Source organism: Nicotiana tabacum, chromosome 1 (assembly GCF_000715075.1).
Source record: "Nicotiana tabacum cultivar K326 chromosome 1, ASM71507v2, whole genome shotgun sequence".
In the NCBI taxonomy this organism is placed as follows: Eukaryota; Viridiplantae; Streptophyta; class Magnoliopsida; order Solanales; family Solanaceae; genus Nicotiana; species Nicotiana tabacum.
In genome coordinates, this window is record NC_134080.1 from 78,110,438 (window position 1) to 78,182,526 (window position 72,089).

At 38.6% G+C, this 72,089-nt stretch overlaps 1 protein-coding gene and 2 long non-coding RNA genes across 4 annotated transcripts; 1 reads left to right on the top strand and 2 right to left on the bottom strand.

The window, feature by feature from the left end:
* Nucleotides 1-17,958: 17,958 nt before the first annotated feature.
* On the bottom strand, nt 17,959-20,006 carry LOC142181166 (uncharacterized). Its single transcript, XR_012709580.1, has 3 exons — nt 19,885-20,006; nt 18,893-19,050; nt 17,959-18,213 (listed from the first exon to the last, which is right to left on the bottom strand). It is a non-coding gene; the product is annotated as an uncharacterized LOC142181166 (long non-coding RNA).
* A 5,245-nt stretch (nt 20,007-25,251) lies between these two features.
* On the bottom strand, nt 25,252-27,375 carry LOC142181175 (uncharacterized). The gene is made up of 3 exons (XR_012709595.1): nt 27,250-27,375; nt 26,260-26,417; nt 25,252-25,580 (listed from the first exon to the last, which is right to left on the bottom strand). It is a non-coding gene; the product is annotated as an uncharacterized LOC142181175 (long non-coding RNA).
* Nucleotides 27,376-46,209: 18,834 nt separating this feature from the next.
* LOC142180306 (uncharacterized) lies at nt 46,210-52,256 on the top strand. 2 transcript variants are annotated; one of them, XM_075251896.1, is made up of 7 exons: nt 46,210-46,487; nt 48,012-48,256; nt 48,474-48,572; nt 48,688-50,276; nt 50,691-51,522; nt 51,628-51,772; nt 51,902-52,256. In XM_075251896.1, the coding sequence occupies exons 1-7, from the start codon at nt 46,348-46,350 to the stop codon at nt 52,038-52,040; spliced, it is 3,189 nt and encodes a 1,062-aa protein (XP_075107997.1). In that variant the 5' UTR covers nt 46,210-46,347; the 3' UTR covers nt 52,041-52,256. The 2 variants fall into 2 exon arrangements, with proteins under 2 accessions (XP_075107997.1, XP_075107996.1); XM_075251895.1 differs by having other exon boundaries at nt 51,628-52,256.
* The last annotated feature ends 19,833 nt before the right edge of the window (nt 52,257-72,089 follow it).

Here is a 72,089-nt window from a genome sequence, read left to right on the forward strand (position 1 = left end):
CTGGCCCGGCCTCTGCCTCTGGCACGGCCTCGCCCTCTGCCCCTAATAGAAGCTGCTGGTGGGGGCTCGAGCTGCTGCGCGGTAGAAGAGGAAGCACGTGTTCTTGCCATCTGCGAAGGAACAGAGTGGGAGAACAATTAGTACTTGAGAAACAGAATCGCACGACAAGAATGAACAAGGTGAAATTTTCCTAACTCAGTAGCCTCTACGGGATAAATACAGACGTCTCTGTACCGATCCCTCAGACTCTACTGAGCTTGTCCGTGAGTTATGAGACCTAAGTAACCTAGTGCTCTGATACCAACTTGTCACGACCCGGATTTCCCACCATCGGGTGTCGTGATGGCGCCTACTATCGGAGCTAGGCAAGCCAAATATTTAAAACACCTTTCCTGCTTTCTTTCAAACAATATAATAAACGAGACAAAATTTAAGCGGAACGCTTTAAATCTAAAGCAACTGAAAACCAAAAGTGTGGAAGTTTAATACACATCACTACCCAAGGTCTGGTGTCACTAGCTCACGGACTACTACAGAATACTACAAACAATGTCTGAAAGGAAATACATCATGTTTATCTGATACAAGATGAACCAACGAAAAACATGGAAAGGGACTTCGGCCTGCGAACGCCAGCTAGGCTACTTCGAGAGTCCCTGGATTGAAGACAGCTCCCAGAAATCCTACTGCTGTGGTCCGTAAGCTGCTCCCTGATCTGTGCACAAAAATTACAGCATCAGCACAACCGATCCCATGTGCTGGTAAGTGCCTGGCCTAACCCCGGCGAAGTAGTGACGACGCTAGACAGTACCTACCACATTTAACCTATACAGATATATATACAACAAGTGCAAGAAAACAATAACAAGATAATACAAAGTAAAACTGGGAGGGGACATGCTATCGGAGAGTAACAGATAAAAATGAAATATCGGAAATAAGCAGAAGAGACTCCGGTTCCCATGATATATATATATATAAATATAAGTGGACGGCGTGCCACACGATTCCATAATATCATATATAAGTGGACGGCGTGCCACACGATCCCATAATATCATATATAAGTGGACGGCGTGCCACACGATCCCATAATATCATATATAAGTGGACGGCGTGCCACACGATCCCATAATATCATATATAAGTGGACGGCGTGCCACACGATCCCATAATATCATATATAAGTGGACGGCGTGCCACACGATCCCATAATATCATATATAAGTGGACGGCGTGCCACACGATCCCATAATATCATATATAAGTGGACGGCGTGCCACACGATCCCATAATATCATATATAAGTGGACGGCGTGCCACACGATCCCATAATATCATATATAAGTGGACGGCGTGCCACACGATCCCATAATAGGAGAATAACAACTCAATACCTTTAACCCGGCAAGGGTACAGCTAACAGCCCAAAATATCCCGACAAGGGAGAATATATATATATCAGTCTACACATCCCGGCAAGGGAGTATTAACAACACATTCTCCTTTTTAAATCCATTCTTCCTCAACTAACACATTCATGTTTGAGCTAACACTCCAAAAGTACACCAATCGTAATTTTACCTCAACCGTTCATATTATGTGAAACTCATCAAATAAACAAGGAGCTTGTGTCACATTATTCGAATTAAAAGCAATCAAGACTCGCGGTCATGCTAGACTCCGGTGCATAGATAACCGTCACCATGCCTATACACCGTACTCCACATTACAAGTAGCAAATATCATCCTAATCATATTCCCTCAAGCCAAAGTTAGAACAAACACTTACCTCAAATGCTCCAAACTCAACTCACGCTTCTAGTATAGCTTTACCTCTTGATTCCACCACCAATCCGCTCGAATCTAGTCATAAGTTACTTAATCACATTAATAATTACTAAATGAATCATCCCCAATGCATGAAAAATAGATTTTTTCAAGGTTTTCCCCAAAAAGGTCAAAAATACCCCCGTACCCACGTGGTCGAAACTCGAGGTTCGGACCAAAACCCAGTTACCCATTCCCCCATGAATCCCAATATATGATTTGTTTTTAAATCGGACCCCAAATTGAGGTCCAACTTCTCAATTTGTAGAAAACCTAGGTTCTACCCAAAACACCCAATTTTCCCCATGAAAATCTTTGATTTGAAGTTGAAATTATGTTAAAAGATGTTAAGGAATAAAGAAATTAAGTTAGAAATCACTTACAAATCGTTTTGGAGAAAAAACGTTGTTTGGAAAATCGCCTCTTAGGTTTTGGGTTTTTGAAAAGTGAAAAATGACTGAGATTTTCCGAACTTGTATACCTTTCTGAGGACCTGGCGCGGACCGCACAAAAATGTGTTGCGGCCGCGCAGAGTGGGAGAAAAGTGGGGCTTCTCTGAACCCTTCCAGCGCGGACCGCACTTTTTTGGTGCGCGGCCGTGCTGGTTAACCTGAAACCCTAACCCTCAGACTCAGCCACGCGGACCGCACAAAAATGCATCGCGGACGCACGGCTCCAGCGTGGACCGCGCGGAAATGACCGCGGCCGCGCTGGTGTCTGCAACACCTGAACCTGCATTTTATTAAGTCCAAGACCTCCCGGGCCCCAGTCAAAACTCATCCGAGCCCTCGGGGCTCCAAACCAAACATGCACACAACCTTAAAAACATCTTACGGACTTACTCGTGCGATCAAATCTCCAAAATAGCATCATATACATAGGATCAAGCCTCAAACACATGATTTTCTTTCTTCAACTTTCATAACTCAAACTCTCCATTTTTAGTCCGAAACAGGTCATATGATGTCCGTTTTTAGCCAAACTTTACAGATAGTGCTTAACACATATTTAAGACTTGTACCGGGCGTCGGAACCAAAATACGAGCCCAATACCTATATTTTCTAACCCCTTTTTCGTTTCAAATTTTCATATCAAATTTCAGAAAAACAATTTCTTTCAAAAATTCATCTCTCGGGCTTGGGACCTCAGAATTTGATTCCGGGCACACGCCCAAGCCCCATATTTTTCTACGGACCCTCCGGGACCGTCGAATCACAGGTCCGGGTCCGTTTACCCAAAATGTTGACCGAAGTCAACATTATGCATATTAATACCAAAATTCATCAAATGTTTCACATAATTCACATATTCTAACATAAAAACTTTTCAGCTACGCGCCCGAATTGTGCACGCCAATCGAGGAAACTAAAAGCGAGGTTTTCAAGGCCTTGGGAGCATGGAACAAGGAAGAATTACGGTGATGACCCCTTGGGTCGTCACACCTTTGCCCCACTCTCCTACAATAGAGCTCTGACCTTGCTATTGATAGGTATCTTTTTAGATGCAGAAGGTTCATTGGGAATGGCATTGACCTCATAATCACAAGAAATCAATGTATTGATTCCAAAATGGTCTTTGCTTGTGGCCATCTCCCACTTATTCTGTAGCACCTTACAACGGGCAAGAACAGTAGTGAGAATGAAACCATAAGGAGTGGCATGGGCCTTGGAGCCATTGATAACTCGATCAAGTAGCTTGATCATAAACCTAGGCCAGTAGATCTGCTGCCCACTTTCCAAACACTCCATCAAAACCAAATCCATGTAGTTGGCAATGTGCCTTCTTTCCTGCCTAGGCAGCAAACAATTGTTGATGAACTCAAACAGGACTTTGTGGGATGGCTTCATTTCACTTTTATACACAATCTTTGCCTCATTCACTTTTGTGCTATCACAGAACTTCCTAGTAATGGCTAGGGAAGTAGGAAGGGAGTCCAGACTTAGCCATTTTTCCCTAGTATAGTCATCATAACCTTCAGAAGGAATACTAAGGATTTCACCCAGCTCCTTTGCATCAAAAGTCACATGAACCTCTTTCACATGGCTGGTAACTCTGCCATCCTTTACCTCTACATTGGCCATGAATTCAGTAATCTCATTTCTAGCCAGCTTTCCATCCAACTGAAGGACCATGTCCTTCCACTCCTGAAGATCTAGCGCATCAACCAGTAGAACCATCCCTGGTTCCTCTAAATCCTTCAAAAGTCTACCCTTCAAGATGGTTCGTTTTCCAAACTTGGCCAGTTTATCTTGTTCATTATTAGATTCACCCTCTTCTTCACCACTCCAATCTTCCTCCTTAGTAATCTTAACTTGTTTGGTTTTCACAACAGACCTTGTCCTTTTAGCCAAAGAGGAAGGTTCAGCAGACTTGGATATAGATGAAGACTTCTTTGAAGAAGTCCTAGTCTTCTTGGGCTTAGGGGTCTGAACCTCCACAGTCACATGTTCACCCTGATGGACCGGGTCTATCTCATCTACATCCATATCATAACGGACCTGTACCGGGCTCCGGAACCAAAATATGTGCCCCATACCAACAAGATCAAATCCTTTAAATTATTACATTTTCAGTCTTATCAATTTCCTTCAAAAATTTATTCCTCGAGCTAGGGACCTCGCAATTCGATTCCAGGCATATGCCCAGGTCCCATATTTTTACTATGGAGCCTCCAGGACCGTCGGAACATGGGTCTGGGTCTGTTTACCTAAAACGTTGACCGAAGTCAACAAAATCAACTTTTTAAGCCAAAATTATTATTTCATAAATTTTCCAAATAAAGACTTTTCGAAATCATGCCCGAATTGTGCATGCAAATCGAGGAGAGGTAAAATGAGGTTTTAAGGTCTCGTAGCACAGATTAAAGTCCTAAAACAGAAGATGGCCCTTTTAGGTCATCACATTCTCCACTTCTAAAATAATTGTTCGTCCTCGAACGGACATAAAAAGTACCTGAGTTGGTGAAAATATGGGGATATATGCTCCATATATCGGACTCGGACTCCCAGGTAGCTACCTCAACAGGATGACCTCCCCACTGCACATGAATGGAAGGATAACTCTTCGATCTCAACTATCAAACCTGCTGATCTAGAATAGCAACCGGCTCCTCCTCGTAGGTCAAAACCTTGTCTAACTAGATAGTTATGAACTCTAACATGTGGGATGGATCACCGTGATACTTCCGAAGCATGGACACACGGAACACTGGATGCACTGCTGATAAACCTGGTGGCAACACAAGTCTGTAGGCCACCTCTCACTCGATCAAGGATCTCAAAAGGCTTGATGAACCTAGGGTTTAACTTGCCCTTCTTCCCAAATTGCATCACACCCTTCATGGGTGACACCCGAAGAAACACTCTCTCTCCGACCATGAATGCCACATCACGAACCTTACGGTCACTCTTTTGCCTGGACTGAGCTGTACGAAGTCTCTCCTGAATGATCTTAACCTTATCCAAGGCATCATGTACTAAATTTTACCCAATAACCGAGCCTCCCCCGGCTCAAACCACCCAACCAGCGATCGACACTGTCTACCATGCAACAGCTTATAAGGAGCCATCTGGATGCTCAACTGATAACTGTTATTGTAGGAAAACTCCACTAACGAAAAGAACTGATCCCAAGAACCTCCAAAGTCAATAACACAGGCGTGGAGCATATCCTCTAAGATTTAAATAGTACGCTCAGACTGTCCGTCCGTCTGAGGATGAAATGTTGTGCTCAAATCGACCCTCGTACCCAACTCATATTGTACGGTCTTCCGAAAATACGAGGTAAACTGTGTACCTCAATCATAAATAATAGACACGGGCACACCATGAAGACAAACGATCTTACGGATATATATCTCTACCAATCGCTCCGAAGAATAGAAAACTGCCACAGGAATGAAATGCGCTGAATTAGTCAGTCTATCCACAATAACTCATACTGCATCGAACTTTCTTTGAGTCCTTGGGAGTCCAACAACGAAGTACATAGTGATACGCTCCCACTTCCACTCAGGAATCTCAATCTTCTGAAGTAAACCATCAGGTCTCTAATGCTCGTACTTTACCTACTGACAATTCAAACAGCGAGCTACATATGCAACAATATCCTTCTTTATCCTCCTCCACCAATAATGCTGCCGCAAGTCCTGATACATCTTAGTGGCGCCCAGATGAATAGAATACCGGGAACTATAGGCCTCTTCTAAAATCAACTCAAGAAGCCCATCCACATTAGGCACACAAACACAACCCTGCATCCTCAAAACTCCATCATCTCCAACCGTAACTTGCTTGGCACCACCATGCCGAATTGTGTCCCTAAGGACAAGCAAATGAGGGTCATCATATTGCCGCTCCCTGATACGCTCTAACAAGGAAGACCGAGCGACTCTGCAAGCTAAAACATGACTAGGCTCAAAAACATCCAACCTTACAACTTGATTGACCAATGCCTAAACATCTAATGCAAGCGGCCTCTCACCGACTGGAATATACGCAAGGCTGCCCATACTGGCTGACTTCCTACTCAAAGCATCGGCCACCACATTGGCCTTCCCGAGATGATACAAGATGGTGATATCATAGTCTTTCAATAGCTCCAACCACCTTCTCTGCCTCAAATTGAGCTCCTTCTGCTTGAACAAATACTGCAAACTTTTATCATCTGTGAACACTTCACACGACACGCCATATAGATAATGCCTCCAAATCTTTAGTGCGTGGACAATGGCTGCTAGTTCCAAGTCATGAACTGGATAATTCTTCTCGTGAATCTTCAACTGTCGTGAAGCATATACAATAATCTTGCCATTCTGCATCAATACCGCACCAAGTCCAATACGAGATGCGTCACAATATACCTTATAGGGCCCTGAACCCGTAGGCAATACCAACACTGACGCCGTAGTCAAAGCTGTTTTAAGCTTCTGAAAGCTCACCTCACACTCGTCCGACCACCTGAATGGGGCACCCTTTTGAGTCAACCTAGTCATAGGGGCTGCTATAGATGAAAACCCCTCCACAAACCAACGGTAATAACCCGCCAAACCCAAGAAACTCTGGATCTTTGTAGTTGATGTGGGTCTAGGACAGCCCTTGACTGCCTCAATCTTCTTAGGATCCACCTGAATACCCTCTACTGCTACAATGTGACCCAAGAAAGCAACTAAGCTCAACCAAAACTCACATTTCGAAAACTTAGCATATTACTAGTTGTCTCTTAGAGTCTGAAGAATAATCTGAAGATGTTGCTCATGCTCCTCTCGGTGCGGGAGTAGATCAAGATATCATCAATGAAAACAATCACGAAGGAATCCAGATAGGGCTTGAACACCTGGTTCATCAAATCCATAAATGTTGCTGGGGCATTTGTCAAGTCAAATGACATCACTAAGAACTCATAATGCCCATATCGAGTCCGGAAAGCTGTCTTAGGGACATCAGATGCCCTAATCCTCAACTGATGATAGCCAGATCTCAAATCAATCTTCGAAAACATCCTATCAACCTGAAGCTGATCAAATAAATTATCAATCATCGGCAATGGATACTTGTTCTTGATGGTGACTTTGTTCAGCTACTGATAGTATATACGCATTCTCATCGACCCATCCTTCTTCTTTACAAACAAACCGGCGCACCCCAGAGCGAGACACTAGGTCTAATAAAGCCCTTATCAATCAAATCTTGCAACTGCTCCTTCAATTCCTTCAACTCTGGCGCGGCCACACAATATGGCCGGATAGAAATAGGCTGAGTGCCCGGAGCCAAATCAATGCAAAAGTCGATATCCCTGTCGGGTGGCATCCCCGAAAAGTCTGCAGGAAAAACCTCTCAGAACTCCCGAACAACTGGTACAGAATTCATGGAAGGAACCTCTGCACTAGAATCACGAACATAAGCCAAATAAGCCAAACATCCCTTCTCGACCATACGTCGAGCCTTCATATAAGAGATAACCCTACTGGTAGTATGACTAGGAGTCCCTCTCCACTCCAATCGAGGCAACCCTGGCAATGCTAAGGTCACGGTCTTGGCGTGACAATCCAATATAGCATGGTAAGGTGACAGTCAATCCATCCCCAAAATTAAATCGAAATCAACCATATCAAAGAGTAGAAGATCTACACTAGTCTCAAGACCCCCAATAATAACCACACACGAGCGATAGACACAATCGACAACAATAAAATCCCCCATCTGTGTGGACACATATATGGGAGCACTCAAAGAATCACAAGGCACAACCAAATATGAAGCAAAATAAGAAGACACATAAGAGTATATAGACCCTGGATCAAACAGAACTGAAGCATCTCTACTACAAACCGAAATAGTACCTGTGATAACAACATCGGAGGACTCATCCTCAGGCCTGGCTGGGAAAGCATAACATCGGGGCTGGGCCCTACCACTCTGAACCATATCTCTAGGAAGGCCTCCTGCTGGCTAGCCTCTACCTCCAGCGGCCTAGCCTCCACCTCTAATGGATTGACCTCCACCTCTAGCGGGCTGATCTCTTCCTCTGGCTCCCTGAACCGTACCTCTAGCTGGATGAGCGTGCAGTGCCAGGATCATGGCATAAGAAACCTGCTACTGTGGCTGAGCACCTACTAATCTCAGACAGATCCTCCAGGTATGCCCATACTCGCCACATTAAAACATCCATCCTAATACTACAGCTGACCCTGACGAGCCGGCTGACCGCGATAATAACTTTGAAGAGGAGGTGCTCTGATAAGAGCTGGCAGTGCATTGTAAGCTTGTTTCCTTGAAGGAGGTACATAAGGACCACGACCTCCTGAAGCTCCATGGGATGTCTGAAGTTCTGAATGAAACGGCCTGGGAGGATGGTCCCTACCAAAAGTATATCGACCTCCAGATGAGGTCCCATTGAATCCACCGGAATGACGCGGCCTTATGTCAGACTCCTGCCCACTCCCTTATGATAGAACCATCTCAACTTGTCTGGCCACATTGGCTGCATCCTAAAAATAAATCTCACTCCTTAACTCCTTATCCATCTACAATCTGATAGGCTGAGCAAGTCCCTCAATAAACATCCTCACCCTCTCTCTGAGCATGACGGGCCAAATTAACAAATCTAATCTCGTATTAAGTAACGGTCATAGAACCTTACTGAAGGCAGTCGAACTACCTCTGATAGTCCTCTCTCTGAGTGATAGGTATTGTTGTCCAAAAATAGCTGAGAGAATTGGTCCCAAGTGAGAGCTGGTGACCCAGCTAGTCTGGCTAAATACTAATCCCTCCACCATTTCTTGGCGGAACCTGACAGATGAAAGGAAGCAAAGTCAACTCCACTGGTCTCCACTATCCCCATGTTCCGTAATACCTCGTGACAACTGTCCAAATAGTATTGGGGATCCTCTGAAGATGTACCGTCGTAGGTAATGGTGAAGAGCTTGGTAAACCTTTCCAATCTCCACAAAGCCTCAAAAGACATAGCTGAGCCATTGTCGGTCTGTGCTACAACACCCGGTGGAACTACCCCAACTGGATGAGCTGCTGGAGTCTGAAACTGAGGAGCCATCTGCTCCAGAGTGTGAGTAGCGGGAGTTTGTGCTCCTTCCCCGGCCTGAGAGACGGTTGGTGCTACAGGGAATGTACCGGCCTAAGTAACACTTCCATAAGGCCCACTAGACGGACCAAAGCATCCTGAAGTATCGGGGTAGATATGAATCCCTATGAAACCCGAGCTGGCCCTGCTGGAACGATCTAGGACGGAGCCTCTTCATCAAACTCTACTTGAGGCTCCGCTGCTGGAGCTACTGCTCGAGCTCTGGGCTGAGCCCTGCCCCTACCTCGGCCTCTAGCACGGCCTCAGCCTTATCCTCTGCCCCTCGTAGGAGCTGTCATTGGAGGCTCGGGCTACTGATTAGCTGATGAAGCGGTACGCGTCCTCGCTATCTGCGAAGGAACAGAGTAGAAAGTTCAATTAGCATTGAGAGATCAAATCGCACGACAGAGAAGAATAGAAGTGAAGTTGATCTTAACTTTGTAGCCTCTAGGGGATAAGCACAGACGTCTCCGTACCGATCCTTCAGACTCTACTAAGCTTGTTCGTGAATTGTGAGACCTAGGCAACCTAGTGCTCTAATACTAACTTGTCATGACCCAGATTTTCCACCGTCGAGACCGTGATGGCGCCTAATATCGCACTCGCTAGGCAAGCCAACGTTAGAGTTCTATTTACCTTTTTCCTTTACATTTTATAGTTTATAATACATAAAACTAAATCTAATCGAAATGAATGTGGGAGCACATAATTTACTAGTTATCCATATGCTATTAACAAATACCGGAAGCTATTACCAACCAGAAACTAGTGTCACAACCCACAAACATTCTATGAATAACTACAAGTATGGGTTTGAAGGAAAATACATCTATGTTGAAGAAAATAAAACAGAAATAAGGAAAACATAGGAGGGGACGCTAGGGCATGCGGATGCCTGCAGAGCTACCTTGGGTCTCATGAATGAAGTATCAGCAACCGACCTCTTGATCAGCCACTACCAGCTCCGAAATTTGCATAGAAAGTGCAGAGTGCAGTATTAGTACAACCGATCCCATGTACTGGTAAGTGTCGAGCCTAACCTCGACGAGGTAGTGACGAGGCTACGGCGGGGCATATACAAAATAACCTGCAACAGTGTATAATAAAGCAAAAAGGAAATACGGAATGAAATGAAACAGTAACTTGCAGCAAATGAATATGGAACCCAAATAATATGCCAATACTCAGCTATAACCAATTCTTAAAAGAGTTTCAATACTACAGAATAAAATCACACTGAGGGAGAATACATAATCAACAATGATGTGGCGCGCATCCCGATTCCACCATATAACAAATAACAATATGAACATTCACCTTTATTACTCCTTGTTGCGGCGTGCAACCCGATACCATCAGTCCACTCTTATTCCTCCTGTTGTGGTATGCAACCCGATCCCACCTGTCCACCCTTATTACTCCTTGTTGTGGCGCGCAAGCCGATCCCACCAGACAATCACATTTCACCCTTATTCCTCTTGTTGCGGCATGCAACCCGATCCCACCTTATCAGTACCATTCACAAAATAAGAAGAAGTATTTTAAAATTTAGCTCAAAACCCTCCACAACATTTATACCTCAAACCAAAACAACGGGAAATCTATACAATTATGGAACTTCATCAGTTAATACTACACAATGTGACCAACCAAAGTGTACCATGAAGCACCAATAAACCAACATAAACTAACAATGTAATATATTAAAACTACAGAACAATTAATACCCTCAATGGAGAAAACAACATTTAACAAAAAGTAATTAGACATAGAAGCATCAATAAGCAAGTAGCAGTTAAGACAGGAAAATAATATACTAGGAACGGGGAAGGGAACGGGCTAAAGAGATAATTTGGCGGCGCATATGTACTCGTCACCACACCTATACGCCACACACATGGAATTTCACATAGAAATTAAGTCGGGGATCCCTAATCCCTCGAGTCAAGGTTAGACCAAATACTTACCTCAATCCAACGGGCAATTCAAAGCTCAATTACTGCTTTACCTCTCGATTTCACCTCCAATCCACTTGTATCTAGTCATAATTAACTTAATAACATCAATTATTACTAAAGAAATCAGTTCCAATGCATAATTATAAGTTTCCCAACCTTTCCCCAAAAAGTCACAAACTGACCCCTGCCCCGCTTGGTCAGAACCTGAAATTCGAACCAAAACTCGATTACCCATTCACCCCCGAGCCCGGATACATAATTAGTTTTGGAATCCGACCTCAAATTTGATGTCTAAATGCCTAAATTTCTAAATTCCTAAGTTCTACCCAAAAATCCCAATTGCACCATGAAAACCCTAGATTCTACGATGAAATCTTGTGAAAAGAAGTAAAAGATTGAAAGAAATGAGTCAAGAATCGGTTACTTATGATTTGGGGAAGAACAAGTATTTGGAAAATCGCCCTTATGTTTTAGGGTTTTGAAAAAGTGAAAAATGAATGAAATGTCCTGTTTATATAGCACCCTCTGATCCTTTCTACGAGGTCCGCTAAATTCCGGGCGCGGCCGCGAACCTCCATCGCGATCCGGGAAATTATGGGTGCGGCCGCGAAACTAAGCCCTACCCTACTGCATCCGTAAAGCCCCCCACCGTGGTCGCGTTCTTCAACCCGCGGTCCAAGAAGTTTCCATCGCGGTCCGCGAATGTCATTTAGCGGTCGCACTCATAAGAGCTGAGACCTGCAATCTCTGCTACTATCCAACACCAAGTCTTCTTACTAAGTTTAGACACCCTATAGCCTATCCGAAACTCACCCGAGCCCTCGGGGCTCCAAACCAATCATGCACGGAAGTCTTAAAACATCATACGAACTTGCTCATGCGATCAAATCGCCAAAATAACACCTAGAACTATGAATTTAGCACCAAATTGCATGAAATTTTCAAGATAGTTTAAAAACTTCTATTTTCTCAACCCAAGGTCTGAATCACATCAAATAAACTCTGTTATTTTTTACCAAATTTCACAGACAAGAGTTAAATATCATAACGGATCTATACCCGACTCCAGAACCATAATACGGGCCCGATACCAACAAGATCAAATCCTTCAAATTATTACATTTTCAGTCTTATCAATTTCCTTCAAAAATTCATTTCGCGGGCTAGGGACCTCGGAATTCGATTCCGGGCATACGCCCATGTCCTATATTTTACTACAAACCCTACGGGACCATCGGAACACAGGTCCGGGTCCGTTTACCTAAAACGTTGACCGAAGTCAACAAAAATTAACTTTTTAAGCTAAAAATTATTATTTCATAAATTTTCCAAATAAAGATTGTCCGGAATCACGGCCGAACTGCACACGCAAATCGAGGAGAGGTAGAATGAGATTTTTAAGGCTTCAGAGCACGTATTCAAGTTCTAAAACAGAAGATGACCCTTTGGATCATCACAATATGCGGCAAAGCAATTGAAGTATTATTATCAAAGAAACTTAATAATTACGACTAATTAATGTCAATTTTCGCATATCTGAAGCTAGTAACCTGAGCCCTTCATAATTGTGTAGTCCACTTTGTGCTACCTTCTTGTCCCATTAATCTTTATGTTTTTCCCCCAAAATTTCACGAGGAAGAGTTTCTGTGTTTTATGACATTAATTATCAAACGTCTATGGATGAGATAGGAAGTGTGAGACCTAGAAAAATGTAACGTATTGAGTTTGCTTTTAGTGACTATTATATTTTACTATTGGTGGCATGAGTTTTATATTGGCAAAATTAACAAATTATTGACATGTTTTCGAAGAGTAAATAGGAAAAGAAGAAAAGATCAATCGCATATATTTAACCTAAACTTTCAAGGAAAATGTAGGCCATATATATCTTAAGCAGGCAAACCTTTAGATAGAAATCAAAGTTGAAACCATAAAATGATGCCGAATGGAAGTTTAGAAATTCTACCTTTTATTTTATGTTTCCCGCTAAAGATAGTTATTCCTTCAGATCATATCTCTATCACTTTTGCTAATAGTATTTATACTAGATGAGGTTTGCCCGTGCATAGCACAGGCCCAACATTTCAAATTTTGATACAGCTCAGAGAATTTATGTCTAATCTTTAGTTGCACCTACGATTTGATCCCAAAATAGGAATACAAACTCTAGAACAACTTTTCTTTCACTAATACAGAAGTACAGTTCCATTCTTAGTAAATAGTGACAAACATTAAAGACAAGCTACTATACAAAGCATGCATAATCAGAATCTGTGCATTCAGGAACAATGAATCTCACTCCCTTAATGAAATTAAATTCACAAAGGTAAACCACACAAAATGATAGATCAAAGTCATTATTTGTTCATGACTTGGTTTTTGAAATATCTTCTGCTAGGAGGTAGCTACTATAATTGTATGACTAAGTTACTCCTTCATATATCTTTGTCCAAATTATATGCTTTGATGGTTACTTGGTCTTTACTATTTTTCAGTGCAGGACATATTTACTAGCTATCAGTTTTGCTTTGCATCTTTCTTCCGGATTTTATATTGTTCCTATTTTTCTTATGATTTCTGTGGTGATACTAATATTGTCTATATTTGTTTTTTTATTCTCTTGAGCCGAGGGTCTTTCGAAAACAGCCTCTCTATCCCTTCGGGGTAGAGGTAAGGTTTGCGTACACACTACCCTCCCCAGACCCCACTAGTGGGATTTCACTGGGTTGTTGTTGTTGTTAATGGTTACTTGGTCTTAATAAGCGTCTTTACTTGTTTGAACTGGTTGAGCAGAGTAAGAATGTCTTAACTTCAGGAAGTCTATGAATCTGCGGTATGATAAGAACACCAGAAGCCTCCTGTAAAAGTAAGTAACTTATTCATCAACCGTTTAATTTAAAGTACATTACCTTAAAAAAGACTGACAAAGAAAAAATGCACCAATCATTCGTCAGTAAAAGGGTATTTTAGAAATAAAATATACCCCTTGAATAAACTGAGCAAGCACAATTCATAACAAATCAAGGTTGTGATTGGAATAATTTACTTAAATCAAGCAAAACAATTAAATAATAGCTTGTATATATATAAAAAAAGATGACATATAGCATAAAGTAACTCTTTCCGCTGGCATATTGTTACCAATTGAAGCATGTGCATAACTACAACCTAAAGAAAATAAAATAAATAAACTAAACGCAAAATAAGCACAACCAACACTACTGTTTCAAGGAGTACGTTTAATCTGCAAACAAAGAAAAATTGAACTCGAAAGCAATCATCACAAAAGCATGTTTATAAGACATACTTCATATATGTTAAAAGATACCATATATGTGTGTATTTATATATCTCATTTATAAATATACATAAAACATATAATCCTTGTGCATTTCATGTACTGAAGTAAAAGTAGAACAAACCAAACAATTATGAACTAACCAAATGGTCAAGTGAATTAGTCCCCACCAAATGTGCTAAGATGGAATATCAATCCACCACTTATATTTTCACACAAACATTTAAATGAAATACAAATTTAAAGTAAATTTCAAGTATATTATATCAACTTTTAGGTGAAGCGCAATAAGAAAGAACAGAAAAAGGTAGCATATGCTGATTCAATATCTAGCTACTTGGAAATCTTATTTCACGGCATCAATAGATAATAACACCAACATTGATGTTCCTAGAATGAACCTGCATTCCAGTCATAAGTTAAAATAATAGTAATACAGGAACAACCAGATTTCTTAGCCAATAGTTTATGAGTTATAACCAGATAAATTTTTTGGCACAATTTGTTACTTTATCTACTGTAACACCAAATCTCTACTGTAACACGAAGAGTACTTTTTAGGCATTCAACTTTCATGCTTCCTGGCAAAACCTTCATGTTTCATTGGAATTAAAAAAATCAGTACGTTAAAGATGATCTCGAGCATAGAAACGTTCAGAAAGAATGCTTGACTTCTTCTGAACGCTTGACTTCAGGAGCATATATTTCAAGAGATACATGTCCCAGAAAGAATATGGTACTTGATTTATTAGTTACTCCACATAAATGAACAAGTGATATAAGCAAAAATAACCAAATCGATAGCTAGGAATTACAAATCAAGCACCATAAGTCATGCTGTGGAATTTGGTATATGACATCTAATAGTATGGGAGGCTTATTATGGAAGCTTCAAAAGCTAACTTGTAAAAGATCCATATATGATTTAAATGAAAATTATGGGTGGTAATATGGCGAGCTTCATGTTCAAATGGAAACTGAGGCTAATGCTGCTTAAGCGTGTCTACTTGTTGATATTAAGAAACTGGCAAAAGTAGAGGAGCAAGTTGCTTCTTATAACTTTTGTGACTTGGTATCTAAGCACATGTGAAAATTAATGAAGAAGAAAGCTATGTGGTTAGTCAATAATGCCTTATCAATTATAAGAAGCACTACACTATACCGATACTAACTCTATAGTTTAAGTTCTGTCCTTGAAGAAGCCTCTTCCACTGAAGTTGGTTCATGGCTCATGAAAGCCCTAATAGGTTCTCCAAATCTGTAAATATTTTAGATTTGCTGAGTAGATATAGATCACTAAGAAGACATCTTATACAAAAAAAGAATGGTATGTATGAATCATTGATAAACCTTGTAAAGCTTAGAACTTTATTTTTTTCCGTCAAGGTATTAAAGACCATCTAGCTTCTTAGTGGGAAATTGGAAGAAAGATTCCATTATTTCTCAAAATTATTCAACTAAGGATTACAATCGATATATTTTTATCTATCATAAATGATTACGATAACAAGAACTACTCCTCAATTTCAAATAAGAAATGAAAAATAATTAATACTAAAAAGATTAATGAAGAACTAATCGCTCACCTTCTGGTAAAAATCGTCCAATTCTGTCATGCAAACCATCAAATATTGGTAATTGGGCCAAAACATCGGATCGTATGAACTATCATAGGTTGCGCCTTCATTCTATTCAAAATGAACCACTATTAAATTCAAAAAAAAAAAATCCTTAAAAATTAGTAATTAAAGATGTGGAGTATGATAAATACTAAAGTTTGGGAGGGGGGAGGGGGGGGAGAGAGAAGATAGGTGTACAAAGGAATGCTGACGCTTGCTTGTTGCTTCTAGAACCAAATATATGATAAAAAAGAAAATGAAATTTTTGTAGTTATAGCAACAATAGTCGTTGTTGACAAATGAGCAACTTCAATATAGCTACATTTATACCCCATTTTGAAAAAATGCATACAGATTGAAGACCCATTGGATCTGTTCAACATGGAATCCTCAAACCTTGAAGTTCTCAGGCGCTTAGTCCTTTAGTTTGTGCACAGTACATTGGATATGACATTATTTCCTTGATTTAGAAGGAAGTTCTGAACCATCAAGATTATTTTTCAAAGTATATAGATGGAATTTCTGTTCAACTTTTTTTTGCATAGGATGGATAGTTTTACAAAATCCCCAATTCTTAAAGTAACTCGTAAATTTAACTATTAGTTCCGCATTGGCTTTAAGTCAGTACTTTTAGGTTTGGTGGGTTTTCAGAGTGCTGTCACTTTCTGCTATTTTTCATTATGCTAATATACTACAACTTCTGATTGGAGTATTAAATCAAGACTAAGTTTTTAGTAAAGACAATCTCCTATAAACAAAATTAAATAGAGAGCAGAAGCATATTTTCTATAGCGCCCGACCCAAAAAACTATCATACCAGTTAATAACGAATTATATATAATAATATGAAAAGAAAAATTAATTGATGTTGCAGTATAGCTACATTTCTTTAAAATCTAGTCATAGTTCAATTACAGAGTTCTTATTTATGAGAAAATGAAAATCTTCTTCACATATTTGAAAGCAACACAAAAATCAAAAAGAATGTATATGCTAGCCTCAAGAATTACACGAGAGGGAGAGGGAGAGATACAAGAAGCTGCTGTTGGAAATACAGAGAGGACGGCCTAATAAAATTAGAAAAGCACAAAGAGTGTTAAGAAAACAACAATGAAGCAAAAAAAGATTAGAGTTCTACGAAGAAACGGGCAAAATCAACACAAATATAACATGGATAGACCAAAAATTTAGAAGATCGAAGACAACAAAGAGAAATTTCAGCAAAATTTAAAAGGAAAGCTTATCTGGATGAGAAGATGAAGAAAAGAGCCGTTGGTGCTCTTTTTCTTTTGTTAGAGATGAGAAAGAAAAAGGATCCTTCTCGAGTTCCATTTTAATTATTGTGACGTAATTATAATTTTACCCTTAAATAAAGCTAGATCTCCAAAGATGCCAATGGTCGACCATCTTTGCTCTTCTATATAATAGAAAAAATATTCTAAACTATTGTCGTTTTAAAAATTAAGAAAGTGTCACAACCCAAACCGAAAGGCCGTGAAGGGCACCCGGTTCCTTACTCAACCGAGTACCAACGTAACATATCTTTTTTATTATACTATCTAAAGTAAATGAGCCAGAAACCCGTCATGAGATAACAAGAATAAATCATAAGGGAATACTCAACATATGACGATCCAACATGATATACAAACTTATACATGTGACATACATGCCTATAAGGCCGACATGACCATTTGTAAACTCAACACATAGGCCAATAAGGCCATACACGTATCCATAAATCTGATATTTGTCTACAAGCCTCTAAGAGTACATAAAATCATAAGGTCGGGACAGGGCCCGCCATACCAATCAATACATATCCAAAGCATACTGACCAAATAAGCAACTCCGGAGCAAGTGGAGTGCACCAACACCTCCGCTGAGCTGATAGCCTACTAGGAAGACTGTCAACCTATCAATCGGGACCTGCGGGCTTGAAACGCAGCGTCCCCAGGCAAAAGGGATGTCAGTACAAATAAAGTACTGAGTATGTAAGGCAGGAAAGCATAAACAAGAACATTAATGTAAAGAGAGATAGAGGAGATACAACCTGTAACATCTGCGTGCCTCTGGGAGCTACTGACATGAAGTGCATAATACATATATATACATAAACTTTTAAAAACATACGCCTCTGTAGGCATCATCATCATCATATCGTACCCGGCCTCAAAGAGGACTCGGTAAAAACGTACCCGGCCATCATAAGGCTCGGTAGAATCGTACCCGGCCACGTGGAGCTCGGTAAATCCAACTGATTAGTGGTTGCACAATAGGTGTCGTACCCGACCTACTATAGTGCGGCTCGGTAGATCAAAATAGATATTATATATAATGCATGCTAGACTCATGGAATCACGTTCTAAACCTTTCAGAGTAACGTAACGTCATTTCACCTTTGATTAGCATTATGGACATCATACCATCAATATGAACTTCACTAGGACTCAAGGATCATACATACTTTCTTAGAATAACTTTGTACGGAAATAACAACATGTACAACCTTATTTGCTAGGAGTAGATTCATTATGAAATAGTGTATCGTTTATGTTCATTTCAATTTAGATCATGCCAAAAGAAAGAATAAAGTGCCTTAACATACCTTAACCATGGTGAGTCCTTAATACCTCCCAAGCTACTCTTCAAACAACTCAACTCAATCCACCATTACATAAGGAGATTCAAAATCAGTGTTGAATAAAGGCTAAATCTGCAACTTAAACTTGTAGCTCGTTTATATAAATTCGGGCAGCATTTCCCCTGTAACAAGAGCCTCCTCCAATATAATATACCCACAAAAATTACCAGAGAAATCCAGCAATACATAATCATCAATAACAAGACACCATAAAACAACAACAAGTCATAACTATTTTACGACGAGCGACAAGCTCCAATTGGAATTCGTATACCCCATATCATCCCTTATAGACTTTTTACTTTAAATTAATAGTATCATTAACATGATAATGAAGTCATTCATCAGTAATTCCAGCCTTATACCATATATCCATAACAAAGAAAATGATCCACAACTCCAATTATTCTTAATTGGCAACTTTATTCACTAGTTCATGTCTAGTTCATCCATTTAACTCAACCGATGTTAATATAACCTTAAGAACTTGTTGGAACACAATATAATTACCTCCTAGAGTAGATGCAAGTCGAAATTCATGTTATATTTAGCTTACAACAGCCCAACATACCCCAATCAATTCATACCAAAAACAACGACTATAGTAGTGTCCAACACCCCGAAAGTATTATAAAGAATGACTAATCCATTATTTCACCAATATGTGGTTTTTCTCCACATCATTTATCCTCCAAAAACTCCATTAAATAGCAGCAAAATATACAGCTCAAAAGCTTCACGAAACAGCCCACGAAACAGTCCATTACAAATCAAATAACTCGAACTCACGGCTTTCGATCACCGTCCCGTGAGTTCTAAATATTATGAAATGAATTAATCAACCTTACTTGATATTTAAGATCTTGAAACCAGAAATTAGGCATTTTTATTAACTTCAAAATACCTTCCAAAACTCAAACTACAAAGAAAAAGAGAGGTTATATAGCAATACTTACGTCGTGGCGATCGTTCTTGTGTTATTGCTTCGTGATTTCGTGCCTCGGATGATAGTATCGTTGAAAATCCTTATGGAGGACTTGAGGATGAGTTTAGGGGTGTTATATGGTCGAGCTCTCTGGAAAACCAAAGTAAGAGACGAGACAGAGAGAGAAACATCCCCTTTTCTAAAAGTCAAAAAGGTGCCACGTGCCACTCTCTTATTGGCTTTTTTTCAAACGCTTATATCTTTTTATCTTGATGTCGTATAAACAAACGGTTAAGAGAGTTGGAAACTACATTCCAAGACCTTCAATTTGATATATAATATGCCCCAAAAGACCATATATAGCTCATGAAATTTATTTCTCAAAAAGCTCCATTACAACGCAAATCCTTAGTCGGTTTTTCCGCAACTTAAATCCGATTTTTCTCAAACTTTATATTTCATAACCAAACATCATATATAGTCATATAATGGATTTAAACATATTTAAATCATGATTAACAAGTCTCATATTCACCTTAACTTACTTAACACTTCGGCAACCCTTTCTTCTCCTTGTAGAAGGACTTTATCCTTTTTGAGCTTACATTAGATAATCCTATAATGATAGTGACGTATGAAGTACAGGGTGTAACAAAATGTACCCTTAAAAATATTTGTCCTTGAATATTAACTCTTAAATTTCTGCAAAAGAAATAGGACGTAACACCATCAAATCTCTTTATATACTTTCAAAGATGATCTCATTTCTGAGCTTACATCAATTGACTTACGCGTATTTTCACGTACAAAACATGGGTTGTAACATTATTCCCCCCTTTAGAACATTCGTCCTCGAATGTTGACTGATACGCTTCTCATTCTCATACTATGTGGCTCTTATGAATACTTTAACATTGTCCTTTGTCATCTAGGCAATTGTTCTATGAATAAATTTAAAAACCAGGGCATTCCCCCCTTTAGTCCTATTCTCACCTCGCGAATTATGGCCGGAGTCCTTCCGATCTCGTAACTTCGACTACCTTCTATGATGTATCCTATATGACTATGCCCTTTTATGCACGACTCTTCTCTCCTTTTTCCTCCAGCTTTTTGCCAATCTGTTGGCTTCACTTTGTGAATACAAATATAGAACTATGACAAGATGTCCCTCTGGGCATATATAGGTATACTTAAGCTCTTCGCTTGGTACTTTGCTGAATGTACGACTATTGCTATATTTCGTTTTATTGCCTTGGTATTATTACCGAGGTATGCTACACAACTCTAGGTTACTTTCTAATTGCTTGTCCCATAACCTACTGGCGCAACCCTGCCACATTAGGAACATATAATCGACCTCGATATCTAAGGACTCTATCTCACCCTACTACATTAGGAACATATAATCGACCTCAATATCTAAGGACTCTATCTTCTGTAATCTCAAGTAGTGTCTTCTCCTTTTGAAGGGTTGTATCTATATAATGATCTAGAACATGATCTTCATACTGGCATTCCTTCACTTCATCTACTAAAGAGGAGATTTCCATGTCCTAAGTAGTAACTTTGGTACCATATGCATCTAGTAATCGAATTCCAAGATTAGCTAGCTGATGAATCTCGCAAGCTATCTCACTCTTCTATGCCTGTAAATATGATAGGCTAAACATAGATCTACGATTGAGGACATTGACTAATACATTCGCCTTCCCTGGATGATATAAAGTATAAACGTCATAGTCCTTCACTAACTCCAACCATCGCCTCGGATGTAATACATTGTCACTAAGGCTCGCGTCTCATCGGGGAACATCTGAAGTGATTTTCTTGATGCACCTAGGGACGATACTATACTTCAATAACTGCATTTTCATAACATCCCAACATATTCATCTTATGGGGCATTCTAATACCGTGCCATCCATGAAATCTCTTTTCTTTAAATCATTACTCAATCGAAGGCTCAAACGTCATTCTCTTAACTACCACAATTACACCCTTATTCTACTACCAGGCCGTATTCCATCTCTTCTAATTGCTCCTGCTCTTAGACTCCTCTGAGTTCATTTAGAGTGTACCAAGCTTTCTATAGCTCATGGGAAGCATCAACCCTCAGGTTTTGACGGGTTTAATCCTGAGACCTTGCCTATTATTGTCACCTTCTCACTCACATTTACCATACTTACCTTTAAATCTCGCACCGTATATTCTATCAATTTCATAATCTCCCTTAAACATTGGTGGAATTCACATCCATACCTTAAAGCTCTAGTATAATACTTGTAACCCTGGTGTATACACAATCTGGTGGTAGTTTCGTATTAACGTCTTATGAGGCTGGTACTCTTCTAATTGCTTTATTGTAGAGCTTTTATAGAATATGATTCTTTTACTATCCCTCTTATACCTCTGCAATTAAAAGTGCTCCTGCTATGGTTTGAGTCACGATTTCTATAATCATCTGGGTCTAACAATCGGACTTGTGATGTAACTTTCGAGTTTCCTCTTCCTTATCAGCCTTTAGTTAGGCTTAAGCTATCTTCCAATCTTCAGCTTAGGGTATTAGCTATTACATTAGCCCTTCATGGACTCTATGTAGCATCCATGATATAATCTTCTAACAATTCAAGTCTTTGTCGGTGACGTGGACTTAATTCTTTCTTTTACTTATACTAGAGTCTCCTATAGCTGTATGAATGTCATGGATATAAATCTAAAATCTTAAGTGCGTTCGCAACTTAACCAACTCTAGGTCATTGATTGAATAATTCCTTTTGTTCCTTCTCAGCGTTCTTTAAATCTAAGCAATCACTTTTCCTGGTCGTTATGCCACTTGTTGCATGAATACTTGGCTTATCTTATTGCCCACCAATACTTGAATTTCCTATAACTCATATGATCTCAAATATCACTTATGACTTCCCGTTCATTAATCATGATAGGTGCCACTTTCTTATGGAATGTATACCATATTGTAGTGAGACTGTTTTTACAAGACCATTTCTTCTTTATATCGGTTATGCTTAAGTTGAAGCCTTCTTCCTTATTTCCTCAGCTAGTCTTTCTTTGTAGTACTTAAGGAGACCTTTTGGGTCTTGTAAAGTTACGATCTTGTTATACTGTATACCCGAAGGAATTTTCGATATTCTTACTCGCCTACAAACATCCTTAGTTACATGCCTTCGTGCCCTTGTGCTCGTAGGGTTACTTCTAAACTCAGATTTTGATTGTCTCCTTAGTGGTACTATCCATTATTTCCATAACACTTATACGGTACCTTTAGTAATCCAACTCTTATCTGAATACTTCTCAAGGTTACGACATCATATCTGCGAGACTGAATTGACTAGATTAGGATTCACGACGTTTATATTGCATGATTTGCTTATAACCTTTTGTCTAGCCATAACTTGGCTTTTCCTGAATCAACTACAAACTACTCGTTGGTCCATTCTCATATCTATATTCCTCGTAACCTCTCTTTGGTTATTTACTTTGTCTTAAGTTACCTCCCACACTCACTCCTTATGTATCAAGTATTCATTTTCACTTATTTATCAACATCATCGGGTGTGCAACACTTAAAGCTTCTCTTCGGCGTCATACTTGCATAATGTTCTGGAGTCATATTATATCTATAGGATCTGAATAGATTCTGTCTCATTCCTTTCACCCTTTTACCTCAATCCTCCTTTACTATTCCATAGTTACCTCTTCATCTTGCCATTTTTTCACATCTTCACTAACATCTTACTCGTCTTGCGGTAACCCCTCTATATCGGGGATAATCGAATTTATTACGCATAAGGGCGACACTTAGTGTAACTGGCACACTTAGTTCCCTAAGCTTAACTCTGCTTCACGTGCTTGCTTTAGGGAAGCATCTTCCTAAACGAACCTTAAAGGTTATTCTTTTGTTGTCCATTCTATTATTGTCGGAATGTTATCTCTAAAATTCTCATGATATCAACCATTATAAAATCCTTCAGTCCCTAATTCATGTTCAGTTTATCTTGTTCACCAACACATACTGATTTTTATTATTCTGGGGTCTAACCTTTCCTCCTGGTAATCACGTTGAAGGCACCAACTCATTTCTCGGAATAAGGATATAACTTTATGGCTTATACTCTTTTATTGCCTCAAGGCCTGTCACCTCTTGTATTTTCCTTCACTTGACTATGGACTCTATCATTGTGTCATATTTTGATTTACCGTTATCATCCATTTATCACATCTTACTCATGATGTTTTATTTACTCCCTTCTTATTCTCCGGATAATATCTTTATCTATCACTTTATTCTGAAAACTCTGACAAAATGTTCTTTCCCTTTTAGCTCCCCTTTCTTCATCTCATTGGCTCTTCGGAATGCCTAACATTCTCTTTTTTCTTTACTCGGGGCTGGAGTCATACTAAGGTAAATATTTGCCTATTCTAGGATCCCACCCCTATCTTCTGAAATTTCTGAATATTCTAGTATTCATATCTGATTATACTATTCTAAAGTTCACCATCTAGGTGTCTCACAAGAAGATATATTACCACATTTGCGCTATTGTTTGGAAACATTAATTAATGATAACAATCCATCCATAATTTTTAGTTACTCTAACCCGAGTTGAATCTTGATATCACCTTCTTCTTTTAAACTATATTTGTTAGCTCCCATAGGGAAAAACTGAGATGAGTGTCATCAATTGTATATATCACCGTTAATATTGAAGGTAACACCAATACTTACATTTCTCTGCCTGAATTGTAAATACTGATAATCTTCATTAACTAGGTACCTCGTACCCTTCGTCATCTTGCTTGTTTTACTTGCTGAAACTTGTGTCTACTTTCCGATTCACTTATTCCTTTTTACCATACGAGTGGATATATATTCTTGCCTTAGGGATCCTTATCAAGAAGCTTACACATCTTATAACACACATGATCTGCTGAAGACCCCACATTTGCTCATAATAAGCATGATGCAAAATCGAGTTCCTCTGACTCAATTCTTCCACAACCACATTCAATCTCATACCATCTATTTATTTGGATGAGGTATTGTTGTATTACGAACACAATAGAATTTAGAAGTTTGAATTTTTACAATTGAGCTCTACAACACGATCTAGAGTAAGAAGAAAGAGTGACAGTCCTAAATGCCCCGTAGCCTCCTGCTTATAAGTGTGGTGCACAACACACCCATAAACAAGAGTCTACTAGACACGGCTTGTAGACTCCCTAAGACAGAACTGCTCTGATACCACTTTTGTCACGACCCAAACCGAAGGGCCGTGAAGGGCACCCGGTTCCTTACTCAACCGAGTACCAACGTAACATATCTTTCTTATTATACTATCTTAAGTAAATGAGCCAGAAACCCGTCATGAGATAACAAGAATAAATCATAAGGGAATACTCAACATATGACGATCCAACATGATATACAAACTTATACATGTGACATACAGGCCTATAAGGCCGACATGACCATTTGTAAACTCAACACATAGGCCAATAAGGCCATACACGTATCCATAAACCTGATATCTGTCTACAAGCCTCTAAGAGTACATAAAATCATAAAGGTCGGGACAGGGCCCGCCATACCAATCAATACATATCCAAAGCATACTGACCAAATAAGCAACTCCGGAGCAAGTGAAGTGCACCAACACCTCCGCTGAGCTGATAACCTACTAGGAAGACTGTCAACCTATCAATCGGGACCTGCGGGCATGAAACACAGCGTCCCCAGGCAAAAGGGACGTCAGTACAAATAAAGTACTGAGTATGTAAGACAGGAAAGCATAAACAAGAACATTAATGTAAAGAGAGATAGAGGAGATACAACCTGTAACATCTGTGTGCCTCTGGGAGCTACTGACATGAAGTGCATAATACATATATATACATAGACTTTTAAAAACATACGCCTCTGTAGGCATCATCATCATCATATCGTACCCGGCCTCAAAGAGGACTCGGTAAAAATGTACCCGGCCATCATAAGGCTCGGTAGAATCGTACCCGGCCACGTGGAGCTCGGTAAATCCAACTGATCTGTGGTTGCACAATAGGTGTCGTACCCGACCTACTATAGTGCGGCTCGGTAGATCAAAATAGATATTATATATAATGCATGCTAGACTCATGGAATCACGTTCTAAACCTTTCAGAGTAACGTAACGTCGTTTCACCTTTGATTAGCATTATGGACATCATACCATCAATATGAACTTCACTAGGACTCAAGGATCATACATACTTTCTTAGAATAACTTTGTACGGAAATAACAACATGTACAACCTTATTTGCTAGGAGTAGATTCATTATGAAATAGTGTATCGTTTATGTTCATTTCAATTTAGATCATGCCAAAAGAAAGAATAAAGTGCCTTAACATACCTTAACCATGGTGAGTCCTTAATACCTCCCAAGCTACTCTTCAAACAACTCAACTCAATCCACCATTACATAAGGAGATTCAAAATCAGTGTTGAATAAAGGCTAAATCTGCAACTTAAACTTGTAGCTCGTTTATATAAATTCGGGCAGCATCTCCCCTGTAACAAAAGTCTCCTCCAATATAATATACCCACAAATTACCAGAGAAATCCAGCAATACATAATCATCAATAACAAGACACCATAAAATAACAACAAGTCATAACTATTTTACGACGAGCCACAAGCTCCAATTGGAATTCGTATATCCCATATCATCCCTTATAGACTTTTTACTTTAAATTAATAGTATCATTAACATGATAATGAAGTCATTCATCAGTAATTCCAGCCTTATACCATATATCCATAACAAAGAAAATGATCCACAACTCCAATTATTCTTAATTGGCAACTTTATTCACTAGTTCATGTCTAGTTCATCCATTTAACTCAACCGATGTTAATATAACCTTAAGAACTTGTTGGAACACAATATAATTACCTCCTAGAGTAGATGCAAGTCGAAATTCATGTTATATTTAGCTTACAACAGCCCAACATACCCCAATCAATTCATACCAAAAACAATGACTATAGTAGTGTCCAACACCCCGAAAGTATTATAAAGAATGACTAATCCATTATTTCACCAATATGTGGTGTTTCTCCACACCATTTATCCTCCAAAAACTCCATTAAATAGCAGCAAAATATACAGCTCAAAAGCTACACGAAACAGCCCACAAAACAGTCCATTACAAATCAAATAACTCGAACTCACGGCTTCCGATCACCGTCCCGTGAGTTCTAAATATTATGAAATGAATTAATCAACCTTACTTGATATTTAAGATCTTGAAACCAGAAATTAGGCATTTTTATTAACTTCAAAATACCTTCCAAAACTCAAACTACAAAGAAAAAGAGAGGTTATATAGCAATACTTACGTCGTGGGGATCGTTCTTGTGTTATTGCTTCATGATTTCGTGCCTCGGATGATAGTATCATTGAAAATCATTATGGAGGACTTGAGGATGAGTTTAGGGGTGTTATATGGTCGAGCTCTCTGGAAAACCAAAGTAAGAGACGAGACAGAGAGAGAAACATCCCCTTTTCTAAAAGTCAAAAAGGTGCCACGTGCCACTCTCTTATTGGCTTTTTTTCAAACGCTTATATCTTTTTATCTTGGATGTCGTATAAACAAACGGTTAAGAGAGTTGGAAACTACATTCCAAGACCTTCAATTTGATATATAATATGCCCCAAAAGACCATATATAGCTCATGAAATTTATTTCTCAAAAAGCTCCATTACAACGCAAATCCTTAGTCGGTTTTTCCGCAACTTAAATTCGATTTTTCTCAAACTTTATATTTCATAACCAAACATCATATATAGTCATATAATGGATTTAAACATATTTAAATCATGATTAACAAGTCTCATATTCACCTTAACTTACTTAACACTTCGACAACCCTTTCTTCTCCTTGTAGAAGGACTTTATCCTTTTTGAGCTTACATTAGATAATCCTATAATGATAGTGACGTATGAAGTACAGGGTGTAACAACATGTACCCTTAAAAATATTTGTCCTTGAATATTAACTCTTAAATTTCTGCAAAAGAAATGGGACGTAACACCATCAAATCACTTTATATACTTTCAAAGATGATCTCATTTCTGAGCTTACATCAATTGACTTACGCGTATTTTCACGTACAAAACATGGGTTGTAACAGAAAGAATGAATTATCTTTTTCAAAAAACCTCCTTATAACTACGTTAATAAACATAAAAAAAGGTAAAAGGATTGAGTGATCCAAGAATCAACAAGACAATGTAGTAAAAGAACTTTTATTATTAATATTTTCTTGAAAAGTTAGTTAATTAATTGCAAAAGGGTAATGTGAGAAGTTAATAGGAATGGACCAAAAAGGAGTGCGATTTGATGGATATGATCTCTCCACATTCTTACTCACAGGTCTTAGGTTTGAGCCTCCGGAATGAAAAAAATTCCTGTAAGAGCGCTTCCACCTTAAATGACCTCTATGTTGTGTGATTCTTGATTAGTTGGATCACTGCATTCCTACAACCAAATATGATTGTTTAAAAAAGGGTTGGAGGAAGCATCATGTGTGGTTAATTTGCTTTGTTTGTCTCTTATTTGTTTGTTTTTCCTTTTTGGGACTTTTTAAGTATGTATGTATTTTTTTTTTCTAGTGCACACATAGTAAGTATGCATAACTACATTTGCATATTTTTCAAAAGACTTTTTTTAACAAATGCACACAAAGTAAGGATGCAGAGAATTACATATATTTAAAAACTTTTTCTTCAACAAGTTCAAGTTGTGCATTATAATCTTCATGTACTCCTATGTTTTGCAAATGCATAAGTATGCCGTAAAAGAGTGCTAATAGCAATGAAAATTAACGGGTTCCCATTTAATGAGATCTGGTTTAATGATAATCTAATTCGGAGAATAAAGATATTGGAATTTACTTGTAGCTTTTTAATGAAGATAAATTCTATATAAGTAAAACTCAACTGCTTTTATATGCGTTTGGTAATTTAATAAAATTTCTACCGAGTTGCAATTTATATAACGATTAATCCTTTAATTTATAAAAGCAATTTAATTATGATGCATAATGTCGTTATTGAAAACCCTATGTATTCACTGAGTAATAAGATATTTATACAAACGAAACACACACCAATTTTTCCAAAAAGAAATTTGCCGTAATAATTAGTTGTCGACGAATCGACATATTTGATACGGAAAGGATATCAACGCCTCTGGTTTTTCTCTTCTACAAAAGACACACTATTTGCTGCTGTTCAAGATATATTTATATCCTTTTTTCGCATATTGAAACTAATAATGAAATGTTAATTATTTTTGCAAGTAGAAAAAAATTTTGATTTGTGAAAAACGCCCTCAAACCGTAGAAAAGCTCCTCGATTTGAACCATTTTCTATCTCCTTAGTATGAATTTTTCATCTTGTTCCAAGAAATAACAAGCGCAGGGTTATAGTTGACTTTCGCACTTATTCCATCTCAATCCTTATTAAAGTTATTCATTATCAATCATTATACAACAATATACACAGTTATAATTGATCAACAATTGCAAAATTATTATTTATTGTGCAGATAATTTCTACATTACTGTATTATTTATGCATGTATAACTAGTTGTAAACTAAACGGCCCCTAAAAGTAAATTATTGTGAAAAGACATGTTAGTAGAAAATTAAAAAATTATTACAAATAAAATGAAAAAGGCCTGATATGCGTGCTAAAGTGCAAAAGATAGAAAGAATTTTAGTAGTATAGTTGGTTGAGTACTTAAAGTTTTAACTTATTGATGAGAGTTCGATTCCCGTTCTTTGATTTCACGCTTTTAAATTTTTCCAAATTAGTAGTGCAAATGAAAGTTATACGAGTTGCAGATAAATATTAGAAAAGCTATAACAAGTGCAGTAATATCATTACATATCTTCCACCATGGATATTTCTAATATGATTCATTTTAAAAAGTTAAATCAGATACTTTTTAAAATTATGAAATGCTATATATATAGTCTATAGAATGAACGAGACGAGGATTAACCCAAACAAATTTATTCTAATATACATGTCATGAAACCCATATGTTTTTTAAATTTTCTTCTTTATTATTTACATCCATTAAGAGTTTTCAACGGGTCATATCGATTTGTCTAGTTTTCTACTCTATATTTAAATCCATTATTTTGAAAATCTTATTAACTCACTATTAGTATAATATAAAGTTTCAGAGTGTATTATTTTATTATATACATAGCTTATAATTATAATATATATTGAGCCAAAACTCAACTTTTATGTAAATGGCAAAAGAAAACTCTTACCTTTCTATGAAACCTTATATTGCCATGCATGAGAATGGACAAATAGCTTTGCTACGTTCTTCAAGTATTTTAACTAAAATATACTACTACGTAACATAAAATCTTATTCCTTATAAAATAAGAAAAAGGCTGATTCTGATTACCATAATAAATGATTATTATTCTTTATTTTCAAGGACTCTTCTCCTTTCACTCTATTTTGTACCATTCTGTTTTACGAAGTTGTTACCTGCCCATTGCAGTAGACTAAATAGGGTTTATTTCCAACCCTTAACTTTCCTTTCCCTTTAATTACCCCTAATTTTATGGTTTATTCCTTGGTTTTTCCTCGGAACACGTGCCACGTGGTAACCGCCATGGCACATGCAAATCATAGAACAATTTAATGCAAAGTATAATACACTCTCCATTTCAAATTAGATATGCTACTTTCCATTTTAGTCTATTCCAAAATAAATGATACATTTTTAAATTTGAAAATAATTCAACTTTAAACTCTTCATTTTACCCATTTTACCCCTTAATGAGAAGCTTTTATAATCACACAAACATTATGGTCCCATAAAGCTTTTACCCCTTGAGCTGTTAAGACCACAAGTTTCAAAAAATTTTTTTACCCTTAATGAGAAACTTTTATAACCACACAAATATTATGGTCCCACAAAGCTTTTACCCGTTGAGCTGTTAAGACCACAAATTTCAAAAAAACAAAATTTAAACTCTGTGCCGAGTCAAACTACCTCATCTAAATTGAAACGGATGGAGTATCAGAAACAAAAAATCATAATATAATATTTTATATCATTTATATTGTAATTTATTAATTTATACAACATTAAATACAAAATAAAAATATGTTATGTTGAAATTACGAGAATAAGAATATTTTAAAAATAAAATTCTAATATAGTATATTATCAATACGTGAATAAAAGTACTTAAAGAAAATTCTATAGGTATTTTTTGTAAAAATCCAAATCCATATAACCTTTACTAGGATGTCCGTTGTGTGACAACCATAATGACGTGTAGGTAAAAATATTTCTTTCAGCAAAAAGGGGTAAAATATTATAATCCTCATTATGTCCTTCGATTTTCATGTCATTTTGATTTTTAAAATCCTTATTGATTTGTCATTTATAAATAATTTGTCTGATCGTATGCTTATTATATCGACGAAGCGAAATTTGTTTTTTTGATATCTTTTTGAACCCATGTTTATCATATCGTTGATATTTGAAAGTATCTTTGTCATATTGTTGAAGCGAAATTCCTTTTGAACGCATGTTTATCAATGATGAAAATGAATTTAATTTTTTCCGTGTTTTATCGTGCCAACTGGCAATAGTGTAGAAAAGAACAAAGGTAATAAGTAGGTACACGCCGATTGAGATTCTAGCTGTCAAACTACTAACCGTTACAAATACAAAAAATAGAAAATGTAAGTCAAAGAAATAATTAATTTGAATAAAACCATTTACAACTGGTAATTTCATCATTTGTCTTCCATTCGTGGAAGCTTTACATTTTGATTCGTTTTCTTTTTTTTTTTAATAAAAAAAAGAATATACACTTTAAATTTTAAAATGCTCTAAAATTGATCTACACTATCTTGTTTCGATCTACTGAATATAGATCATGTTGGTATGTCAGTCTTATTATTAATTTTCTCCTATTTATATTAAATATCGTTGTTTTTTAGGATCTTAATTCACTTATAACATAAAACAAAATTCAAATTCTTTTTTTATTAGGGACATAGCCAACCACAATATAGTTTAGCCAAAACTCTACTTTCACATAAAGGGGAGAATAACTCGACCGTTATGAGAAACCCTATTTTTTGCCATATTGTTCTGAGTAGTAAAAGTGATTAGTATATAGCATAAAACACTTGATTTTCTTATACAGAAATAGAAATCCTGAAAAGGTATTTTTATAAGAGAAGTAAGTAACTAAAGAAAAGAACAAGTCGTTATACAAAAAAGGGAAAATAATAAACTACCCAAAGGTTGTATTCTGACAACCCACCAAAGATAGTTATTCCTTCAGATCCTATCTACTTATCACTTTTGCTAATACTAACTATTCTAAACTATTGTCGTTTTAAAAATTAAGAAAGAATTAATTATCTTTTTCAAAATTTCCTTATTTGCTACGCTATTAAACGTCCAACAAAAAGTAAAAGGATTGGGTGATCGAAGAATCAACAAGACAATGTAGTCAAATAACTTTTATAATAAATATTTTCTTGAAAAGTTGGTTACTTAATTGCAAAAGGCTAATGTGAGAAGTAAATAGGACAGGACCAACAAAAAATGTGATGGATGAGATCCCTCTATACCTTTAACTAGAGGTCTTAGATTTGAGTCTTTGGAATGAAAATATCTATGGTAAAAACGCTTCCACTTTAAATGGGCTCCATATATGTTGTACCAAATTTAATCTTTAAAAAAAATGACCAGAGGAAGTATCGAGTATCATGTGTGGTTAATATGCTTTGTTGTCTTTTATTTGTTTGTTTTTCATTTTGGGCTGAATTCAAGTATGTTTATTAAAAAAATTTCTACACATAGTAAGAATGCAGAACTATATTTGTATATTTTTCAAAAGACTTTTTTATAATTAGCAAACAGAGTAAGCATGCGGAATTGCATATATTTTCAACAGGTTTAAGTTGTCCATTTTTCCATTGTAAGGTATCTTCATAAATATGTTTTGCAAATGCATAAGTACAACGTAAAAGAGTGCTACTTGCAGTGAAATCTAATGGGATCCCATTTCACGATATCTGGTTTAATGATAATCTAATTCTAAGATCAAAGATATTGGTATTTACTTGTAGCCTTTTAATGAAGATAAATTCTATATAAGTAAAACTTAACTGATTTTATATGTGTTTGGTAATTTAATAAAATTTCAACCGAGTTGCAATTTATATAACGACGAGTAATTTATAAAAGTAATTTGATAAGGATGCGCAATATCTCTATCGAAAACCCTATGCATTCAGTGAGTAATAATAAGATAGTTATACAAACGAAACGCACAACAATTTTTCCAAATGAAATTTGTCGTAATAATTATAGTTGTGGACGCATTGACATATTGATTTGTGGATATCAATGTCTTTGGTTTTTCTCTTCTATAAAAGACACACTATTTGCTGCAGTGAAGAAAATACATCAGTACAATTTTTTTTCGCATGCTGAAATTAACAATGAAATGTTAATTAGTATTTCGAGTGGAAAAAACAAAACTTGTTTGTGATTAATGCCCCCAAACCATAGAAGATGTTCTCGATTTGAGCCATTTTCCACCTCCTTAGTATGATTTTTTAACCTGTTCCAAGAAATAATGAGAGCAGGGTTATAGTTGGATTCACTAATTCCGTCTCAATCTTCTTTAAAATTATTCATCACTCATTATACAACAATACACACAATTATAATTGATCAACAATTGCAAAATTATTATTTATTGTGTAGATAATTTCTACACTATAATTTATGCATGTGTAACTAGTTTAAATTAAACGGCCCATAAAAGTAAATTATTGTGAAAAGACATGGTAGTAGAAAATTAAAAAATTATTACAAATAAAATGAAAAAAGACCTGATAGGCATGCTGAAGTGCAAAAGATAGGAAAATTTAGTAGTCCGGTTGGTTGGCTACCTGAACTTTTACTTTATTGGTGAAGGTTCGATTCCCGTTCTTTAATTTCTTGCTTTTAAAATTTTTAAAATTAATAGTGCTAAAGAAAGTTAGACGAGACAATTATTGCGGATAAAGATTAAAAATGTTGTAACAAATGCAGTAATATCATTACATATTTTCCACGCATGGATATTTATAATATGATTCATTTTAAAAAGTTAAATCAGACATCTTTTAAATTATGAATGCTACATATAGGATGAAAGAGATGAGGATTAACCCAAACAAATTTGTTATGTTATACAGGTAATGTCGATCTGTCAAATCCGTCTGTTTATTAACTTTTCTTCTTCATATTTGCATCCATTATTTTTTAAAATCGTAAGTCACTCTTAATATAAACAAGAGTTCCAAGGGGTCATGAGATTTGTCTAGTTATATATCATTTAATTTTCTTCTTTATATTTAAAACCATATTTTAAAAATCTTTGTAATTCACTTTTAGTATAATATAAAGTTTCATTCTATTATTTATCATATACATAACTTACAACCATAATGTTTACTGAGACAAAACTCAACTTTTATGTAAATGGCAAAAGAAATTTTTTACCTTTCTGTGAAACCTTACGTTGCCATGCAGAAGAGGGGAAGAAATAGCTTTGCTATGTGCTTCAAGTATTTTAACTCAGATATACTAATCTGTAATATAGCATAAAATCTTATTCCTTATAGAATAAGAAAGAGGAATCTTGAGAAGACCTTATAAGTTATAAGAAAAGAAGTAAAGAAAAGGAGCAAGATGTTATTATACAACAAAAAAAAAAAGGAAAAAGTATAAAATTATACAAAAGGGCGATTCTGATTACCATAACAAATTATTATTATTCTTTAATTAGTTTCAACTTTTCTCCTTTCACTCTATTTTGTACCATTCTCTTTTACGAAGTTATTACCTGCCCATTAAATCAGACTAAATAAGGTTTATTTTCAACCATTTACTATCCTTTTCCCTTTTATTACCACAACCCCTGATTTTAGGATTTATTCCTTGGTTTGTCCTACAAATACGTGCCACGTGGCAACCACCATAGCACATGTTAATCACAGCTCGGTTTAGTTCGAAGTTTAATATCGAAACCAAAAAAATCATATTCGGATATTAATATAATTTATATTGAAAATTATATATTATTTTATATAGGATTGAATAAAATAAAAATAATCATATTGAAGCTACGCGAATAAGAATATACTAAAAGTAAAATTTTAATATAGTGTATTTGAACAAATGTACCTAAAGAAAATTCTATAGGTATTTTTTGCTAGAAACCCAATTGCATATAACCTTTACTAGGATGTCTTTTGTTCGACTACCGTAATGACGTGTAGGTAAAAATATTTCTTTTCAGAAAAGAGGGGCAAAATATCATAATTCTCGTTATGTCCTTTAATTTTCATTTCATTTTGAGTTTTTAAAATTATATTGATTTGTTAAACGCCTGGATTAGACCTACTTATGAATAATCTTTTTGAACATATGTTTATTATATCGTTGGAGAAAAATTCATCTTTTTGATATCTTTTGAACGCATATTTATCATTTCGTTGATTTTTGAATGCATGTTTATCATTGTTTACCTTAAAATTCGAGTAACAATTAAACTTGTATTGTGGTTTTAAGGTTATGTGATTTTATTCAACGCCGATTGATAAACAAGGGATTAAATAGACAAATTAAAAAGTAAAGTAGATCAAACGAGTGTATAGGCTAAGTCTCGACCTCGACCTGTGACGGGCTCGAGGTATGATTATGGGAATAAATGATAAAGCAACTCTGAAGAACAGTAGGTAAAATAGCAAGAGAATAATGTACGTATATTTTCTTTATCAGTGAAAAAGTGGTCTACAGATGAAAAGGATCCCCATTTATATAATAGGGGAGTCCTAAATAAGGTACACTTCTAATTAATGTAGGAAATCATATTTGACAAATGTCTAACCGCCAAAGACCAATCCGTTCCGAAATTTACGCTGTGATCCTCGGGCCATTGCGGGTATCTCGCTCTTTCCGTTACTGAATCATAACGGTATCATCTCGAAGCATGCCTTCTTCCGACCTCGGCAAATGATATCGACCTCGACATTGCAAAGGAGCTTCTACCCCGAGCTCGGCGTCCTGGCCTTCCGACGTGGTATCACTTTCTCCATTGAAGAACGAAATCGGGTAGCCCCGATTTCCACCGTATACAAATAGTCCCCTCGTTTCTTAGAGTGAAATGATAAGAAACGACTTGAACATCCATTTTCTAGAGATCCCGAAAATGACATCATCCTCGTGTCGTAGATGTTCGGGGTGATCGAAACGTCCCGTCGGTTCGGTTTCCCAAAATATTAAATGCTTGCCAGTGATGGTCGGCCACTAGCGCCGCCGAACCTTCACCGAGTGCCTATAAATACAAGTTTTCTATTTGAATCAAAAACTTTGCTTCCACCTTCAAATTTTCTAGATCTCTTCATCTTTTCTTTGTCAGTACCTGTTGATTCAACCTTTTTAGCACCAAAAATATCAAACTCCACCTCTTTCCGCTTCCTCCAACCTGAACCAATGGCGAAAACCTCCAAAACCGTTCCTCAAAAGAAGAAAGCTTCCTCCTCATCTTCCCGGCCGGCCGATGATAAAGCACTGGCGGAACTGGCCCTTCACGAGATTGTTCCCGGCCCCTGTGTTACAAAGAACGACTTCAAAGTCGAGAAATCCCCATCGATCCATGGCCGATGCGAGCACGTGTTGAGGTATATTTGCTCGATAATGGGGAAACACCTCGAGGCTATAAAGAGAGATTGTGGCTGGGAGGCCGAGATCGTGGTATAGATCCCTGCTCCTGAGGAGAGTATCACCACTCATGTGGAGGGGCTCCTAAGTGTCAATACTTACCCCTTCACACTAGCTCCTATCGATCCAGTCATCATAAATTTCTGCAAGAGGTACCAGGTCACCCTCGGCCAGATTCAGCCCTCATTCTGGCGCATAGTGATCATGCTCCCTTTCTTTTCCAACAAGGCCAAGGGGATGGAGTTCACCCTCAACCATCTCATTCGATTATATCGACCTCAGCTTTTTCGAGGGTTGATCAAGCTCCAACACCGGGCGACCAAGGCCTTTTATGTGAGCAATGATGAGGATAAAGATCGGGGTTGGATGAGCTGGTTCGTGCGAGTGAGGACCTGCGACATCATTCTAGAGGAGAAAATGTCGTTCCAAGAGAAGTGGAACCCCGAACGTAAGTGATATTTTTACCCATTAGCCTTCGTACTCTATTTTTGCTTTATGTGACGCATTCATCTATTTCGCAGTGGTCGTTTGGATGCCTCATGCGGTCACCGACCTCGAAGACTAGGTCCAGAGATCAGCCTTGATTCCTCTCATGCCGAGCGCTGCTGGCGTGACTTGGCGAGGGGCAGATCCAAACATCATGGTAAGTTCATCTTGTAAGCTTTCGATGCATTCCCCTTTATCGGAGATTTCTCTTCAATTCATACTTGATTCTCCTTCATGCAGGCATTGGAGATGTCTCTGAAATGAGGTCGGCCCCGCCTGAGGAAGAGACTGAGTCCTCGATTCAGAAATCTGGGAAAGATAATAAGAGGAAGAGGGTCTCGGATCCCGAGGACCCCTAAGCGAAAACGGCTCCAGCTCGAAGACGTCGGAGAAATCTCATTCCCGTGGATATAGAATCGGTCCACCAGCTGGGTGAATAAGAAGAAGACCAGGGTGACGACTCGGCATTGGTGGCTCGAGCCAGGAAGCCGGTCGAGGCTGCCAAGCCCTCCGAGACGGAGACCCTGCCTCGTGATGAGGAGGCTTCGAAGAAAGATTCGAACAAAACCCCTGAATCGCCCGAGGTCAAGATTGTTCCTCGCCCATCAACAAGCATGCCAGAGGGGGCCGGTTCCGAGATCCCTAAGGCTGAACAGAGCGCCTCGAGTGCTTTGCTTGGGGCCATGACAATTGGTCACTCTCCCTCTTTATCGGCTTATTCTAAGGAGCCCATAAGGGAGGCTCGAGCTCTACAGATGCCTGACTTAGGCTGATTCCCCAGTGAAGAGGATCCTATCCGGTATTGCTTTACTGGGGTTGATGACGTTGTTCATCTCAACGAGCCATCCACCCTTTTCGAAGAGGCCCAACGCCTTTTATCTCGAGTAAGTATTAATTCCCATTGTTGCAATTTTCTTTTCCTTCTTCTCCCTTTATCCTAACTTGTATCTTTCTTTCTGTGTAGGCTTTCACCAAGTTTAGGGCTGACCTGAGCCAATGTGAGGCCGAGCTCCAGAAGACCTCGGAGGATAAGAACGTTTTGAAGCTCCTTTGCGGTCCAAAGGAGGGGGAGCTCAGGGACCTTTAGGCAGACTTAGCCAAGGCTCTTAAGGATGAGGCCGATCTAGACAAGTATCTAATTATCATTTTGAAAGAATGCGATCTACTCGACTCAACTCTGGAGGCTAACACTTCAGCATTTCAGTTTCAGAAAAAGCTGGAAAGGATCGAGTTGCTCCGAGGGGAAATCGATCAAATCAAAGCTGATTGTGATCGATGGAAGGAGAATATGGACCACCTTGTTGTGGAGAAAGAGGCTGCTTTGGCCAAACTATGATCGGCCGAGGCCCAACTTCAGGGCACTAAAGAGAAAAGTTCGGTCCAGGCCAAAAGGATCGACGAGCTTGAGGTCAAGCTTGCCGAGGCCAAGGCAGAGATCGGGGAGATGAAGATCGCGGCTTACAAATCCATAGCCGTATATTTGGCCAATGCTGAGGCTGCTCAAATGCAGCTAAGGGAGGCTTTCGATCGAGAGTGACAGAGAAATAATTTTGCCAAGTGCCAATCCCGGAGGGAGACCCTCGAGGAAATCCATGCTCGGGGATATGACCCCTCTGAAAAAATAGCTCAAGCTAAGGTGCTTGAAGTTGATGCCAGATTTATTGTATCCTCTTATGACGACGATGCTAATGAAGGTAGCCAAGGCGGGTCTGACAATGATGAATGGCCTGAATGAGAAGTTGCTCCCGAGGGAGAAACCAACCCCGGGCATAGTTAGGATTTTTTCTTTTTCTTTTTATAAGACCTCTGTCGGTCTCTTGTACATATATTTTTTTCAAATATATAAAAGAAAGTTTCTCTTGAATGCCTTCCCGATCTTTATAATCATGTTTGTTGCCTTGTAAATTTTTTAGCACAATCTTATGCTTTGAACGGTGTGTTTGAGACTTTGTCTCGGGTGGCTTCCTTAAAGTTACCGTAGTCAAGTTTGAATAAGGTTCTAACTTTGAGGAATAGACCCTTAAGGGTTTATGTCGGATAACGGTGAGTCCTTGAGCCATAATCAAGTTGTTGTTTATTTAGGCTCGGGATAATCAAACCCTTGGGTTCGGATGGAGTGAGAACAAGATATCAAACTCTAAGTGTATTGGCCCTTAGGCTTCTTAGATCGGGCCGTTACGTCCTCTAAAAGATGGCTACTATTCCCCTCTTTTGGCCTAAAATACTTAACGAAAATTTCTTTATGCCTTAGCATGTATTTTTTACCCATTGGTTTTTTTGAGGATTCGATGTCGATTGAAAACCCTTCTGCTTTTTGTGCCTTAGCACGTTTGTGTTAAGGTAATTTATTACCTCTTAAGGTTTTTCGAGGGATGATTTTATCGAAGCCCCTTTTATTATTTGTCGAGGGTAGCCTTTTTTAACCTATTTTTTAAAGAATTCGAAGGCCGATTTTGATTGTGGGGTTCAGACGTCTCCGAGCCGCATTAATTTGGCTGTGGCCTTTAGATATGCCTCTTGGGATTATTTCCCTATAACACTTCGAACTTGTTCGAGGTGTTAATCCTCAAGAAAGATGGCCTTGGCCTATATATCGAGGGGTGCCTCTTGAGGTCTTATGATTCGAGTTTAGATAACTCGAATATGTTGATTGCCGATGACAGTCCCCGAGTGTTCGAGGTATATTTGCGCTTGGCCCTTGAGACATTTCTCACAAAATCATAAGTACGGAGCTCGTATAGTAGCAAATTTTCTTTGAGACATAGAGTGTTTGATATAGAAAGAATGCTTCTTTGAATAATTTGTACATGCGTACATGTTTTGTCATCAGAGCTCGACTAATCTATAATTCTATATAGACACGTTTCACTCGACAGTGTGGCCCATTACAAAGTTTCCCTATCAAGACCCTTTGACATGAAGTATTTTTATCGAAAATATAACCTCCGAGGGTGATGCCCCCCAGTATTCGAGGTTGATTGAAAAAAAGCCTTGGATACTGTTGAAATTTCCTCAAGTAGCACATAATTGTTGCCTCGTTAAAAACCTCGCCTGAACCCATTTGGGATAAAACTGATATAAGGGAAAAAGAGTGTAACGCGTGCTTTAAAACCTAAGGTCTTCATATTGAAGAGTTTTCTCGACGTCTTCAATCGAACACCTACAATAAGTTAGTATCAAATACATACGGAAAAGGGAGAGAGTCATACCTCAGCAATAATATCGTTTGAGTAATGATACATTCTAATTGTTTGGCAGTTGTTCGCCCTCCATTGTTCCATGTTTGTAATATCCCTTTCTGATGATACAGAGGACCCGATATGGTCCTTCCCAATTTGGGCCTAGTTTCCCTTTGTTTGGGTCTCGAGTATTGAGGGTGACTTTCCTTATAACTAAGTACCTGATTCCGAAGTGGAGAAGTTTGGATCTTGTATTATAATATCTCTCGATTCTTTGCTTCTGTGCAGCCATCCGAACAAGCATAGCTTCTTGTTTTTCATCCAATAGTTTGAGGCTTGTATTCATATCCTCGTGATTTGATTCCTCAGTTGCATGTCAAAATCTGATGCTATATTCCCCGACCTCGACTGGAATTAAGGCCTCGGAGCCATATACTAAGGAGAATGGGGTTGCCCTCGTGCTAGACTTCGATGTCGTTCGATAAGCCCAAAAGACTTTGGATAGAAGTTCTCTCCATTTTTCCTTAGCGTCGTTCAACCTTTTTCTTTAAGTTTTGAATAATAGTCTTGTTCGTCGATTCGGCCTGTCCGTTTCTGCTTGGGTGATACGACGTCGATAAGATCTTTTTTATTTTGTGTTCTTTGAGGAACTCCGTTACCTTGCTTCCGATGAATTACTTTCCATTGTCACAGATGATTTCAGCAAGTATCCTGAATCGGCACACGATGTGATCTCAGATGAAATCTATAACTTCTTTTTCTTTGACCTTCTCAAAGGCCTGTGCTTCCACCCATTTAGAAAAGTAGTCAATCATAAACAAAATGAATTTAGCTTTACCTGGGGCCGTTGGTAGAGGGCCGACGATATCCATCCTCTATTTCATGAATGGCCATGGGGATAGGACTGAATGAAGTTGCTCTCTGGGCTGATGGATCATCGGTGCAAACCTTTGACATTTGTCACATTTTAGAACAAACTCCTTAGTGTCTTTTTTCATGCTATCCCAATAGTACCCTGCTCTAATGATTTTGTGAATCAAAGATTCGGCGCCGTAGTGGTTTTCACAAGTGCCTTCATGGACCTCTCGTAAAACATAATTGGTGTCCCTCGACCCTAAACATATCGCCAATGGCCCATCGAACGTATTTCTGTATAATATTCCATCTTCATCCAAAGTGAATCTAGCAACTTTGGTTCGTAGGGCCCTCAACTCTTTAGGGTCCAATGGGAGCTTTCTGTTCTTTAAATATTCGATATATTTATTTCTCCAATCTCATGTCCAGCTTGTAGAGTTTATCTCGGCATGACCTTCCTCAATCACAGATCTTGATAGTCTGACGACAGTCCCCGGGATGATCTCGTCTTCGTCGACCGATGATCACAAATTTGCAAGTGCATCGATCTTACTATTTGTTCTCAAGGTTCGTGGTCTAAAGTCCATTCATTAAAGCGGTGCAAAGTTACCTGCAGCTTATCCAAATACCTTTGTATTCTATCCTCTCGAACTTCAAAAATTTTGTTTACTTGGTTCACCCCCAATAAAGAGTCACACTTGGCTTCAATGACTTCTGCTCCCAAGCTTTTAGCTAGTTCGAGACTTGCAATCATGGCCTCGTACTTGGCCTCATTGTTAGTCAACCTAGAAGTTTTGACAGACAGCCTAATAGTGCTACCTGTGGGGGGATTCAAAATGATGCCTAGCCCAGACCCCTTCACATTGGAAGCACCGTCTGTGAAAAGGGTCCATACCCCCGATGATGTGCCCGTTTTTAACAAGAGTTCCTTTTCAACTTTGGGTATGAGGGTTGCCACGAAGTCCGCTAAAATTTGAGACTTGATGGCCGTGCGGGATTTATATTCGATATCGTACCCGCTGAGCTCGATGGCCCATTTGGATAGTCGACCCGATAGCTCGGGTTTGTGCAAAATATTACGAAACGGGTAAGTGGTTAACACACATATGGGGTGACATTGGAAGTATGGTTTTAACTTTCTAGAAGCGCTTATCAGTGCAAGTGCCAATTTTTCTAAGTGTGAAAATCTAGTTTCTGCCTCTCTTAAGGTTCGACTTACATAATAAACGGGGAATTACGTAACTTTCTCTTCTCGAACTAGGACACCACTTACCATGATTTCCGATACTGACAAGTACAAGTAAAGTTTCTCATCTGCCTTTGAAGTGTGAAGCAGTGGTGGGCTCGATAGGTATCGGTTTAATTCCTCTAATGCTTGTTGGCACTCCTGGGTCCAGGTGAAATATTTCTTCTTTTTGAGTAAAGAGAAAAATCTGTGGCTTCGATCCGGTGACCTCGAGAGAAATCGGCCTAAAACAACTATTCGTCCAGTTAGCCTCTACACGGCTTTTACACTATTCACGATGGTGATGTCTTCGATGGCCTTGATTTTATCAGGATTGATTTTGATCCCCCGATTCGACACCATGAAGCCCAGGAATGTGCCCGAACCGACCCCAAAAGCACATTTCTCGGGGTTGAGTTTCATGTTATATTTCCTACAAATATCGAAAGTTTCCTGCAAATGAGCCAATGGACCTCTACGCACATGGACTTAACTAGCATGTCATCAATATAAACTTCCATTGACTTATCTATTTGTTCTTCGAACATATTATTTACTAGGCGTTGGTAAGTAGCTCCTGCATTTTTTAGCCTGAAAAGCATTACATTACAACAATATGTCCCATACTTAGTGATAAATGAGGTCTTTTCCTGGTCTTCCGGGTTTATCCAAATTTGATTGTACCCGGAATAGGCATCGAGAAAGGTAAGGATCTCATGGCCACCAGTGGGCATCGATCATGTGATCGATGTTAGGCAGTGGAAAAGAATCTTTAGGGCATACCTTGTTCAAATCCTTGTAATCTACAAACATTCTAAGTTTGTTACCTTTTTAGAGACTACGACTACATTGGCTAACCATTCGGGGTATTTCACCTCCCGAATGGACCCTATTTTGATAGGTTTAGTTACCTCGTCCTTTATGAATGCGTGCTTTACTTCGGACTGGGGCCTTCTATTTTGTTTCACCAGTTTGAACCTGGGGTTAAAGCTTAGTAGATGTGTTGCTATCTCCGGTGGGATCCCTGTCGTGTCTGTATGGGACCAAGCAAAACAATCCATGTTATTAATAAGAAATTAAATAAGCTTTTTCCTGAGTTGGGGGTTAACCCCGTTCCCAAGTATACCTTTCGCTCAGGCAGGTACTCGATCAATATAACCTGTTCCAGCTCTTCGACCGTTGATTTGGTGGCGTCGGAGTCTTCGGGAACATTAAAGGTTCGAGGGGTTAGAAAATCCTCCTCTTCTTCTTCTATCTCCTTTCCTGATCCGGTTGAGGCTGGCAGCTGTGATTGCTATTTGGTTTCCTGTTTACCTTTAATGCCTGACCTTTCTGTCGATATCGGTATTACCTCGTCAACCGCAAACCTTTCCTTTGCAGCATGCTGCTCCCCGTATACCTTTGTTACACTGTCCGACGTTGGGAATTTCATCATTTGGTGGAGAGTCGAAGGGACTCCCTCATATTGTGAATTTAGGGCCTTCCGAGTAGGGCATTGTACTAGCTGTCAAACTACTGACCATTGCAAACATAAAAAGTAAAAAATGTAAGTCAAAGAAACAATTAATATGAATAAACCGTTTACAATCGGTAATTTCATCATTTATCTTCTATCAGTGGAAACTTTACATTCTGATTCATTTTTCGTTTTTGTTAAAAGAACATATACTTTAAATTTTAAAATACTTTAAAATTGATGCGCACAATCTTGTTTCGATCTAGTGTATACAGATCGTGTTGGTCTGTCAATACTTGTCTTGTTTTTAATTTTCTCCTATCTATATTCAAAATCATTAGTATTTTATAGGATCTTAATTCACTTATAACGTAAAACAAAATTCAAATTCTCTTTTATTTATGGACATAGCAACCACAATATAGTTGAGCAAAAACTCTACTTTTACATAAAGGGGAAAATAACTCTACCATTATACATGTGAAACCCTATTTTTGCCATATTGTTCAGAGTCGTAGAAGTGATCAGTATATAGCATAAAACACTTGATATTATTTTTTTTTTTTTTTTTATAAAAAAACTAGAAATCCTGAAAAGATATTATAAGAGAAATAAGTAACTAAAGAAAAGAACAAGTTGTTATCCAGAAAAAGGAAAAATAATAAATTATACAAAGGGTGGATTCTGATGATCCTATAAGATTAATATTTTTCCTTATTTCAATAGGATCACACATATTTTCTACCTTTTTTTCTTTAGTAAGTTGTTCAATTTTTATTTTTATTTTTTTAATTATTATATATTTAGTAAGTTATATACCTGCCCATTTTTGTATATATAAAGAGTATATATTAGGGTTATCCCCACTCCTCACTTTCTCTTTCTGTTTTATCACTGCGATCTCAAAATTTTAGGGTTTTATTCCTCAATTTCTCCACCAGTCACATGTTACGTGTCACACACCTCAGCATATGCGTGAGAACATCTGACGTGGCATCACCTGATTAGCTGGTGATTTCTCTCTCATGCATTCATGCAAATTTTAAAAAAGAGAGATACACGTAATAAGTGTATAGATTACAACAATACATATTTTTAAGAAGAGATAACATAGACTTTAAAACCTCTGCACTTCATTCCTCCTATATAAAGCCAGTCTTTGTGCCTCTATTTTTATTGTGTAATAATTTCCCCCTTTCATTTCTCTTATGTCATGTTTTCTCTCTCATTTGTCTAAGTGTTTGACACACTCCCCCCCCCCCCCTCCCTCCTCTCGCTCTCTTTGGAATTTCATTTCTTTTCTCAAACCTAAGATTAAACTTAAGAGGTTTTCTCTTGATTTTTCCCTCACATTCTATTCAGACATATTCGAATCCATCCAACATTCCTTTCTGGGTGTCTTTAGCTCTTAATTAGTTTTCTGTCAAACTTTTTCTTGGTCTAAAAGTGGGTGTTCTTCTGATCCGAGGTCTTGATTCAGGTGAAGATATATTTTTTCTACATTTCTGACTGATTTTTTCACTTGAGTTTTAGTCTCTTTTTTTTTCACGCGGTTTTTTTAGCTCATCTGTTTTGCTGATTGATTTTTTCACTTGAGTTTTTGTCTCTTTTTTTTTTTCACGCGGTTTTATTAGCTCATCTGTTTTGCTGATTATTTTTATACCTTTCTTGAAATGATTTCGAATGTACATCCTTTGTGTATATTTATTTTTGTTTATTTTAGTCTGGTTGGTTTGTTTATTTATCTGTACTTTCTTTTTTTGGGTTTGTTTTTCTTATGGTTTTTACTGCGCTTCTGGTAGTGGGGTTTATCCTTTGGGTATATCGAAATGGTTGGCGACTGGCAAACCTCTAATTTGGCTATTGTTGTTTTTGTGAATGATTTTGCTTAGATCTAACGTGAATTTAGCGTAGCTTGATTGTGTTACCATAATTTTATGTGAATCTTTGAAGTCCTGATGATAAAATTTTTTTTCCACCTTTTCAAGTTAATTGACGGGAAAGTAAATTATTTAGAAAATCCTAAATAAAGTAGCTTCAAATTATCGGCATATGGTTCTTTTTTACGTTCATTGAGCTTGTTCAGTGCATTTGTTTGATTGTAACGCATGTTGATTCGATGATGAGTTGATGAAATGAATAATTTTTTCCGTCATTGAGAATTAGGGTTTCTTCCATTAAAGGCTTTCACACTTATTCGCTAAATGGAGTATATTAGTGTGTGTTATCATATCATAATTATCACATTAAATGTAGTGGATTACATTAGATTAATTAGATGACATAGCTTTAAATTCAAAGGTGCATCCGAATTAATCACATATAGATTTGACATGTTTATGTTAGATTCAAATAATATTTGTGTATACCAAATACTTATAGTTTCTCCAACTTATTGACTGGATTTTTATTTGTGGTGGTGAATTCATCATTTTATGTAGTGTTTTACATGGAGGAAGGAAGTGATTCTGATACTTCTGTGTCCAAATCATCGGGATCGCAGCTCTTACCTATTGGAGGAATATCTATTGATCTTAATCTTCCTATGCCAGTGACAGAGAAAGAGAACTGTCACCATTTTTCGATACGGTTAGTCTCCAATTTGTAATTTCTTATCTTTTGTAATTAGTTTCCAAAATTTCTATTTTTTTCCTTTTCTGCTGACTTAATTGTTTCTGCTGACTTAATTGATCTAAATTAATTATTTGTATTAGCATGATTTAATGAGCATAAAATCATGGTGCCTATGAAGTATCAAATAAAATTCTTAAACGGATGCAAAGCTCTACCTTGACTATCCAAAATCAAGGAGTTTCTCTGATACTCCTCCATTAAATTAGGAGTTGATGGCTCGCATGGTCAATCAGCTTTGGAAAATTGGCCAAAGTCATATAACTTTCTTTTTCTTTCAAATATCATTCTTGCTGGATTTTATACTTTCCGGTGAGATTTGTTTTTTGAAAAAAAAAAAATTGAACTATTTTAAAACCCAACCCACCCATTTACACAATACCTGACTTGTCCCACATATATGGGTCGACTTTAACATCTTGTATGCTCTATATATAATTATAGTTTACGAAAGTTTTTGTATTTGGACAAATAATTTATATCATTAGATTTTTCAGTTCTCATCTCAAAAACTGTGTTACATCAAATTTAAAAAATCAAATCTTCCGAATATTAGAAACGAAATTAATTTGCAAATCCTTTGAGAAATATTTGATTTTTTTTTTATGACTCGTGGACTTTACAAGAAGTGTTGTTAAAGTTAAACAAACTTTAAAAAAATTAATATGTATCACTGGATTTTTAAGATAATTTTTACGATAATAATTTATATCATTGAACTTTTCAATTCCTTTGCACTTGACTTAGAGCCTAATGGTAACAAATTTTAAAAATAAATTAGAATATCATATAAACTATAAATAGTTGAAGAACTATAATTCTAAGTAGTTGCGAGCATAACCTGAGTTATAATAGAATGGTTAAATTTATTTGAATTTTTTCATGTGTCTTCATAATCATTTTTTGAATATTGACTTTCAGAATTTTGTCTTGCTCTTCTCATAGCAGTGTTCAATTTATTTTAAGTAGTTCATTTTAGCTTTTAAATTTGATATAACATAATCTTTGAAATAGGAACTCAAAAATCTAATGATATAAATCATTATCCAAGTGCAAAAACTTTGAAACTAACTAGAAATACATATAGAGCGGGAAGGCTGTCAAAGTCGATCTATATATGTGAGATGGGTCAAGTATTGGATAAAAAGGTGGGTTTATTAAAAATCGTTCCGGCTTTAAACTAGTGTTTTAATAATTTTTTCTTAAAATTAAATTTTCTCACGTCACTAAATTTCACCGAAAATTATAAAATCCGACAAGAATGATCACTTTAAGTGTAGTAGATAAAGTTACGTGATTTTTAAAATATAATAAAAGAAAATTATATGACTTTGATTGGCAATTTTCCAAAGTTAAGCCATCAACCTCATTAAATTAGACAAGGAACTTTTCCAATTTATGTATTGCCGAGTAGCCAAATCCTATTTTCTTTATTGCTTTCAAGAGTCCCTAATCTATTCGTTGTTTTTTTTGTTGATACAGTGGATATGTAGCTGAGATGAGAAAGAAGGACATCATAATTTGTTCACCCTTTGGATCAAGCAGTAAGCCCGAGGATCAACTTCCTCCTCTTGACATTCCCAAATTTAAGTCGTGGCGATGTAAAAATTGCATCAGTGAGGTCGGAGCTGAAGGTGCAGGAAACGAAATGTGTGTACATAAGGCCTCTACTAGTAGTGTGCAATATTTATTGCCAGAGTTGAAGCACATGTCCGATTCACGGAAAGGTGACAAAAACAAAGCGATTATGGAAGATTACATTGATACTGATGATAATGACTTCATATTGTCATGGAAACGCAATAAGGAGAAATGCACTGTAGTTCAAAATACAACTCGTGTCAAAGCTAGTAATATATTATGCAATATTTCTATTGGTATGATACGTACATAATGCTATTTGTTCAGCAGTTTTTAACTTGAAATATGTTGTGTATTTCCCAGTTCCCAGAAGTGTTAGAGAAGAGGAGACTGGCAATCCAGCCACTGAGGTGACACCATCTAAGCAATGCTCAACTCAAGAAACAAAAACAAAGAGCCCAGGTAATTTAATTAAGAGCATTGTTTTGTGTGTATCAATATTATTTTCTTTAGGTTTTAATTCGCGCTAGTTCATTACTGTTAGGATTGACAATGATGCTTTTGGTTTTGAAAACAGTTGCTAATACAAAGATTGCGGATTCTGAGTCTAATGATGAGAGTGACGAAGAAGTTCCCTATGATATTGATCCAGAGATAGAAATAGGCTCTGAAAATGTTGAACAGAGAACTGCTTCAATCACTTCAGATGAAATAGAGGTACTTGGTAGCAAGGAAAGAGTTCATAATATGAGCAATGTGAATTTAAATAGATCACCTTCTGTTGAATTGATAGAGGGCACTGAAACATCTAAGGGAGGTGATGAAAATTTGGCAGTAAATAGTCAGTGCGATTTGCATGAGGATATTGCAAATGATCTACCGCGCAGGAAAACTCGTAAGGTGCGCTTGTTGACTGAGATATTGCTGGGTGAAAAAGCCAATTTGGAGATTAATTGTGCCAATGCAGAACGATGTTCGGCAAATACCACGCCCATGGTGCTTTCTGATGAAGATACGGTTGGTGCACCCAAGGATAAGGTATCATTTCTTGAGGATGCTAGAAAGGGTAACAAGATTTCTCAGAAGAAGAGAAGGACGTCTCAAGAAGATAACCGCAAGTCAGAGATGAACTTAGATGGTAAGGTGGCTAAAAGATCTAAGGTCTTCAATAAAAAAGCTGAGAGGAGGAGTTCTATGGAGATTGAAGTTTCTGATTCACGTCCGATTGAGAATGGATCAGACAGAGAACGTCTACAGAGTCGCAGAAAAAGTTCGAAAATAAAGCATAGAAGTGATCATAAGGACTCTGGAGTAAATAAAAAGAAACATAAGAAGGATCAACTTGTCAGTGGCTGTTCTCCACAAATGCTCCCGGAGGGGAAAAGCACTGGTATTAGCACAAATGGATATAGTGGTGCTAATATTCTCTTTCAATCGTCAAGTGCTTCCACTGCTGAAAAATTTGAAACTCATTTGAGGAATGAGTCATTGCATGGAAAAGAGAGAAACTCTGATATGTGCTGGGATACTAACAGGTCGCTTGAAGTTAGAAATGCCTCTTCTCCTATGAATGTAGCTCAAGACAAAAATTTGCGAAGGGAAAGTTCGAGGAATGATGTTGTACAAATGCCGACTGGTATGGGAGTGGTGACTTCTCAGCTAGAAAATGAGTTACCTGCTAATGCGAAGTTAGACCTGTCTTTGAGCAGATCCAAGGATGCTGAGAAACGTGTTGAAAATGATATTATCCAAAGGAAAAACAGGACAAATTGGCAGTTGAGTCTACAAAATAGCAGTAAGAGTTGTGATCCGAAAGATAACTCTTTCATGAGACAGTCAAATGTATCTGAATCAGATCAATATTTGAGGAAAGGCGTGAACGGTCTTGTAAGACAGTCAAATGTGTCTGAATTAGGTCAGTCTTCCAGGAAAGAAGTGAACTCTCTTGTAAGACAGTTAAATGTGCCTGGGTCAGGTCATTCTTTGTGGAAAGGCGTGAACTCTCTTGTAAGACAGTCAAATGTGTCTGAATCAGGCCAATCTTCGAGGAAAGGAGTGATTTGTGACCTCAACCAGGGAATTTATCAAACATCATCCGCGTGGCAACAGATTCAAAGCTCACCTGATCCACTTCAAAGGAGAAATATTCAAATGCCAAATCGAATGGTACTGTCTTTTTTTCTGTTTTGTTGGTGTTATCTTTAAGTATTTCCACTTTTTGCTGAAGATTATGTTTCCTCTTCCCCTAGCCCCTTCACACATTTCTGCATTTTTACTACCGTGATTGACGTATCACTTACCATTACCAAATTTCTACGATGTATCTTAAAGCTATTTCTTTTATTTGGTTTACTCAGAGGCTAAACTAAAGCTGATAGCTCTTGTGGTTTACTTGGCTTGTGTTTTATGTGTATTTGCTACATCTCACTTGGTTTTAATAGATATCACTTGGCTGAAGTAGAGTTCAATGAGGAATATCCCACTTTTGGTTTAAATTTGTGTCTTTTAAGTTTCCGAATAAGTCAATGCAAATTATTAGATCAAATTCTATTCTGTCAACTCACTGGAATTCACTTACAGGAACCGCCTCAGCCTTGCAGCAAAGCAAACCTTAATGGAGTTCAAGGTTCGTCATCTGTAATTAAGCTGCATAGAAGTCATCAGTCTAAGAAGGTTGTGGAAAAAAGGCCAATTGAGATTGTAGAGCTGTTGAACAACAACCATGAAAGGAGTCTTCCCCTGACCAGAAGTAATTTAGTGATTGAAAGAAATGATAATGGAGCAGTTACATGGTTAAATCCTAGTTTAACCGGTTTTCATCCAGTTCATGCAAATGTAAATGCTGATGTTGGAGTATGCAGAGGCTATATCCCCCACTTATCTAATGGTAAAGTGAACAGCACTGAGATGACTCAGGTTCAGGAGCCACAGTTCAAACTGTTCGGCAATTTAAAACAAATTCAGCAGAAACCATCAAATGGAGGGCAAGTTCCCAGCAGATGGGGGTCGCAACATGGTGAAGGATCAAAACCTGGATGGTTTCCCACTAGGAAGCAGAGCATATTATTTGGACATCCGAAAGGGAGGACTATCAGTGACATAAAGAGTATGGATTCTGAAAGCCAGAGCAAGTGGCATCAAACGTCAAATCCTTATTCTAGTGAGACCATACCAGCATTGCAGTTACTCGGTCGTGTGGATCAAACAACTCCATTACCTCCTGCTTTCAATGTGGTTGAAGAGCAATCTTTCTCTGCCTGCAACTATCCCCCGCCGATTTACATGGATGGAAACCAAAGTATTCACAATGGATCATTCTTATCACGTCATCATCCCAAGGAGTCTTCTGGTGTTCGCATTGGTGGTTATACTGCTGGTTATGGCTCACAACAACCTTATCCGTACTTAAATGGTAAACTTCAATTCCCTTCAAATTCATATGCAGTTTTACCTCCTGTTTGGTCCATTAACTGTTTCATGTAAATGAAAGATATTCTAACAGGATGTTAATTTACAGATGAAGTATCTCATGCACCTGTGCAACTTGGCGGAAGAAATTTGCAGCAATCTGTGTCTTCAAGTGGCCTCTGGCGGACCACTCGAGAAGTTGTTGGTACATCAAGTTCAATGGTGCATTCGTTGCGGACTGAAAATGCTTCCAGGTCATTAGACAGCAGTACCCCTATAACTACTGTATTGCCTGTCTCTATTATTCCAAAAAAGAATCCTCCTTGCCTTTTAAATCAAAACCCTGCTGAAATTGCTCTCGCTGATAATGAAAAGTATCTCAGAACTGCAGAGGATCAGGACATTAGGAATAAGAGCTCATCGCGAGAGAAATCTGGAGCTGTTCGTTTGGATGGGCGAAAGCAGCAGAGGAGAAAAAACCCACCAGGGAGAATGCCTCTAGAATGCCGCCGAGCACCATGAATGCTATCAACATTTCTGCTTGGCCATTAAATAATTTCCTTTTGATTTTTGAGAATGTTGGACAACATTACTGCTTGATTTCTGAGCAGATGTTTTTATTTTCTGATTTAAGAAACTGGAGCTCTTCATTCCAGATTTTGATCCAGCAACTATCAGTGCTAGAAACTTGTGTTGTATCATCATTGTGATAATCAAGCTTGAAATATTTTGTTGCTATGTTTTAAACATATTGAGCAGACAGTTTATGAGACAAATCAGCTTTGATCCTTTACTTTAAACTGGTAACTTATAATTTTCAAAAATTTTAAATGTTCTTTTCTAAAAATTTGCCATAACCTAAGGTCAATTTGAGCCCCTTGTATGACATGAATTTGACTCCTTCCCCTTTTATAATTTTCCAAAATTTCTAAAATTTTCTTTGCACTCATCGAATAGTTAATTAACTAATTTTGCCAAAAGGTAGATGGTTCCAGGATTCAGATTGTTACTTCCTGAATTATCTCATCTCTAAATATGTGCTAAACTAGATATTGCAAATAAGTCATGGCTTCAGGAAATATGTGCTAAACTATTTTGGTTTTAAGTACAGGATTTTTCCTACATGTGATAAAATCTCTTTTCATTTAAGAAAATAAAAAAGAATCCTAGAATAGTTAATTACTTTCTCGTGGTATAACTATAGGTTTCTCTACTAATTTGCTCCCTTTAAATTATGCAGAATCTAGCATAAGAAAGCCAAAATCTTATAAAGTCTCTAATCTCCTACTCACTTTTTTTTTCTTAAATTCAAACTAAGTTTTCAGATATTATTTTATGTCTCATAAATTTTAGTGTAAAAGAAGAATGATCAACCACTCCAAGATACAAGTTAGAATCTTCCGGATACGCGAATATCTTTATATTCATTTAGATTGCAAAAAATGTAACTTCCCATAAAAAATTTGTAGAAAAAAAAGAGAAATTAGCTTTTTCATGCGGTCACTTTTGAATTATTTAAAATCTTGAGGTAAATATGCACGAAATGATTTTTTAAGAAAAATTTGAGATTTAAAGAATAAAGAAAACCTGAAAAATTAAATGGTAAAGCTACTGTTGTATTGATTTTAACTAATTGTTGTACAACTCTATTTATAATTAAGCCTAATGACTAACTAATTGGACAACTCATATACAGCTGTCAACTAACCCCACTAACAACCCAACTAACTAACCTCTTAACAACTCAACTTAGCTACTCTACTTTAGCTTAACTTAGCTACTCTACTTTAGCTACTAATCTTAATACTCCCCCTCAAGCTGGAGGGTGTAAAACTCCCAGCTTGCCTAACAAGTATGAATGCTGAACTCTTCCAAGCCCTTTTGTCAGCAAGTCTGCCTGTTGATCGGTAGTCCCCACATAGTGTGTCTTCAGTTTTCCTTCCTTGATCTTGTCTCTTATAAAGTGGCAATCGATCTCTATGTGCTTAGTCCGTTCATGAAAGATGGAGTTTGCTGCAATTTGAAGCGCTGCTTTGCTATCACAAAACACGTCCACTAGCTGCTTGATCTGCACTCCCAATTTTGCAAATTCCCCTAGGAGCCAAACTACTTCTGAAGTTACTGCAGCTAGACTTCTGTATTCTGCTTCAGCTGAGCTCCATGACACAGTTTGTTGTTTCTTTGACTTTCAAGATATCAGGGAGTCTCCAAACTTAACCAGAAATCATGTGACTGACCTCCTAGTATTGGACATGCTGCCCAATCTGCATCACAGAAGCAAGTAAGGTTGTCTGCTTCTCCACTATTCATCATTATGCCCATTCCTGGTTCTAGTTTTACATACTTCACAATCCTTAATGCTGCATCCCTATGTGATTTCTTTGGAGTTTGCATGAATTGACTCAGTGTTTGTACTGCAAAACTGATGTCTGGCCTTGTGATTGTTAAGTATAATAACCTCCCTATTAGTCTTTGACAAGCTGTCACATCCTCCAATGGCTCATCTCCGGGAATACCCAAATGTTTGTCATGTTCTATTGAAGTGAACTTCTGATTTGTGTCCAAAGGTATTGAGACTGGCTTTGCTCCTCCCAGTCCCAAGTCTGATGTCAGCTGCAATGCATATTTCCTTTGGTTCAGCAAGATTCCTCTATGTGATCTCAGTACATCTATCCCCAGAAAAAACTTTAATTTTCCAAGATATTTCAACTTAAACTTCTAATGCAATACCTTCTTGGTCCGTTGAATTAGACTATCACTGCTTCCTGTGATCAAAAAGTCATCCACATATACCAACACCATCACTATGTCATCCTTTTCTTTCTTGGTAAACATAGAATAGTCATGTAAGCTTTGACAATAACCCGCATCAACCAAAGCTTCTGACAGGTTTATGTTCCACTGTCTTGAATCTTGCTTCAACCCATACAAAGATTTCACTAGTTTGCACATCTTTGTCTCCCCTATTTCTTGAATCCTTGAGGAAGCTCCATATAAACCTCCTCAAATAAGTCTCCCTATAGAAATGCATTATATATATCCATTTGAAAAATGTTCCAATTCCTTGAGGCTGCCAAAGCAATGACAGACCTGACTGTCACCATTTTAGTGACCGATGGGAATGTTTTATGATAGTCCAATCCTTCCTTTTGGCTGTAGCCTTTTGCAACTAATCTTGGTTTGAACCTTTCAACTTCACCATTACCTTTGTATTTTACCTTGTATACCCATTTTGATCCATGCGTTCTTGCCTTTGGGAAGATCAACTATCTCCCATGTGTTATTATCTTCTAATGCTTTGATCTACAACTTCATATCTTTTATCCACCTCTCATCCTTTGAAGCTTCCTGAAATGTTTGTGGTTCTATGATAGCTGAGATGTTAGCTACTAACTTCCTGCCTTGTGTAGACAATTTTTGGTAAGAAATGTAGTTTGATAATAGATATGCCATGTCCTTCTATTTTCCTGTTGTAACGTAGTCTTCAAGCCATATTGGTGCTTTAATAGTTCTACCAGGCCTCTTTAGGATAGTGTCTGTTGAGATGGCATCATGAACTTTATTTCTAGCATCATCAGTTGCTGGTACACTATCAAGTATTCCAACCAGTTTTTCAACCTCAACATTGTCAAGATGTTGATGCTCCACAGAATCAAGAGTTTGATTAGGAACTATATCATCATCTGCATATGAATTTGCATCTACTGCATCTGCATCATTAGGAACTGTATCATCACCTGTAGGTGACTTTGCATCTACTGCATCTGCTTCTGCATCTGCATCTTGATGCCCATGAGCTTGTTGATTGTTCTGTCGATAAGCTACCTAAATGTCAAGAGATCTCCCCCTTTCAGGGGTTATATCAAAGATAGGACAAGAATCAGAAACAAACAAGTGAGCTTCAGTTGGCTAAGCAAAGGGAAATATGTGTTCCTTGAAAACAACATCACGGCTCACAAAAAACCTGTTGCTGCTGAGATCTAATAGTTTGTAATCCTTTTGAGTAGTGGAATATCCTACGAATACTGCTTCTCTTGCCCTTGCACTAAACTTGTCATTTCTGACAATGGTGGTGGCATAGCAAAGGCATCCAAAGACTCGCAAATGATCAAGGGATGGTGGCCTTTCATGCAATAACTCATAAGGTGATTTGCCTTGTAGAACTTCAGTAGGCAGCCTACTAATCAGGTAGATAACCCCTTCAACACATTCTCCCTAATATCTAGTTGGAACTTGAGCTTGAAATTTCAATGCTCGAGCAATGTCTAAAATATGCCTGCGTTTTCTCTCAGCTACCCCATTTTGCTGAGGGGTATACATACAACTGCTTTGGTAAATTATACCATATGAATTGAACAAATCAGTACACAATTTGTTAAATAATTCTGTTCCATTATCACTTCTAATCAAGCTTTTACTTGAACTGCAAGCATGCCTACTTTTTTCGTACAGTTTATTTGCATACCTATTGAGGTTTGGTTCATCACTACTTGTCAGTCCATAGTTTGGACTTGTTACTTACTGAGTTGGTGTACTCACATTACCCCCTACACCTTGTGTGCAGATCCAAGTATTTCGGGTCACAGTAGCAGTTGCTGATCATATCGGTTGGAGACTTTTCCTTGGAGATTGCGAGGTAGCTGCCTGGCGATCTCAGTTCTGCCATCTCCTTCCTTATCTTCCTTGTAGTACTTTTGTTGGATATTCGTAGACTATGTAGTCTTGTTTATTTCGAACAATTGTAGTATTTTGCTCATGACTTAGTGACATTGAGGTTGGGCTTATACTTTCTTTCTGCTTGTTTTGATTTTATACTTTTACCTTTTATCGGATTTCTGTTAAAATATTGTTTTTCTTAAGTTTTAAATGAAATATGGAGTATTTGAAAATTAGTTGGCTGGCCTAGTTCCACGATAGGCGCCATCACAAACGGGTCGGTTTTGGGTTGTGACATGTTGGTATTAGAGCCTAGGTTACATAGGTCTCACGAGTCATGAGCAGGTTTAGTAGAGTCTCGCAGATTGGTACGGAGACGTCTATACTTATCCTCGGGAGGCTGCAGAACCTTTAGGGAAAACTTTACATTCTTGAATTCTTGTCATGCGAATCTATTGACTCTGGTAACTAAACTTTTGTTATTCTATTCTCTCACAGATGGTGAGGACACGTGCCATTGGTCAGGACAGACGACCACCAGTACCACCAGTTGGGCCACTAGAGGCCGAGGACGCGGTCGAGGCCGTGGTAGGGGCAGGGGTGTAGCCCGTACAGCAGCTAGGGCAACACCTGCAGATCCACCTGCCACCCCAATTTATGATCAGGCTCCAGCGGGGGATGCTCCAGCAGCAGCAACTCAGGCACCGACTGTGCCTATTGTATTCCGAGTCTCCAGGAGACTTTTGCTTAGATTCTAACCGTGTGCACCAGTCTTGCTCAGGCAGTGAAAGTTTCTACTACATCAACTACTTCTCAGGTCGGGGGAGGTACTCAGACTCTCGCCGCTCGTACACCCGAGTAGGTTATTCAGGGACTGCAGACACCGGAGGCACCACCAGCCCAACCAGTTGCACTTGCTCAAGATTTTATGGATCCAATTATGCCTGATGATGAGCAACATCGATTGGAGAGGTTTGGTAGACTTCACCCTCCGACTTTCAGTGGCGCAGAGGGCGAGGATGCCCAAAGTTTCTTGGATAAGTGTTAGAGTATGTTGCGTACTGCAGGTATTTTGGAGACTAGTGGGGTCTCATTTACTACTTTTCAGTTTTCTAGAGCTGCCTTCACTTGGTGGGAGGCTTATGAGAGGCGTAGGCCTGTTGGTGCACCGCCCCTTACCTGACATCAGTTCTCCATTCTCTTCCTAGAGAAGTATGTACCGCATTCTCGTAGAGAGGAGCTGCGCAGGCTGTTCGAGCAGCTGCATCATGGGGATATAACCGTGTTGCAGTATGAGATGAGATTCTTCGAGTTGGCCCGTCATGCTATCTGGCTAGTTCCCACGGATAGGGAGAGGATCAGGAGGTTCGTTGATGGCCTTAACTTTCAGCTACAAATTTTTTTGACCGGAGAGAGAGTATCTGGTGCTCTTTTTGAGGAGGTGGTTGGCATTGCTAGAGAGATAAAGTTAGTCTCCCGCTAGGAGCGGGATGAGAGGGAGTCCAAGAGGTTTCGGGGATCTAGTAGCTTTAGTGGTGTTCCTTCGGGAGGTCAGTCTCAGCACGACAGAAGCCGTCCATTCAGACATGCTTAGTCAGCCCGTTTGGGTCACCGTGGTGGGTCATCTAGCCATGGTTCTCACAGTTCGCATCAGGGTCATTCGTCTTTCAGTGCCCTTCCAACTCAGAGTTCGACTCATACACCATCAGTTTAAGGCTCATCTATGCCTGGTTCTTCTAGTGGGCATCCCGGTGCACGGGGCTCCCTTCAGTCCCCACCACTATTTGCTAGGAGAGGTTGCTTCGAGTGTGGAGATTTGGGTCATATTAAGAGGTTTTTTTCCCACCTTACGGGAGGTTCATCCCAGCAGAGGAGTCAGCCTTCAGCTTCAACACCAGTTACTTCCCCACCCGCTCAACCAGCTCGGGGTGGAGGTCAGTCAGCTAGGGGTCGCCCTAGAGGGGGAGGTTGATCAGGTGGTAGTCAGGCCCTTTTCTATGCCCTGCCAGCCAGAGCCGATACTATTGCTTCAGATGTTGTGATTACAGGTATTGTCTCAGTCTGCCACAGAGATGCCTCTGTACTATTTGATCCTGGTTCCACTTTTTCATATGTGTCATCATATTTTGCCCATTATTTGGATACGCCCCGCGAGTCTCTTATTTCATATGTTCATGTATCTACTCCTGTGAGCCATACTATTGTTGTGAACCGTGTACATCAGTTGTGTGTAGTGACTATTAGGGGTTTGTATACCCGAGTGGATCCCTTGTTGCTTAGTATGGTTGATTTTGATGTGATATTGGGCATGGATTGGTTATATCCATGTCGTGCTACTCTAGAATGTATGCTAAAACGGTGATGTTGGCTATGCCGGGGTTGCTACAGATGGAGTGGTGAGGTTCGACTGATTTTGTCCCTAGTAGGGTGATTTCATTCTTGAAGGCCCAACGGATGGTTGGGAAAGGTTGTCTTTCATACTTAGCCTTTGTGAGGGATGTCAGTGCAGAGACTCCTAGTATTGATTCTGTTCCCGTGGTGGGGGACTTTCCCAATGTGTTTCCTACAGACCTGCCGAGCATGCCCCCGGATAGGGATATTAACTTTGGTATTGATTTGGTGCTAAGTACTCAGACCATTTCTATTCCACTATATCGTATGACAGCGACAAAGTTGAAAGAGTTGAAGGAGCAACTTCAGGAACTCCTTGATAAGGGGTTTATTCGGCCTAGTGTGTCACCTTGGGGTGTGCCTGTTCTCTTTGTGAAGAAGAAGGATGGCACGATGAGGATGTGCATTCATTACAAGCGGTTGAACAAAGTTACAATCAAGAACAAGTATCCTTTGTCTTGTATCGATAATTTATTTGACCAGCTTCAGGGAGAGAGAGTGTTCTCCAAGATTGATCTCTGTTCAGAGCATCACCAGTTGAAGATCAGGGACTCGGACATTCTTAAGATAGCTTTCAGGACTCGATATTGTCATTAGGAGTTTCGTGTGATGTCTTTTGGGCTGACAAGTGCCCCGGTAGCATCTATGCATTTGATGAACAACGTGTTTCGGCCTTATCCCGACTCGTTTGTCATTGTGTTCATTGATGATATTCTGGTGTACTTGCGTAGTTAGAAGGAGCACGCAGAGCATTTGAGAGTTGTGTTGTAGAGATTGAGTGAGGAGAAGTTGTATGAAAAGTTCTCCAAGTGTGAGTTTTGGCTTAGTTTAGTGGATTTCTTGGGGCACGTGGTGTCCAGTGAGGGTATTCAGGTGGATCTGAAGAAGGTAGAGGCGGTTCAGAGTTGGCCCAGACCGTCCTCAGCCACAAAGATTCACAGCTTTCTTTGTTTGGCATATTATTACCGCCGATCCATTCAGGGATTTTCATTGATAGCATCACCCTTGACCAAGTTGACTCAAAAGGGGGGCTCCATTCATGTTGTCGGATGAGTGCGAGGCGAGCTTTTAGAAGCTCAAGACTGCCTTGACCACAGCTCCAGTGTTAGTGTTGCCATCAGCTTCAGGTTCTTATGCAGTGTATTGTGATGTTTCGAGAGTTGGTATTGGGTGTGTTTTGATGCAGGAGGGTAGAGTGATTGCATATGCTTCTTTTCAGTTGAAGCCCCATAAGAAGAACTACCCTGTTCATGATTTGGAGTTGGCTGCCATTGTTTACGCGTTGAAGATTTGGAGGCATTATCTCTATGGTGTGTCTTGTGATGTGTTTACTGATCATCGTAGCCTCCAGCACTTGTTCAAGAAGAAGGATCTCAATTTGAGGCAGCGGAGATGGTTGGAGCTACTAAAGGATTTTGATATCAGTATCTTGTACCATCCAGGAAAGACCAATGTGGTGGCCGATGCCTTGAGTAGGATGGCAGTGAGTATGGGGAGTTTGGCGTATATTCCTATTGGGGAGAGACCTCTTGCAGTTGATGTTCAGGCCTTGGCCAATCGGTTTGTGAGATTGGATATTTTGGAGCCAGTCGGGTCTTAGCTTGTGTGATTTCTGGGTCTTCCTTGTTTGATTACATTAGAGAGCGCCAAGTATGATGATGTCCTTAAGGACAAAATTCAGCATGACGATCCCAGAGATGTGACTATTGGTTATGATGGGGTATTGAGGATAAAAGGCTGGATATGTGTGCCTAATGTAGATGGGCTTCGAGAGTTGATTCTGGAGGAGGCCCATAGCTCGCGATATTCCATCCATTCGGGTGCCGCAAAGATGTACCAGGATTTGAGGCAGTATTATTGGTGGAAAAGAATGAAGATGGATATTGTGGGATTTGTAGCGTGGTGTCTCAGTTGTCAGCAGGTGAAATACGAGCATCAAAGACCGGGTGGCTTTCTTCAGCAGATAGATATTCCAGAATGGAAGTGGGAGCGGATCACCATGGACTTTGTAGTTGGACTCCCACAGACTTTGAAGAAATTCGATGCCATTTGGGTGATTGTGGATCGGCTGACCAAGTTCGCGCACTTCATTCCTGTGAGTACTACCTATTCTTCAAAGTGGTTAGTAGAGAGTTATATCCGAGAGATTGTTCACTTTCATGGTGTCCCAGTTTCCATCATTTCAGATAGAGGTACTCAATTTACCTCATAATTTTGGAGAGCTGTGCAGCAAGAGTTGGGTACTCAGGTTGAAATGATAACAACTTTTCACCCTCAGACAGATGGGCGGTCCGAGCGCACTATTTAGATATTGGAGGACATGTTGCGCGCTTGTGTCATTGATTTTGGAGGGTCATGGGATCAATTTCTACCGCTCGTAGAGTTTGCTTATAACAACAATTATAACCCGAGTATTCAGATGGCTCCATTTGAATCTTTATATGGGAGATGGTGTAGATCTCCAGTTGGTTGGTTTGAGCCGGGTGAGGCTAGGCTTTTGGGTACAGACTTGGTGCAGGAGGGTTTGGACAGGGTGAAGGTAATGCAGGAGCAGCTCCGTACAACACAGTCTAAACAAAAGAGTTAGGCTGATAGGAGGGTCCGTGAGGTATCTTACATGGTTAGAGAGAAGGTTCTACTGAAGGTTTCACCCATTAAGGGTGTTATGAGATTCGGGAAGAAGGGAAAATTGAGTCTTCGGTTCATTAGACCTTTTGAGGTTCTTCGGAGGATTGGGGAGGTGACTTATGAGCTTGTTTTGCCACCTAGCTTGTCAAGTGTGCATCCGATATTTCATGTTTCTATGCTCTGGAAGTATATTGACGATTCATCCCATGTTTTGGATTTCAGCACGGTTCAGTTGGACGGTGATTTGACTTATGATGTGGAGCCAGTGGCTATTTTGGAGCGTCAGGTTTGAAAGTTGAGGTCCAAGGATATAGCTTCAGTGAAAGTGCAATGGAGAGGTCGGCCCGTGGAGGAGGCTACCTGGGAGACCGAGCGGGAGATGCGGAGTAGATATCCTCACCTATTTAAGGCTTCAGGTATGTTTCTTGACTCGTTCGAGGATGAACGTTTGTATAAGAGGGGGAGGATGTAACGACCCGGCCTGTCGTTTCATGAGTTACCGCTCTGTTTCCTCCATTTTTGCTTTCTTATGTGTTGTTTAGCTACATTTCATTATATCGCGTTGGTTGATTCGGGTTTGGGATAGTTTGGAGTGTTATGAGACACTTAGTCTCTTAACTTGGCCATTTAGTTGGAAAAATCAATCGGAATTTCTCTTCGCGTTCGCGATGTTGGTCCCACATTCGCAAAGGGTGAAGCAGAGTGTACATCGCGAACACGAAGTAGGTCCCGCATTCGCGTAGAGTAATTGGGGAAGCTGGGACCCCAAGAACTTTGTGTTTCACATTCGCATAGGTATAGTCGCATTCGCGAAGGTTTGGACGGTTGAAACATCGCGTTCGTGAAAGAGGATTTAATTGGTCAGTGATTGCTGTGCTTCGCGAATGCGAGGCCTTGATTGCGTTCGTGAAGAAGGAAATATATCTGGGCAGAATGTTTAAATAGCCATCTTCGCGAATTTTAGGCCATTTCTCACCATTGTTGGCCGGATTTGGAGCTTTTTGAGAGATATTGAAGAGGGAATCGAAGGGAAACACTTGGAGGTAAGATTTTTGAACTCAATACTCAATTCTATAATGATTTATACCCAATTAGACATGAAATTAATGGAATTTAAAGCCTAAAATTGGTAAATTAGGGCTTGAAATTGGAGACTTTGATTTGAGGGGTTGTTTGTGGTTGGATTTTGATGTATTTGGTATGTATGAACTCGTGAGAGTGTAAGAATTCTAGTTTTATAATTTTTATCGGAATCCGAGACATGGGCCCCAGGGTCAAGTTTGACCAATTTCAGGATTTTTGATGTAATTTGATTATTTTCGTGTAGGCTTTGTTCCCTTAGCATATTTTGATGTTATGGATCTGATTTTGGCGATTTAGGGAATTTGGTGGCCGAAACGAGAGGCAACGGCATCGCGAGCTAGAGTTTGGCTTGGCTTGAGGTAAGTAACGCTTCCAAACTTGGTTATGAGGTTCGAAACCCTGAACTATGTGTTCTACGATTACAATTGAGGTGACACAAATGCAAAGTGATGGGCGTGTGGGCGTGCACCATGAGAATTGTGGCCTGGGCCATCCCATTGCACCGCTTAGCGACTCTTTCTAGCTAATATATGTGTTGTAATTATGTGATTAAGTTAATGAGCTGCAAATCATTCTAATTATCATGTTAAGGTTTCACGCCAATACTGTTAAGACCCGAGAGGTCATTTCTTTCTGTCATGTCATTAGCTTCATTGATATTCTATACGCAGTCCTGTTCATTCATATTTTATCATGCCTTAGTCTCGATTATCGCTATTTGACACATCATATCATTGTTCGGGCTAGTATCATGATATTTTTGAGCCCGTGTGTGTGAGACTGGAGAGTAATGACTGAGTGAGGCCGAGAGCCTGATATTGAGTGACAGTATGGGATCGGGCTGCACACCACAACGAGATATTGATCATGCCTTTGTTGGCTTGATATAGCGCTTGGGCTAAGAGAAGCCCCTCCGGAGTCTTTACACACCGGTGAGCACAGTTGATGATATTGAGGAGTGGATCTTCCCTGGACATGGATCTTGTCCGAAGTATCGATACCTGGAGATGGATCTTCTCCATAGGGCTGGAATGGCCTTCCTCGGTACTGGATGACTACGGTCAGTGATATACATATATTCCGGGATGGATCTTCCCTGGGTTGGGTGGCCATATACAGTACCGAGTGGTTGAGCACTTGTGAGTGGAGGTATACGGAACATTGATTATTCTATTTGTGCATTGGTACTTAGTGATTTCCTAAGCTTTATACTCTGTACTGGTCATGTTGTATTTACTTACTGCTGAGCTTTTACTTGAACTGCAAGCATGCCTACTTTTCGTACAGTTTATTTGCACACCTATTGAGGTTTGGTTCGTCATTACCTATCAGTCCATAATTTGAAATTGTTACTTACTGAGTTGGTGTACTCACGTTACCCCCTGCATCTTGTGTGCAGATCCAGGTATTTTGGGTCATAGTAGCGGTTGCTGATCATATCGGTTGGAGACTTTTCCTTGGAGATTGCGAGGTAGCTGCCTGGCGATCGTAGTTCCGCCATCTCCTTCCTTATCTTCCTTTTAGTACTTTTGTTGGATATTCACAGACTATGTAGTCTTGTTTATTTCGAACAATTATAGTATTTTGCTCATGACTTAGTGACACTCGAGGTCGGGTTTGTACTTTCTTTCCGCTTGTTTTGATTTTTATACTTTTACCTTTTATCGAATTTCTGTTAAAATATTGTTTTTCTTATTTTTAAATGAAATATGGAGTATTTGGAAATAAGTTGGCTGGCCTAGTTTCACGATACGAGCCATCACGACCGAGTCGATTTTTGGGTCGTGACAAATAAATTGCAACTGCATTTGAAACATTATTATGTATATTAGAGAGGAAGAGGTCAGTTGTAATGGCTTTAGAGTTTTTGTTTTTTATTTTATACTGATGTCAAAACGTATTATATCATATTACTCAAAATAATGGTATCAGAAATCACATTAAACCCTCAATTGAGGATTAGAATATATGGATCATAAATACAGAAAAATAAAAGAATTTGAAGAAAGAACAGAACCTTTCAGCAAAATGGTTGTAGCAACCTCCTACTCTACTTTGATTCTTTCCTTACTTACACTAAATATAAGATCAATTATAAAGAGTGACTGCTTTCAACGATGAAAAGTTAATTAAGGTACTCTTGAGAATAAACTATACTACAATAAATAAATTTATATTCTATTTATAGACTATGGAGATACAGAAAGGTGCATAGAGAACAAAGTCCTAAAAGAAAAATCACTGATGGAGACCAACACAAGAGGTGTGCCTTTAGTTTTTTTGATGACGGTTGGAATTTCTGATGGATAATAAAACAATTGTGTTTATTTTTTCCATTACTAGAGATTTCAGAGATTTTATTGAATGAGAAGGATGAGAGAAATACACACCTATTGATTGAAGCCTTTGAGGAACTAGTAATGGAAAAATGATATTTATTGGATCATTATGATTTATTAAGTGCTTTTGATTTGAAATATGAGAAGAATAATAGATTTACTGAAAGATATACTACATTCTGACTAAGAGAAAAAGATACTATGTCACCTATGTTAAGACCAACATATTATATATATAGTACTATAAATTGATTGAAGAATTAGTTAAAAATATGATTAACTACCTAGCTATCAGTTATTCCTGTCGTGCTTACAACTCAGGTTTATTACTCCTATTAGTTAACCCTATGTCTAAATCTAGAGCAATGAGTATGCAACTAATAGTTTTCAATTTCATGATGAGTTTGGTCATCTCACTCAACAGGGTAGGAGTAGGCATTAGATTCATTCTCGAATAGTCAACACAATAAAAATTGCTCAGTTTACACAATAAGGTGCAAAAGTTTCATTACCTGCTAAAATGGTTTAGTTATACAAAGAGGATGACTCAGCTATAACAACCCGGCCGATCATTTTGAGTATTTCAACTCCATACCCTATTTATTATCTCCTCAATATTAAATTGTGGTTATGTGACTTGCCAGGGTGGTTGGATTGGTTTTGGGTGAGTTTCAGAGTGAATTGGGTTCTTAGTCCCAAGGTTATAAGCTTAAGTTTAAAGAGTTGACCGAAGTTTGACTTTTATGTAGATGATTCCGAAATAGAGTTTTGATGATTCTATTAGCTAAGTATGGTGATTTTGGACATAGATATGTGTGCGGATATTGATTTGGAGGTCCGTAAGTTATTTTTGCTTGAATTGGCAAAAGTTGAAGGTTTGAAAGATTGAGAAGTTTGACCAAGCATTAACTTTATTGATATCAGGTTCGTATTTTGGTTTTAGGAGTTGGAATAGGTACGTTGTGTTATTTATGACTTGTGTACTAAATTTCAGGTCAATCGAAGTTGGTTTGGTACGAATCGGCATTGGTTTTGGAATTTAAATGTTCATGGATTCAATAGGTTTGAAATGGGGTGCGATTCGTAGATTTAAAATTGGTTGATGTAATTTTAGGCTTCGAGTAGGTTCGTTATGTGTTTTGAAACTTGATGGTATGTTCGAACGGGGTTCCGGGGGCCCAGGGTGTGATTCGGATCGAAACCGGGGCTCATTTGGACTTAGGTTGATTGTTGAAGAATTGTTGAAGTTCTGGTGTCATAGTACTTGCGGTGGCCTTGGTGGAAGGTGCGGTTAGGTTTTCGCAGAAGAGAAGGGGCTAGCCAAGGGAAAGGTTGCAGGTGCGGTCACCTAGCACAAGTGGTCGCTCGTAGAAGCGAATGTTTGTCCGTATAAGCAGACTTTGAGTGGGCTATGAGGGACCGCAGGTGCGGTTTACTACCGTAGAAGCGAGAGTGTAAAAGCGCCCTATTGCCCATCCAAGCGAGAGTTCAGGTGTGCCTTGAGGACTGGAGAAGCATAAAAAGCCCCACCCCGATGAATTTTCCGCAGATGCAGAGCCGCAAAAGCGGATGTTGGTTCGCATGTGCGAAATAGCTGGGCAGAAAAGGGGCTAGACCGAGGGTTAGAGTTATTTTTTATCTTATGAGTTAAGGAGCTCGGTTTTGGAAAGGATTATCAAGGATTTGATCGAGGTAAGTATTTTTGACTCGGATTTGATTATTATTCATGAATCCATCATTGTTTTTATCATTTAATTAGTGTTTTAAGTTGAAAAAATTGGGGAATTTTGTTAAAGCTTCGTAAACTATAAATTGAGGATTTTAAGGTCAATTTGAGGTCAAAATTGAATAATTTTAGTATGGTTGGACTCGTTATTGAATGGGTGTTCGAATTTTGTAAGTTTGGTTAGGTTCTGAGATGCGAGCCCGGGGTTCACTTTTTGATTATCTTTAAAGATTGCAACTTTATTATTTAGAATAGTTTTCTATGGTTTGTATTTATGGAATAAAGGTTTCTTGACTAGATTCGAGCCGTCCGAAGTTGGATATTCACGGGAAAGACTTATTAGGGGATTGATTTAGCTTGTTTGAGGTAAGTATCTTGCCTAACTTTGTGTGGGGGAACTACCTCTTAGGCTTTGGGTTGATTGCTATTTGTGTTATGTGGAAACCATGCACGGATGGCGATGAGTGGTACATGGGCTATACGTGATATTTGATCGGTAAAAACTATTTAGACTCCTTTTATACTTTTAATTGAATTGTCATAACATGTTATATCCTTCATTGTTTATCTACCCTTACATGTGTTAATCTATCCTTACATGCTTAATTCGACATTGTTAACACTTACTCTATCTTTTACTTGTTATTTTCTCTTACATGCTTTAATTGAAGTTATTTCCTCCTTATGGTATTTTTAATTTTTAATTGTTGAGTCACCTTACTTGAAGTTGTTATTGCATGGAGTATCTTCTTGTTGAGTTGTTGGTATTGATGTTGCAAAAGCCATTATCATATTGGGGCGAAGTTGTTAAGTTGTTGAGATATCTTTTATGTTGAGGTTTTCACTTTTATTTTGTTGTTGTGGAGGTTCTTGTACACATTGTGGTTGAGCATTGAGCTATTTGTTATGGAACTATTGGTATTATTGATTCTGTTGGCAAGTTGTGGCATTGGCACTTGTGGTGCGAGTTGTTATTGTATTGTGATATTGATGTGCATGTGGTCGTAGAAGGATAAGGTTTAATGTTCATGCGGCGACATAAGGTGAGATTTATGTACGTGCTACTAGTAAGGGAATTTCATGAAGCCACGCGGTGATATAGGGTGGGCTAAAGTACGTGTAGCTATTTCGGGAAAAATATTTTCAAACTATCTAAATGTAAGGCTCACGCAGCGTAAGGAAAGATTGTAATTGTGATTGTGAAGTGAGATTACGAGGGGGTAAGTCAGTAGTGATTCTTGTTGTTATCTCTCATTTACCTCACTTATATTAATCTATATTGTTTTCTTGATGTTCTTACTATTTGTGCCTTCATTTTTGCCTTGTTGCATTAAATTCAATTAAAGCTTACCTTGTTGTACTGCTTTATTGTTACTACTTTTTGAGGTTACACTTATTGGGCACCGATTGTGGTGTACTCATACTATGACTATGATTCCGCACATTGTTTTGTGCAGATCCTAATATGAGTCTTAGCATAGCTTCCCGATTGAGCTTAGGTGACTATACAGAGACTTACGGTGAGCTGCACGTCATGGATTTATTTCGTAGTTCTTGAGTCCATGTTCCTTTATTATTTCCCAGGTATTTCTATCTCAGACACCTTATTATATATACATGCTTGTTCTATTTTTGTAGTTTGCTCATGTACTTATGGAACCTAGTCTTGTGGATCACATTGTATTGACCATGTTTAGGCCGTGTTATGTCTATGTAAGATACTGTTACTGTTTTAGATTTTACTCTCGTTATTTATGATATGGCATTATTAATTAAAGAAAATAAACTTTATTTGTGTATTATGAGTTGTCTTATTTAGCAAGTAGGCTAGGCTCCATCACGACATCAAGGTGGGATTTTAGGTTGTGATAGTTGGTATCGGAATCCTAGGTTATGTAGGTCTTACGAGTCACAAGTAGGTGTAGTAGAATCCTGTGGATTGGTATGGAGACATCTTTACTTATGCTCGAGAGGCTATAGGATGTTAGGAAACTTTTCTTATTTCATTTTTTATCGTGCTACTTTATTGATCCGAATTTTGAATCCTTATCTTTCTATTCTCTTGCAGATGGTGAGAAAACATTTACGGGAGCAGTTGGGTAGGCACCAACACCTTAGGATACGGCCGTAACAGGCCATGTCCGAGGCAAATACCACGGATGGAGCCCGAGCTGTAGGTGGAGCCCCTGCTAAGGCAACTGATATGGAGCCATTGGTAGCTCCAATTGGGGAGCAAGTTTTTTATCAGGCTGATCTAGTTAGACCAGCTTAGGTCTCGGAGGGGTTTATTGCTACCCTAGTACACTAGGATGCTCTTGTTTGATTGGTTTGTCTTGTGGAGGGTTTGACACAAACTTGAGTACTTTCTGTAGCACCAACTACTTTTTTGGTCAGGGGAGTGACAGAGACTCTCGCTACTCACACTCTTGAGTAGGTTGCTGCGATTTATCAAACACCAAGACTACTGATAATTGGGGGTCATCCTCCCATGATTGTTGTTAGATTAGTAGTGAAGGGCGCTATGTTTGAGGAGGAGCATAAGAGGTTTTACAGGTTCAGGAAGATAGGTCCTCCACATTTTGATGCTGATCCTTTGGTAGATGCACAATATTTTTTAGATAGTTGTGAGGAGATACTGTAGAATCTTGGTTTGGTTGAGTTTAATAGGGTCAATTGTACTACTTTTCAGCTCAAGGGGCCAGCCAAGAGGTGGTGGTATTCATATGAGTGAGCAGGCTAGTAGGATCACTTTCACTCACATGGAGTCAGTTTTCCCATCTCTTCTTAGAGAATTTCATTCTCCTTGCGAAAGGGAGGGGATACGTGCCCAGTTCGAAAACCTTCAACAGGGTCGTATGTCCGCCCGTCCAGACGTGGTGCCTTTTCTCATTATCATCTACCACCGTTTCTTTCCTCCTAGCTATTCACGCATGAAGATCGTTGTATGTATGCTCGACTTCGGTTGCCGGTGCTATAATAGGTAGAAGTACATTATGGCAGGATCAGTCACCTGAGCAAACAACCTTCCTCCAAGAAGAATTGTGCTATGCCTCTTTTGAGTGAAGAAGAGAGGGGCTTTATATAGACACTCGTGAGCCATATTCGTCACCTTAGGCTTACAATTATTTCATTATTCATTCTATTGATTGTTTCTAGCTCCAAAGAACATATACATGGAGCTATGTCGACTTACGTACGTTTTGTTGACTAAACAATTAGGTATACCACGCCACGTATCATCCCCTTTATGAGATGAGATTCACTGAGTTATCTCATCATGTAGATTTTCTTATCCCCACCGAGGTTGAAAAGTTCCATTAAGGGGTTGAATTTGGTATCAAGATTGCTATGGCGAGGAAGGTGGAGATTGGCACTATATTTCTTCCAGTCGTGGATATAGAGAGCAAGATTGATCACATTTGGGGTCAAAGTAGGGAGGCCATGGTGATGACGCGCAAGGATCCCCGATATTCTAGCAATTTTAGTGGTACCTCATCTAGTAGTAGGGATCATTCTGGGAGAGGCCATCCTAGAAGGCCAGTACCTTCATCTTATCAGCCAGCTCATGGTGCTCCAGTTTAGTCTTCATTCATTACATTACCAGCACTGAGTTCCTACCGCACTCCTTCAGTCCAGGGTTCTTGTAGTGGGTACTCAGGTTATCAGATGTAGCCTCAGATTCAATAGTCATTCTCAGCTCGAGGTTGCTTTGAGTGTGGAGAGGTAGGAATATCAAGAGGGATTTCCCTAAGTGTGATATAGGTGCTGAACCGTAGGGTTCTCAAGTACTGACTCCAGTTCTAGTTATTACACTACCAACACCACCATCTATAGAGGGACCTCAGGAAGCCAGGGGACTTCCCAGAGGTAGAGGTCAGTTTAGTGGAGCTCAGGCCCGTTGGTATGCATGTTCGAGTAGACCTGAGGTGGAGGCTTCTGATGTAGTTATTACAGGTATCCTTTCAGTCTATCACAAAGATGCATTAGTTCTATTTGATCCTAGTTCTACATATTTCTATGTGTCGTCGTACTTTACATCACATTTGAAATTACCCCCGTAGTTCTCTTGATATTCCTGTTCATATATCTACTGGTGTTGGTGACTCTATTATGGTGGACGTGTGTATCGGCCTTGTTTAGTTACCATTAGGGGCTATGAGACTAGTGTGGATCTCTTGTTGCTTAATATGATTTTAGGTTTGAACTAGTTATCTCTGTATTATGCCATTCTTAATTTTCATGCTAAGACCGTGATGTTGGTTATGCCGGGGTTAACAAGGTTAGAATAGAAATATTCTCTTGGACATACTTCTAGTAGGGTGGTTTCATTTCTAATGGCTCTCGAATTATTGAGAATGGGTGTTTTGCGTACTTAGCCTTTTGTTAGAGATGTTAGTGCTGATACTCGTACTGTTGAGTCAGTTTCGGTAGTAAGGGAGTTTCTAGACATATTTCTTATAGGCCTACAATGCATGCCACCTATATTGATTTTGGGATTGACTTGGTGTCGAGCAATCAACCCATTTCTATTCCACCTTATCGCATGGCTCTAATAGAGTTGAAGAATTGAAAGAAAAATTGGAAGAGTTTCTATATAACAGGTTCATCAGGTCTAGTATATCCTCAGGTGTGTGCCGTTGTTGTTCGTAAATAATAAAGATCGGTCCATGAGGATATGTATTGACTACTAGTGATTGAAAGAGGTTACCATCAAGAAGTATCTGTTGCCTTACATTGATGATTTATTTAATCATCTTCAGGGTGCTAGGGTGTTTTCAAAGATTGAGATGAGGTCAGGGTATCACTGTTGAAGATTAGGGCTTCGGAGATTCCTAAGACGACTTTCAGGACTCGTTCCTGGCATTTTGAGTTTTTGGTCATGTCTTTTTGCTAGACTAATGCCCCAACAACCTTTATGCATTTGATGGAAGTGTCTTCTAGCCTTATTTGGATTCTTTTGTCATTGTTTTCACTGATGATATTTTTGGTATGCTACCGTAGTGCTAAGGAGCACGCCTAACATTTGAGGACTATGATTTAGGTTTTGACAGAGAAAAAGTTGTATGCTAAGTTCTCCAAGTGTGAGTTTTGGTGGAGCTTGGTAGCATTCTTGGGCCATGTAGTATTTAGTGATGGGATCAAGGTGGATCCAAAGAAGTTCAGATCTTCTACTGCTACTGAGATTGAAGCCCCGTGAGAAGAACTATCCGGTGCATGATTTGGAGTTAGCAACCATTGTACACGTGCTCAAGATTTGCAAGCATTACTTATATGGTGTGTTTTCTGAGGTATATACGCATCATAGGGGTCTCCAACATTAGTTTATATAGAAAGATTTAAATTTGAGGCAGCGAAGATGGTTGGAAATGTTGAAGGATTATGATATTACAATTCTTTATCATCTAGGGAAGCTAATGTGGTAGCATAGGACTTGAGTAAAAAAGCGGAGAGCATGGGGAGTTTGAAATTCATTCCACTTGTGGTGAAACTGTTAGCTATATATGTTCAAGCGTTGGCCAATAGATTCATATGGTCGGATATTTCAGATCTTAGCAGGGTTTTTGCTTGTGTTGTATCATAGTCATCCTTTTTTGAGTGCATTAAGGCTCGCCAGAATGATGATTCCCACTTGTGTATCCTTAAGGACATGGTACATCGAGATGGTTCTAAGGAGGTAAATATTGATGATGATGGGGTAGGGAGGACTTAAGTTCGGATCTATGTTCCTAATATGGATAATTCAAGGGA

Excerpts from the sequence above, each read along its gene's own strand:
- LOC142180306 (XM_075251895.1), top strand. The coding sequence starts at position 46,348 with ATGGAGGAAGGAAGTGATTCTGATACTTCTGTGTCCAAATCATCGGGA. Across the intron at positions 50,277-50,690 it reads TTCAAATGCCAAATCGAATG|GAACCGCCTCAGCCTTGCAG; the intron begins GTACTGTCTTTT and ends ATTCACTTACAG. Across the intron at positions 51,523-51,627 it reads ACCTTATCCGTACTTAAATG|ATGAAGTATCTCATGCACCT; the intron begins GTAAACTTCAAT and ends GTTAATTTACAG.